The sequence below is a fragment of the Cryptotermes secundus genome, unplaced genomic scaffold (genome assembly GCF_002891405.2).
Source record: "Cryptotermes secundus unplaced genomic scaffold, Csec_1.0 scaffold451, whole genome shotgun sequence".
In the NCBI taxonomy this organism is placed as follows: domain Eukaryota; kingdom Metazoa; phylum Arthropoda; class Insecta; order Blattodea; family Kalotermitidae; genus Cryptotermes; species Cryptotermes secundus.
This window is the reverse complement of record NW_019731578.1, coordinates 231,418-303,506: the sequence shown is the minus strand read 5'-3', so window position 1 is coordinate 303,506 and position 72,089 is coordinate 231,418. Positions and strand designations below refer to the sequence as shown.

The window sequence follows — 72,089 nt, the reverse complement described above, 5'->3', positions numbered from 1 at the left end:
TAATGAAATGGAAAAAGAACAAAAATAATTTACAGTAAACAACTATTTAAACTCTTTGACCTTGAGCAAGATAAAATTAATGTTTCTCTGCCTTTAAGTGACATCTATAGGAGAAAATAGGATTTTGTATGCAGAGGCATGGGCACCACTCAGTGGTACTGCCACTGGGATGCACTAAATTTCAACCTGCAAGTGGCGATTATAATCTCCTGGGATGTGATGCCATGTAGTCTTGACAGACTTGCTCATATTTTGGAGGAACGTCATGCCAGACCACCCATAATAGTCTACCAGACTACATGGCCATCACAACCCAGATGATGATAGTAGTAGTATTTGTCATCAGTAAGGCTCGGATTTCTATGACCTAAAAACTTTTAAATATGCGTGCATTTATGCCCTAAAAATGGCAAAATATGACCTAAAATATGACAGAATGGCCCACAAAAAATAAGTAAATATTTAACAAAAATTCCTAAGAATGGCAATTTATTAAGAAGTTATACAGTTAATTTGTCCTGAATAAATATCTTTTAAGCTCTGAAGCATCGATCGCAGCACATTGCTGACCCCATAAAGAGAAAAGCTGAATGGCGTTTTATTGAAAAGTGTACAAAGTTATTTTTTTCTGAATAAATGTCTTTAAGCTCTGAAGCATCCCTCACAACAAAATGCTGACCCTGTAAAGAGAAAACATGAACAAAATTATTCTTTATTTTAGAGTGAAAAGTAAAGTAAAGTGTGCCAATAGTTGCAGGTAAACAATTTGTACGGTACCTTAATCTTCCTTTTCAGTAGAGTTGCCCTGAATGACAACATGCATTTTCAAATTCTCGAACTTGAAGAACCTCCGATTGTCACTAACAATGGCCTTGTATTTGGAGAAACTCTTTTCTACGTCGCAAGATGTCACAGGGGCATACTTAAAACAAGTCAAATCATTTGCGTCAAGTTCTAATTCACTGTTGTCAAATTCAACTTCTTTGCCACAAAGAATGTCAGAAATTGTACACAGTGTTGAATATCCAGGATTTCGTTGGAGCACTTTGTAATTTTGCACTAATTTTCACAGCAACTTCGCCCTGTGCTTGATGTAGTTCACTTTCAACTTTCTTAACAATTTGTAATGCATTGCACAGTTGCATGCCCACAGCTTCAAGTCTAATGATGGATCGATATCACACTGAAATTTGATTTCATGTACGCTAGATTTCTTGACGTGGTTGATGAAAACAAATTTTGTACAGTTCGAATTGAAGATGAATAATCTCTGTCAAACTTCATGAAGATATTTTCAATCACACTGTAGTGTGTGCAATAATAATCTGCAGCATCGAGCCAAGTCCCCCATCGTGTTAGAATAGGCTTAGGGGGAAGGGGTAGTGATGGAGCCTCTTCTTTAAACTTCTGCAATCGAAGTGGAGCCTTAACAAAAATTTTCTTCCCATTTGCTATTAATTTATCTACATCAAAGTAGCTCTCTCGCACCTCTTCTGCTACCCTATGCAGAGCATGTGCGAGACACGTTGCATGAATCATTTTGGGATACAGTACCTGAAGTCCCTTTGCTGCCTTTACCATATATGGAGCGGCATCCGTTAAGAAGAGGAGCACATTCTCTCGTTCTACCTTATTTGGCCACAGCAAATTCATCGCATTGTCGAAAACAACAGCAATGGAAGAATTATTCACTTTTTCCAACACCTCACATGCCAATAGGAATATATCTCGAGGCTGGTCATCTTTCAGTATACCAACAACAACATTCGCTACAAATCTACCACTTACGTCGGTAGTTTCGTCGATAGACACCCATATTTTATTATTTCCGACACAGTTTCTTATTTTATTGATGGTAACATCGTAGCAGGAAGTGAGATAGTTCTTTCTTAATGTGGATTCGGTCGGAATGGGATGAGTTGTATATTTTTCGAGGAAGTTTCGGAAACTAGGTGTATCTACTTTATGTAATGGAATATTTGATGAAACCATCACAGTACAAAGATCCTTTGAAAACTCGGAGGCATTTCCTGATTTCGGTGAACTGGAGGATGACTTTTCAAACAACAATCACTGTCTACTTTCCGTGGTAATTTCTCTGTTTACACAGCTTCTATGTTTAGCTGTATTGCAGTGTTGTTGCACCGTAAAACGTTTGTCTGCCGTAACTTTCACTTCACACATTTTGCAAAATAAAATTTCTCCGTCAGTACTAAAATATTTGTCACCAAACTCTTTAATAAAACCACGCAACCTCACGCTATTAGAGCACTTGACTTTAGGCATCTTGAAACTATACTGAACAACTGAAGTTATGAATACAGTACTGTATTGGACGGGTTTCGGGGAGAGGGTAGAAATTTACCGCTTTGTGGATGGAACAATTTTTCACCAATATACAAGAAACAAACTGGACTTCAGGTATCACTGCAGTGGAGGAGAAGAAGAGATATAGACAGACAGACAGAGGCAGAGGTGGCAATTTCTCTTTTCAAAGTGGTTGATTCTACGCCAGGTCAAGAACCGTTACCCTTCACACTGTACAGTATTCCTTCAAATCCCGTTATACAAGGCCAAATATTTCTAAGAAATGAAGTTCCAAATAACATCGTTGCCAATGCTTGCAAATATATTTCTGAGCAATAAGTGAAACTCGCCTAAAATATGACCAAAAATATAATTTTATATCACTTCGGGCCCAAATATGACCTGAAGCTAAAATATGGTTCAAATATGCATTTATATGACCAATAAAAACCGTACTTTCATGTTCACAAGAGTCAGAAATGCGTTTATATTTAATAATACATGTGAAAAGATGCCAGGATAAAAATATGACATGTCATAGAAATCCGAGCCCTAGTCATCAGTGTCAGAACCACATATTTTCAACCCGTTAGGTGACAAATACTGGCAGTAAAATGTGGTCAGATCACAATTTCTGTTTAGCACATTTTTCTAAGTACAGTGAAAGCTCACTAATATGGAATTTGTGATAATTAAGAGTTTTTTTTGGTGCTTGATTACATTGCCACAACCAGAAAGATGTACAAAAACAGTACAAAACAGTTTTACATTTTATGATAAATAAATTTATTTTATGATATGCAACCTTAGTTTAAGAGTAAAGTTGCATTGCCTAAAAAGACTTTGAGTTCATTTCATAACTTCTCTGAACATATATTCAATATCATTTCTGTAATTTTGATTTCACTAATTTGTACAAGTGTTTTCTTTCGGTTAGACTGAATTAGTGAGGTATTCTAATGAAATGCAAGAAAATAAAGACAGTGTTTTCATATAATGTGGTCTGCAACAATGGGTTTAAATCTTCCGTAAATTAATATTGCGATCAATGAGACACGTTTAGTTGGAAAAGATCACACGTGATTATGTGCATACCGTAAATTGCAGTACGTGTTTCCACACGCATTGTGATCCACTACTGGCTTCATTGTACCAAAGCATCCATTTCGCTATAGATAACTAGGAAAAGAAGCAGGCATGTACTCGCATATGTAATTTCATCATGGCGGCCGGTCGGATATATGAGATTAGCAGCTTTGCAATTTTGGCCGAGAATAGTAATGGATCAAGTGTAACATGTATCGGCTGTTCCGAACTTGAGTTAGAACTAGAAATGACTCAAATGGAATTAAAATGTGCAAAAAAAATGATGGAGTCACTTCACAAAGAGGTCAAACAAATGGAGGATATTGTTCTAGCGCGATGTTCTCAATGTTCTAAATGCGTTGATAGTGAAATGAATCATCAAGAAGCTCTTACAGAGATAAGATTGTTGCAATTAATAAACAAATTACTATATAACGAACTGGGAGCAGGTGACACAATATCTGAGGTTATGGTTGATGCAGAAAAATATGGCTGTGAAGGGGAACGAATATTTAAACAACGGGCAGCGTATGGAAGATATAAGAGAGTGTAACTTTGTAAATGAAGAGGCATTACGTGTGACGAAATATGTTAGATTAGAAAAAAAGGAGTTACTATGATGGAATGGCACAAAACAAACATATTATACATTATTGTGACCCCAGAATACATAGAAAAAGGAAAAGTCAGCAGATAAATGTTCTTATGCATACTCAAAATGAAAATATGGAACCTAAAAATAAAATTCCAGCTATAATTAATGGCTATGTTTCGGAAACTAGGGACTTTAATATTTCTTTCAAGAACAATGAAACATCTCTTACTCAAAGTGCTTTAAATGATTTGTATGCTAAATTATTAGATGATAGATCTAGTATTCCTAACTGCAAGAAACCAAAGTACTGCTTATAGGAGATAGTCATTTAAGCAGGGGCGGCCCCCGTATAGGCACTGTGGAACTGCAGCACCCACAATTTCCACTTGATATTATCGATAACATTTATATAATGAGTCCTTTTTTCTTTAATTCTTTCTTTATACTTGTACAATACAATATATTATCCTTCAGCTTAATGTCAGTAGCCAAATCTTTGTATGGAACTGTGCGCTTCACAGTTCCAGCGGCGAGGTGTTTGTTGACTGTTGTCGGTTGTGCGCATGCGCACATAGGAAGCTGCACGCGAGGCTGCAAGGGAGAGAGCACTGCCGTTCCCACAGTGCCGACTCTGGCGTGCTGGTGGAAGGTAGTTTTTTTTACTCCGCGTGTGTTGTGCTTAAAAATCGTGTACCATATTCTTAAATGTGAGTTAATTGTAGAATTAGATTATTATCCTGATTTCCCCTATTCTATTTGATTCATTTTTTTCGGTTCTTTTAACAGAAAACTTTAACCATGGCCTTGCATCCCCGAGAAATAAGTTCTGTGTCTGTATGTGAACTTCAACAGCATAAGTTTTCACAACTGTCTCTCCATGAGAAAGTTCCAGTTAAGAAAAGAAGTCGTTTAACACCTGATATTCTAATATCTCAGCCAGGCATAAGTAAGAACAAGAACTATATTCGTAGCTTTAATTCTGAATGGTACAAACGGAAAAGTTGGGTTTGCGGCTGTGAAGTAAAAAATGCACTGTTTTGCTTCCCGTGTTTGCTGTTTGGGGGTGATGTAACGTAGACAATGGATGATTTTAGAAATATAAACAAAATGAAAGAAAAAACTGAAAAGCATGAGAAGTCAAAGAAGCACGTTGATAATGTAGTTTCACTGTCACTTTTAGGAACCGTAAGCATTAGGGAGAAACTTAGTGAGGCATACAGACTTTCAATCAACGAGCATAATATAAAGGTTAAAAAGAACCGTGAAATTTTGTCCAAAATAATAGACTGCATTTTCTTTTGTGGAAACTTTGAAACTCCCTTACGTGGACATGATGAAAAAGACAATTCAATAAATCCAGGGGTATTTAGAGGATTAGTAAATTTTGCATCTAAATTAGATTCAGGTTTGAAGCATCACTTAGAAACCAGTGCAGTCTTCAAAGGTGTTTCTAAGACCATTCAGAATGAGATACTTGACTGCCTGCTACAAATATTCCATGAGGAGATAAGGACAGAAATTAGGAAGGCTTCCTTTGTAGCTGTCATGGCTGATGACACAACAGATGTTTTGGAACACACTCAAATGGTCCTTGTTCTACGGTATGTATTGAATGGAGAAATATTTGAGCGTTTTGGGGGATTTTTTATTCCAGAAAATCAAACTGCAGATGGCATATCAAAACATATTTTAGAACAATTGGACATAATCCTTCAAGAAAATGGACAAAAACTGATAGCTCAGACATTTGATGGTGCAAATGTCATGAAAGGCAAAAAAAGCAGGAGTTCAAGCAAAAATAAAAGCAATTTATGGTAATGCACATTTCATTCACTGTTATGCACATCAACTTAATTCAATAATGAGAAATGCAGCAAGTATTACACGAAACGCAAGAATATTTTTCTCTAACATTCTGGCTATTCCAACATTCTTCTCAAGATCACCACAACGTGTGTCCATTCTCAAGAATCATATGGAAGTCAGCATTCCACGTCCATCTTCTACAAGGTGGAACTTCAACATATGGACCATAAACAAAGCTCATGAAAATTTGCAACCTTTAATAAACCGCCTTACTGAAATTCAGTCAACATCAAATGCAGATCAAACCATTGCAGAAGGAACAGGAATTTTAAAATACCTAAATGATGATAATTTCAAGTTTTGGTTAGAGCTGTTTCATCAGATTATGCCTCATGTTGAAATAATTTACAACCAAATGCAATCTCGAGAAATTAGTGTGTTTAAAGTTAATGACTATGTAACAAATTTCAAAACTGCTATTTTAGAATTGAGAAACTCAAAGTACTGTGAGAATCCTTCAAAGACACTCATGGCAGAAGCTAAGGAAGTGTGTGACTCTATATGTGTTGATATAATGGACAGATATTCTTCCACTAAACACTTGGTCACTGCTAAATTGTTCAACAAGAAATGCTTCACTAGTTTTAAGAGTGAATATCCCACAGAAGAGATAGTACTGACCACTGAAGCATATCCCATGATTGACAAAGAAAAGCTTGAAACTGAACTAAAAGTGTTCTATTGTAGGTCTGATATTAATGAATATTGCACATTGATTGAGCTGCTGAAATTTATCTTGGAAAATAATCTAGATGATGTTTTTAGTGAAATTACGAAACCGATAAAAATCCTCTTGACAGTTCCCATGACTACATCAGAGGCAGAGCGCTGCTTTTCAACATTGAAAAGAATAAAAACTTTTCTAAGAAGCACTATGAATTTGGAAAGACTAAATGCGCTTGCAGTGCTTTCAATGGAGAAAAATTTCCTCAGTTGTCATCCAGAGATCAAGGAGAAAATTATTGATCTTTTTGCGCAAATTAAAACAAGAAGAATGGATTTCATTTTTAAATGAATAGATTAAGCTTGAACTGTAACAATTTAGGTTAAAGTAAGTAAAAAATGTTTGAGTTTGTTCTTTTAGGATTTTATCAAGCTTCTGAATAAATTTTCTTTTTATACATGTTTGTTTCCTTTTATACAATTTTAAAACAAAAGCTATAAATTTAGTGGAGCAGCACCCCCACTAACTCTAGTTACGAGCCGCCACTGCATTTAAGAGGATATTCTGCAAATATAAAAACTTATCTGAATGACCAGTTCCAAGTAAGTAGTTTTATCAAATCTGGAGTGGAAACAAAGAGTATATTAGAACAAATGACTAATGAGATTAATAAGTTTTTATCTAGTGATTTTATTATTCTTTCCTCTGGATCTAATGACATAGGCAGAGTTAAATTAAGTGAGGTTTTTAGCGATTTAATTGATTTTATCAAGAGAACTACTCACACAAAGATTGTTTTATTAACAATTCCTACTAGACATGACTTAGAAGGTGCTAACAGCAGTATTAATAATGAGATTACCAAATATAATAGAAGATTAATTAAATTGGGTAAACTGTTCTCTCATCTTAGTGTTCTTGAAATAGATGAAAATAGGCATTATTATGCTAAACATGGGCTTCACTTGAATGGCCGAGGAAAAAAGATGGTTTCTCTTAATCTGGCTATCTTATTTTTCCCTTATAAAAAAGACAAGTAATTGGAGCAGCAATATTATACCAGTTGGCTAGTATGAGCTTCAGGGACAGTTAATTAGTCATTCTTCTACTGCCAGTCATACTTTACCACAGAATACTGATGAAGGTAACAAGAGTAAAGGTATTAGGAAAAAGCCGGTAACAAAAACAGATAATTATTTATGGGAAAGTTAAACCCAACTAGTATTTTTAGTAACCAAGATTACTGTAATTTATCACACTTAAGTAGATTGAATAGCAAAAGTGGTAATTCATGTGTCTCAAAAATATTTTTAAATATCTACCATCAGAATATCTTGTTTGAAATCTAAAATTAATGAACTACTAAGTTTCTTATACCCTGAGCTACCACATATCATTTGTATCAGTGAGCACCATCTAAAATATTCCGAAATTTACAACACTTTAATGGAAAATTATGTGGTTGGGGCTAGTTTTTGTAGAAATAATGCTATGAAAGGTGGAACATGTATATTTGTTCTCGACTAGATAAAATTTGTTGCTGTAAATCTTGATAAATATTGTGTAGAATTTGATATAGAACTTTGTGCAGTAAAAATTCGGCATGAACCATTCTATGTTTATATTTTATCTGTGTACAGAGCCCCCTCCGGTAATTTTAGTAATTTTATACTCAAAATGGATGAGGTGCTCAAATCATTAGACACATCAAATACTGAATTCATTATATGTGGCGATTTCAATATTGATTACCTCACTGATAATCAATCGTAAAAAGAATCAACTCAATTCCTTATTAAACTCTTGCAATCTCTTTAGCACTGTTAACTTCCCTACTAGAATAACCAATACTTCTAAATCAACTATCAATAATATATTTATTGATTACTCCAGAATGGGAAGATTTAAATTATCACCTATGTATAATGGTATGTCTGATCATGATGCGCAATTAATATTGATCCATGATATTACTATGCCCCCTTATGTTAAGTGTTTATGAATGATAAGAAAAATTGACAAATATTCCTTGTTAAATTTTAATTATAATCTTAGTACTGAACTTTGGAATGAAGTATTTGATAATAATGAAGTGAACGCTGTTTTCAACGCGTTCTTAAACATTTTCTTAAGACACTTTTGTTATAGTTTTCCCAAATGTCTCACTAGACCCCATACTAATACTAAAGTACGGATATCATCTAGTATAAAAACTAAATGCAGCATAAAAAGACATTTGTATTTAAGCTGTAAGGAGAGTAATAACCCTAATATACAAAGGTACTATAAGCTATTCTGTAAAGATTTATTTAGAAATATTATGGAAGCCAAACGTTCATATTATGATAAACTAATTATAAACTCCAATAATAGAACTAAAACCACCTGGAATATTGTTAAATCATTGACCGGGAGGAAACCCTATCATGAAAGTATATCGAACTTGAGTGCTCCCGATAGATCATATATCAATACTAAAATGATTGCCGAATCCTTCAATAAATATTTTTTATCAATAGCAGAGACCATTACCAAAAGTACACTAAAAAATTGTGATATATTTGACATATGTAATAAGGCTAATGAATATTTAACTGATATATTTACAACCACTTTTCCTCTGATCAACTATAGTTATGTTACAACAAATGAAATTGAAAAAATTATAGACAAATTGAAAATGAACAATTCTACTGGGTATGATGAGATCCCTATCAAAGTATTAACAAGTTGTAAACACTTTATTACCTCATCCTTAACATACATAATAAATAGATCGTTAGCTACCGGTATGTTTCCTGATTTTCTCCGAGATAAAACCTATATATATAAATATGGTGATAAAAATCTTATAAGTAATTATAGGCCTATAACCTTATTGACTTCCTTTTCAAAGATATTTGAGAGAGTGGTGTTTGTAAGACTTTGTCATCATTTGACTATCAACAAGGTTTTAGCCAATGAACAGTTTGGATTTCGAATGAAATTTTCCACTGAAAAGGCCATTAATAAATTGCTTGACCTGACCTTAACTGCCCTAAATGCTGGCCATAATGTGGGTGGAATATTTTGTGATTTGAAAAAGGCCTTTGATTGTGTCTATCACAAGATTTTATTATCCAAGTTGGAATTCTATGGTATTACGGGTCTGATGCATAAATGGATAGCATCTTAACTTAAAGGAAGGTTTCAGAGAATTAAATTACAAGGTAATGATAGTAACCTAAATACCTATTCAAATTTGGGGCTTAATATTCCATGGTGTCCCGCAGGGATCCATTTTGGGTCCCATTATTCTTGATCTTTGATTTGCCTCTAGTATTAAATAGGATTTCCTATCCTATCCTCTTTGCTGATGATACTAGTGTGATTATATCCAATTTATTATGCCTATTACAAAGTGAATAAAGACTGAAGTGTTGTAAACTTGTATGTCACACTGGGCTGAAAATTATCCACTTTGTAATTAATAGTGTGACGGACCAGAATGAGACAAATCATTTGCCTGTTTTCACTTTAATATTCGATATGGCATTTTTTGGGGTAACTCTTCGTACGCCATCAATGTCTTTCGTATGTAAAAGAGGGTGGTGAGACTAATAACTGGTGCTGGTAATAGAAACTCATGTAAAACGATATTCACTACTCTAAAAATTCTTACTCTTTCATCTTTGTAAATTTATTCACTACTATCTTTTGTGGTCGATAGCATGGATCAATATTATTTTGTATCTGATATACATAATAGAGACACTAGACAGGTACTCACACATAAGGCTGACAACCTTGCCGCCATCTGTGAGCTGACTGTCTAGAGAAAATGTGGGGGTCATGACATCTCACAACCCTATGGGCCTTCACAGCCCATGACAGGGATAGTTTAACCTTNAGTTTAACCTTTTTTTTCTTAGCTTTAGGTTCTGAAGATACCAAGTATGCAACTAGAATGATGGTCTTATAAATCAATGAAATTTAATTAAAATATTAGCCATTCTTGAGAACTTTGATCCAATGTTTTTAAGGACCCATCTTGAAGTGCCCTATTTTTGGAACTGTAGTGTTCATATTCCTGGTCTAGAAAACAGAGATTAATGGCTGTGGGGAACTGTTGTGCTGACCACATGACACTCTTTATCCACAAAAGTTGGCACTAACTTTGCCAACAAGCAGTGGTTGCTCAGTTGGTATAGTTTGCTTATGGACTACTGGGCACAGAGTGTTCATATTCATTGGTCACCAACCTGTAATATATAAATATTTCAGTTGTGAATATCAATAAAATCCATCCAACTGTTCAGGCAGGCACCAGGTAGGGGCATGCCAAGACTCACTTCTTCATATTCAGGGTGCTGTAAATGTTGAGACTGATTTATTTCACTGTTAATGTATTTTTTCATACATTCTACAGATACAAGGAAGTGGAAAGAGGAGGAATTTATTGTGTTTCAGCAGCTTACTTTCATTGACTAAAATTCTGAATATTAAAAGAGAAGGAATTTAGGGTGTAGGGAAATATGTTGAACTTCAGGAGATATGTAGGTAGAAAAAAGTTTTCATCAACATGAGAATGATAGGCAAGTGTGGAGGGTAAAAAAGTTACTCTTTGATTATAACTGTGTGTGCAATACAAACATTCAAATGGATTGCCATTTGAATCTCCACAGGACAGAAGACCCTGAAGGTGTGAGGTAGCAAACTCCTCTGAAACGTTTTCAAAATTATATGGTGTCACTTCCCAGAAGGCAGTAATCTTAATAGTCACTGTTATAAGAATCTATAATCTCATACTCGAACCCATGCTGTCTGCTTTCTTAATGGCAGTGAATAGGTGTGTCTGGCCACTTTTATTTACCCATTGTTTTGAGAATGTCTCTGAAATATTCAATCTGACTTTATCGATGTATGAATTTTTGTACACTTCATTACGTATATTATTGTTTGTACATAATAGCACATGGGGGCATGTGATAGCGTAGTTGGCTGAGGCACTATGCTGCAAACTGGAAGGTCGTGGGTTCGAGTCCCAATGAGGTGGATATTCTTCGATCTAAACCTTCCAGCTGTACTATGGCCCTGGGGTCGACTCAGCCTCTAACAGAAGAATGGGTACCAGGAATTTTCCTGGGGGTAAAGGGTGGCCAGTGCATAAGGCTGAAAATCTTACTGCCATCCGTGAGCTGTCTAGATAATGTGGGACCCTCAATGTCTCACAAACCTATTGGCCTTCACGGCCTGGTACAGGGATAGGTTTACACAACAGCACTTCATTTACATTTGTTTTGCAGCATATAAAATCTTGGAATATTTTGTTTGTTTTAATTATTCAGCAGTCACTTGCTGTAACTTCGTTGTGGGACATTTTGTTGATATGCATAACATAACCAGAAACTGGTGTACACCCATAATGTTCATTGTGTATTCAGTTGAGTGTTGGCTTATCTGAGACTGTTCATTTCCCTTCTGAACCAATCTGCTTAATATATTCTGGCAGGTTAGGCCGCCTACTGTGATTTAAATCATCTTTCACTGTACACTTAATCATGCTCTACCAGCTGTAAAGGAGACGTGGCTTTTGGTTCTGCTCTCAAGTGTTACTTAACATTGCTGTATGTTCCTGTATCTTAATATCTATATTTTGTAAGTGTTTTGTACATGACTGTAATTGCACTACAACACTTTTCTCTGTAAATGCAGCTGGTAACTGACAACCTTCTTAAACAGGACAATTTTATGAAATTTCATACAGTAATATTGCACATTTTTAAATCTCCATCCTTGGCATCGTTGCTAACTTTTTCACAATCAGTACAAGATAAATTTTACATATTAAGAAAAACCGACACTGAAATAGTACTGTCTATTCAAGAATCAAAGTTACTAGCACTGTCACTAGCATTATTTGCAACACTGTTTGATGCCAAAAATCGATGTACACGTTCTTGATATTCCATCGTACTTTCCTCCATTGGCAAATAGGGTTCAGTATTTATTCTCTCAGACACTGTATTTATCATGTGTAACCTATTTATACCATTCTTGTTCTGTACTGAAGTCAAATGAAAACTGTTTTCAAGATGACAGTTTCGATGGTTGGAAATGATGTCAGGTTTACGAAAAATACCATCTACTTTATGAGTTCTTTTGTTGGAGATGCGTGTATCATTTGAAGATGGTGGTGGCGGGGGTGGCAATCTTTCCAACCCTTCTACAGTTCTCTCACAGTTATTAGAGCTGTTTTCGTGCGGATAACAGTTCCTCATCCCTTTCCAAGCTATGTTAGCAGACAGTAAGGACCATGCTAGCTCAAGAGCTGATGCTACTAGAATATTTATTGCCACAACAGTTCTCACTTCCCTGGTACTTCTTGGTAACTTATATTGTGGTTGTTCTTGTTTTGAACTTTGTTTTGATGATAGGAATTCTGAAAGTGTTTGGTTTGAATCATCAGAATTATGAATTATGTCTGTGACATTCTCTTCATCCCGTGTTTCATACTTTATAGAAGGTACTGTCATTATATCTTGTGTGTCATAATTACTGAAGATTTTTGGGGATATGTGCTCATCTTCAGTGAATACTCTTCTTTGATGTCCATCATTATTTTCTACTTGATCTTCTTTTTGATAATCATTTGCAGACTTCTTTGGTTGGTTAAATTGATCAGAGTTGGTGTTGGTGGGAGGGTCATGTTTGTTTAATGTTTTGTTCACTACATAATCTGTTTTGTTTGTTTTAATTTTAGAAATCCGCATAATATGTACTGACTCACCCCTTGTTTTGTTTCTGACATCTATGCTTTGTAAGCTTTCAGAGTCTGTCTTAGAGTGGTTTTGCTCTACTGTAGAATTAAGTCCATCTCCATTTCTTGCATATTCAGCATTTTTTATTCCAAGCATTGCCCCTTTCTGATTCCATACTTCGGAATCTTGGTCTGCTGAGGTGTCTGCACTAATGTTCATGGTATCATCCACTGAGAGATCTGGCTTCTGAATACTGTTTCCAGGTCCAGTTTCTGTTTGAATCTCATGGCCTCCTGACTCTTCATTCTCTGAATTGGAATGTTCTGAAGGCTTGCGATGGAATTCAGCTTGTGAGTAATCTAAAATTCTAGTGGTAGTAGTAGCTTGCTCTGGATTGTCCTTTAACTTTTGGCTAGGGTGTTGGTTGATTACAGCAAAATGATAGAAAGTATGTGGTAATTTTGAATTTTCTTCTGTATGTACACGAGTTTCTTGGAGATGGCTGTCATTCTGTTGAGACCCTTGAAGATTCAGAGAAGGTAATTCTTTTATGCTGTTGATTTCTACTGGTTGTTGCTGTTGGTGGATGAATCCTTGGTCATAGTAGATTGATCTGTAGAGTTCCTGGTTTGATCTCTGCTCCTGTATGGCTGCTAGGACAGCTGCAGTGATGACAAGGCAAAGGAGTGATGTTGTAGCAGCTACAGTGGAACAGATGAAGAACCAGCGAATGTTGTTATCCACGTACCACCTAGAAACAAATTTGATAATGTTTCACAGGAGATATGTGTAATTTTTATTGTCTGTTCCTAAAGCAAACACGAAAATATTTAAATAAAGCTATAGGCTATTTTCAGTATTTTGCATCATGATCAGGATCAGGATCATGTTCAGCAAAGAAAAATGTAACACTGAAAGCCAGAACAAAACCAGGCAAGCTTATATGGGACTAGCTTACATGAAATAAAAATACAAACTATAGTCAACCCTCATTAATCTGGATTGCAAAATGAAATGTTTACAGAGGGCCATCTGTCAGACATAACAGGTTTTTCAAACCTACATAATTATGTTCAAAAACAAATATAACTTCCAAGCCTTATATCGATGAATAAATGTATTGTCTTTTTACAGTTTTTAAATAGAAGCTCAGTAGTAATATTTTTTATTTATTTTCATAACTACTTATATCATTACATTTAATTTGTGTTCTAAGTTTTTATTTTGTCTTTTAGTGTTAGTTTTTGCTTCATTAATCTGGATTATCACTTAATTCAGACGAGCCCTACCTTTACTCTGAATTATGGAGTGTGTACTGTATTTTTGGATGCTGTAGCTGCTCTTTAGTGCTCCATGTGCTTATATTAGGTGATAGGAGTACCTGGCAAACAGCATACTACAGAATAACATATTCTATTAACTTAACACTTGGTGATGAGGCTGGCAGGCCATGTAAAACATATGGGAGAGTGATGATGTACCTGCAGAATTTTAGTTTGGAAAAACTGTTGGGAGGGGGCTTCTGTGGTGAACTTAGGCACATATTACAAGATGATGATAAGGTGGATGTTAATGAAGTGAAATATAATTGTGTAGTATGGATTCATTTGACTCAAGCTAGGGATGAGTGGCAGGCTTGACTGTCTGCATGACTATTAGCATACAGAACTCTAGTCAGGAAACTGGAATGGAAAAAAGATTGTTCAAGAGATCTACACGTGTCTCAGAGGATTAATATTAAAATTGACCTTACAGAAGAAAATTATGTGGAATGGATATGATAGGACCGTGTTTCGGGGTCATGAACACAATAGTGGACCTTTGGGTTCCATAGGAGGTCAATTTCTTGAACAACTGAGCGACTACTAGCTTCTCAAGAACAACTCTGTACCATGGAGTTCGTAATTTGCTTCAGTGTTATTGTGCTTCCGTTATGGGACAGAATATTCTTACTAAATTTCCAGAGTAATTTTTACGAGGAGAGATTGAACTGCTGTTATCTGTGTGCAGGATGGCCCCTTTATATGTGAGGGCATTTTGTTTTTACACGCAGTTATGAATTTCTGAGAATAGCAGACACTTAGGGTCCTTCACCAGGATTTCAAAAATCCTTCTGTACATTACTTGGTGCAGGTGTGTACGCACCGCCTCCAGGCCAGAATGCCAGCAGCTCCTGCTGCTGCAGCTGCCAGGCCGAGCCAGAGTCCGCCTCCGTAGCGTCCAGTCCAGCAGGAGTCTGACTGGAGTGCCAAGCCCAGGCCACCGAGCAGCAGAGAGGTGGCAGCCAGCAACAGATGAACAGCTCCAAGCCCTCCGACGGTGAGGGCCGAGTACCGCCGCTCCGATGGGTATAGACGCGCCGGGTCCGGCTCAGTCCGCACCTTCACCACGTAGATTTCCTCCATTTACTGGAACACAGGTTGCGGGTTCCACATCAAGAAGACGTGTTGTAACGTCGTGTATCTGGAGAAGTTCCAACATTTCTAAGGAACATACCACCTACATCCTAAGAGTAAATAATAATCCACGAACAAGCAGACGAGGCTGATTCTGCTGGTTTCTTGCCTGGTTTACTCTTTGATGCTGAAGATGAGGCAGTATGTCATGCTCTGAACAAGTGGCATTAGATTCCAGAAGACCTCTCTCTTTTTAGTCACCGCTGTGAGAGTCTCAGATGTAGGAAAAAATATTAATTTGAATGAAATATAATCCACAGGGTTTCATTTGTTTTGTTTCGGTGTATTTTTTTGTATCAGTGTTTACATTTCATTGCCTAATCTTGAAATTGTTTGCGACCAATATTTAAAAACAATAATTGGAAGATCATAGTAATATACAAATGATGCTCACCACTCCAACCTGCTTGACACTAGCATAAACTTAATTTGTTTTTATTGAACTTTATACTGAGAGCAAAAGTAGTAAGAAACACTGTTATATTAATCTTATGACCTACATATGACCTATACATATAATGGAGCCAGGCAAAGAAGTCTCACTGACTGTCCTCCATTCAGGCTAGATTACTGGTTCTTACGAGAAGACGTGTCCAATAGTGGGCAATTATGAACGGTTGCAACTGAAGGTAGATTTGTACAGCCTTATATAGAGCAGACATAGATGAACAAATGTGGGTGAATGATCAGCTGGGATTCCAGTCACGTTTGCAAGCTACATAACAGCGATTTGTGCTGAATTCTTGTTTTGAGAATATAAAATAATTCTATGTTGAAAATAGACCTAAGGGTCTATTACACTAATTGACAATGATGGACCCTTGTCCTCATGGCAGATGAAATATAATTGAATCTTGTCTAAATTAGTTGATCAGATTAAAATTGAATCACAGTTTATGGACTCAGATAACTTTGAATCCCTGCACTTAGGTATAATAAGACTGTATTATCTTAGATGTCTGGATATATATTTATATTTGTATTTGTGTTGGAACTAAGTATTTTATGACTCCCTCTGTGAACATGGCATAGGCATATGAAGTTTTGTATAGTATACAAAACAAATTCTTTTCTATTCTACCAAAACCAACATAATTTTCAATCCTGGTAATTTGATGTACCGTATTTACGCATGTATAGGCCGCACATTTTTTGCCAAAAATTCAAGAGGAAAACTGGGGTGCGGCTTATATTCGAAATATTCGAAATCACACTTCATTTAAAAAAAATTAAACGTTGCCAAATTTCGGAATAATTTCTACTCCTGAAATAATATTCCAAGAAAATTATTTTTTCTATAATTTCTGTCTGAAAATTGTGCTGCGGCCTATACACGCACACGGCCTATACATGCGTAAATACGGTATCTGTTATGGATACTGTGCTAGTATTACACAAATTAACTCAATGTACAAGCTATGTCATGTATAAAATTACAACATTGATAATAAAAAGTTTATGACATGTCAAATGAATGCTAATATTTTTCAATCCCTCTTGATGAATTTTATGACAGGACTGCAGGAAGAAAGGAAGAGGGCAAAGAGACATAGAATAATAGTTTTTCTTCAGTAAACATTTCCCAGGTATGAACAGCTAATGAAATCTACAAGGTTTCCTTGGAAAAAACAAACATGAAATGGTGTATTTCTGACCAAAAAGAACAGTAGTTGAGGGTTAACTGGAGGATTGAATTTGCTTTGATATGCTTTCAACTTACTGTAATGCAGTAGTTGTACCAACCAAAGCGAAAGCTCTCCTAGTGGTGGTGGTGGTGGTGGCGGTGGTAGTAATAGTAGTACATGCTGTAGTGAAATGAGAGTAGGAGCAGTAGGACTCTCAATTGTTAATTTAGTGCCATTTGAATCCTGTTTAAGGGTGATTTTCAATACTATCCTTTTTGTAGCGTCTCTATGTTCTATTCATATTTGTAAAGGCAGTCCTTCTCTCTCATGCACCACAAAGATAATTTTGACTGGGAGAAGAGCACTGTATTTTGTGGACACAGTCTTCATACTGGAGTAATGCTCCTATTGTAAATATAAATAACACATAGTTTGGTGTAATGAAAAGATTAGGGGGTGTGATAACCGATGTGACTGGTTGTTCTTATTATTGTTTTTGTTACACAGTAATGGCCAAGCAGAAGTAAAGATCTCTGTGTAACTCAGAGCAATTAGAAAGAGCTTTTGCAACTGGTGAATAAATGCTAGGAACAATGGCTTTCCTAGGAGGACATTAAGAAATCATGTGTCATATGGAGCAGTTGACGAAAATGAAGCATCTGTTGTATTGAAATTAGCAGGAAAGAGATTAATAGGCTTGCAGGATTTAGTGTACCTTTACAAAACAAAATTTTTAAAAGATGTCAGCATGGATCAGTCCTTCAAAATGGACTCACCTCCAACTAGTGCTGAGGTCAAGAAAATATGGGTCTATACATCCACTCCTCATAAGCCTTCATGCTGTAGTGCTTAATTAGTTAAGCACAGGGACAACTTTACCTTTACCTTACACATATTCACTGCCGTCTAGCGAGAAAAGTATTAAACAAGTATGTTTGAATTTCCTACAGGTGTACTGTTAGAAATAGAGTCTTGTTAATTTTGTAATGATCACATAATGGTTAGGACACATCACTAACTAGAGATTATGCACCCTAGTTCCTCCCCTGGGCAAACTCCACAGCGTTAGGCGAAGTACGCCAGCTGGCAGGCTAGGATGGTAAGAGGAGGAACATTTCCTTCTCTCTTAGCACATCATCTCCACCCCTCCCCCTAAAGTAAATGGAAAGCTATCCCTGTAACAGGTCCTGGAGGCCCATTGGCTTGTGAGATGTTGCACCAGGGTCCGCCTCAGGCTGTGGTCACATTAGAAGCGGAACGGAGCCCTGTCAACCGGTTCAGAAAAATTATTTTTATCAGTTTGACCACAACCTTCACACTCGCACAAGGAAACCGTAGCACACGCCATTAGTTCCTCGTTCTGGCCGACCGGTCCACTGAGAAGTAGATCCTCCCCCATTCTGGCCCCAGACCTGGTCAGCTTGGAGATCCTAGCCGATCCTAGCAGTGTGGTCACGATCCTTGGCAGACGAAATGTTAATTGCAACTGATCATCCGACACGACTGTGCCTGTTTCGCCTCGCTTCAGTCCGAGTGCTCATGTCCCCCAAAACATGTCGTTCTTTGCGCTGGTAATTGTGGGATGGGATGGAACTGATGAGACAGCAAATTGTACAGAATAGGATTCCCTTTTATTCATTTTTATCTTGAGTAATCAGCACATTTCTTTTTTGACTCATACAGTGGCTGAAATTCCACACACGGAGTGTACCATGTGCAACAAAATTCTGTTTAGAATACTCAGTGCGGCGAATGCTTAAAGGTTTCCTTCATTACTCGGTTCTGTCTAGCTGAGGGCTGGAGGTAAAAGGTAAAGGCAAAGTTGTCCCTGTGCTTAACTAATTAAGCACTACAGCATGAACACGTATGGGGGAGTGATGTATAGATCCACATTTTCTTGACCTCGGCACTAGCTGTAGGTGAATGGTCAGCTTCACGCCCCGGTCGCTTTACCCCCGATACCCATTGGATAGAAGGTTGGGTGGACTCCAGAGCCAGTCTGGACAACTTGGAGAAGAGAGGGCTGGAGGACCGAGTGTAATTTCCGACAGGAGCACATATTTGTCTTTTCTTCATCGTGTCCAGACCGACTGTGGGGGTGTCCCGTCACTTATCCAATTGTAACGGCTCATTAAGCCCATAATTGTTAGAAGCTATTGCATTTAAACTGCATGTTATAAGGTCTAGATAAGCAGAGATAGCGTATAGAACGTTACTGACGGCCATTATGGCTGTTGAACAGGATGCAGCCATCTGCGCGTTTCCTGGAAATTGAGTTAAGTTGGACACAGCGGCAGAGCTTTGGAAATATGATGTGACATCTCAGTTGAGCGATAAATTTTAGGGAGGAGGGCCAGCTGCAGACGCTAAGACCATTATAATTCAGCGATCTGTCCACAGGGCAGTTCGTGTCTTAAGAGTCAAAATCGTGTAGCAACTTTTATTAATTGGAAGACGCAAATTTTGGAAGCGCTAAGTTATAAACTAGACCAATAAGGTAGGTTTATGGGAGGTTCATTAGAGGGAAGCTGAGGGCTTTGAATAGCTGACTGCATGAGAGCAGGAACGTTCCCCAAGGAACTCCACCTCCGACTTCCAAAACATTGGGACCGAAAACCTGCGCGCTTCAGAAATTCTAAATTAAACTATTAGACGAGCGTTTATTCTAAATCATTACGAGATCGTGGTGTAAATTTCGACCACAAATTTAACTTAACTGCTGCGAATTGTTTAAAATTTTTAAAGTGGAACTGCAGTTGATGGCATATCAGTGTAATCCGCCGTCAGTGTTGTTTAATGCATCACAGTTCAGTGCCAATCGTTGTCAATATTGCGTGCAAGTTTGTGTATATGCTAAAAAGTTTCTTTTGCCCTTCTAAAGCAAGACCCAGGAACAGATCTCCTGTTCTTCCAGACCCAACCCCATCCCTACCGGAAGGATGGCATCGTACAGAGTTGTAGTCACCCCTCCTTGTGACTACTGGCATCCAAACAAGTCGTTCAGCCTTCCCTTACAATCAATTCAATATCTACAAAGGGGAAGGAGGCAAGGATAAAGCCAGCGTAGGTGAGTTCTACAAACACTGAAGTAGTGCGACACTGTGGCTGTAGCACAGAAGGGGCAACAGAACGCTTATAAGTGGCTTCCGACGCTGCGCCCTTCATTCGCCTTCAGAAGGCAAGGGGAAAAGAGGTGTTACACAATCAACACGAAGGACTTCCGCCAGGATCAAGCCCCTGGCGTATGAAGTCAACCTCTCCAACTAGTGCCGAAATTATGAACACACATTGTTGCATATGTGGGAGTGAGAGTACTTCTAAATTGTCTACTGGATTCCAGTTGCCAGAAGGGCTAGACGAGCAGGACTGCGGCCTCACCCCTTGTAGGGAATATTTAAAGTGCCCGCCTAATTCTATGTACTTCATCAAGTATCTCTTATTCTAATAACATCCAATTGCTTGTTGTTGTCTGTTCACTTAATCCCAACCCCGTACATCGAATCGCTCACCGCTCGGCGAATCTGAGTATCCCTGAAATACTGGGATACAACAATATTCCTAGACTCCCTCGTACATCTTCAAGGCACGGTAAAAAAAAGGTAAGCTATCCCTGTAACAGGCCGTGAAGGCCCATAAGGGCGTGAGACGTCGAGGTTCCCACATTATCTAGACAGTCGGCTCAAATATGGCGGTGAGGTTGTCAGCCTTACGCGCCGGCCGCCCTTTACCCCCAAGGAAAATTCCTGGTTAGAGGCTCAATCGACCCCAGGGTCGATTGCAGCTGGAAGGGTTAGGTCAATTGAAAAATGCAATACCTCATCGGGATTCGAACCCACTATCTCCCAGCTTGTAGTATAGTGCCTGAACCAACTTCGCTACTGCGTGCCTCCCATCTTCAAGGCATGAGGCTTAATTAATAGACTAATTAATTAAGAACGTTGTAGGCATCTTTCTCAGTTGTACAAGGTTATTCATAAGTGCGTGAAACATTTTGAAAATTTACAATAAATACACTACGCAACAGATACCAAATTTTGTTACACTGAAACACAGATAAACTCACCAAGTTTATTTTACATAATTCACAGATACTCAGTGTGTCCACCTTTGCTGATACGGCAACATCTATACGATAAGCCATTTCGTCCCACACCCGTGTCAGTATATCACGGTTGACCAGGGCCTATTCAGCGGTGATACGGTCACGAAGATCCCTGAGATTAGCAGGCAATGGAGGATTAAAAAAAAAAAGAATTTTGAGAGATTCATTTTCTATCAGTGTAAGAATTACCATGATCCACTGCATAGTTTATATATTGTGAATTTTTAAAATGTTTCACGGACTTATGAATAACCCTGTATTTATTACGCACAAATTTAAAATAATTTCAATGCCATGGTCAAACTGAAGTTTCGGCTTTTTCTAATTGCAGATATTTTACAAGACCCCATTCATGCGGCTGACAGAAGTCCTTAGCTGGGGATCATTCCGTTGGAAGGCAAAGTCTTCACAGGAGCAGGACAAGACAGAAAGCGAGCCAATCCAAGTATATAGGCACCTTTAGACGGTGGCTGCCTTGAATTGCACGGCAGTATGGATCGGTCAGTTATACTTTACATTAGCGCATTAGTTGCATATGTAATGCTTACAGTACAGCCGAAAGTTACACGCTACTGTTCTAAATGTTAACAGTCAAATATTGAAAATGGCATTTGAAATCAGATTCTGCGTGTGTTTACAAAATTCCCAATTAAAACACTTGTCATGCTGAGACCGGATCTAGTTCATGTTTGATTATTTAATGAAACTGTATCATTGATAATGACAAGTTCTCTGGAATGCGCTCGTTCTTATCTATCCCTTATATATGAGTACTGACCTATGCTGAGACAGTAGGGATTTCCATACCGTATATCCATGGCAATATGCAGTGAGTGACAGAAGGAAGTAATGTTCTGTGCCAGGGGTGGCTAAAGTACTGCTGTGGAACCGATATTCAGACCTTATAACATGATCGTACCGTAGTGACCCGATTATAGGGAGATCTCGATTATAAGGAGATCCGCATTTTTAGAAATCATAGAAAAAATAAAAGATGAACTTGTAAGATTTGAGGTTTTCACGGCGGTGACTATGAAGAAAGCAGCCTCTGGGATTTGGCACCGTGTATATGTGGTATTAACCGACGTTTCGGAGGAACCGGTACCGATTCTCACGGTCTCTTCGCTTGCGGATTTCTTATATTTTTCCTTCTACCCTGAAGATGGAGGCGATACGTTCCTCCGAAACGTCGGTTAAGACCACATATACACGGTGCCAAATCCCAGAAGGCTGCTTTCTTCAAAAGATGAGCTTGTCTATATGCTTAATTAATTAAACACCACGCCATGAAGACTTATGGGACAGTGGAGGTATAGCTCCATCATTCTTAACCTCGGCACTAGATGGATGTGAGTGGTCAGCTTCACGCCCCGGCCGCTTTACCTCCAGGAGAAACACCCACGGTACCAGTTGAGTAGGAGGCTCGGTGGACCCCAGAGACCGTGTGGAGGCTGTGAAGAAGAGAAACATCTTTTGCCCCTGACAGGAATCGAACCCCGGCCGTCCAGCCCGAAGCCCGCAAATAAAAAATTTCATAATATTCTAACTAAAAATATACACTCGATCCATTTCACGGCAAATTTAGAAAAATATTAATAATTTTATTTTTTGGTAGAAATTAAAGTAAATGGAATTTTATTAATCACTGAGAGTCAGTATTAGCACCGACTGCAGTTTAATCTTCACTTAGTTTCTTCCGGGGGCACCGGTGTAATTTCTTCTGGGTGGGGGGGGGCAGAAAACTCTCTTACCAACTCACGTTTAAACCGTTTAAGATTATTTTTAATGATCACCTTACAACAGTCAGGATATAATAATGTCTCTTCAAAAATAGTTTAATTTTTCTGTTGTTCTTTGGTATACTTCTTTCTTCTTCCCCCCCCCCCAACCCAGGGGGCTGAAGTTGCGTGACTTACTCCCCCTGCCGTAATGGCTACTTCCTGTGTTTTCATGAGGATCGGACTGCTATAAAACATTCTCGGAGTGGGGGCTCAGTTTTCAGTTTATGTTACAAGGAAACAATTAACACTTAAAGAGTGAAGTTCTTTTACACAATATATAAGAATTCGGTTCGTACTTCACAGGAAACATATTAGATCTCCGCTGCAAAGACCAGTCGGCTAATGCTGTCTAGGAAAATTTCCGTGTTTATTGTGAGAGCCATACGAAACACAAAAATACGCTTTGTGGTCAGAATTCAGAGTTTTATTATGCTAAAGCAGGTTGTACAAATAAGAACCACTAGGCTTTAAAGGGTTAACTATACAGCCTAGACATCATCTCATAATACAGTCAATATAGGAATACAGAAATAGCGTTATAAGCTGTTAGGCTATCGCAAAATTTAAAATATACAAATAGGGATTTCGTGTAACTTTCCCATGGAGGTTACATGCATCAGGTTGAGGTTTTCACGGTGGTGTCATAACCCCTGTGACTACACAATAGAAATCGAGGTGTTCGCGAAAATGTGAGAGTCGGTTTCCCTAGTACACGTATTTTCACTTATTGTGACTACAGCTGGACAAGAGAGAATCGAGCGGGTCGCATTTCACTTCTGTCATCACATCCTTAGGACATTAGTCACACTTCGGGATAATGTTTTGTTTATGTCTTCAGGTACACCACTCAATTACACACAAACCATGTGAATTAATTCCACTGGGTTGTGACGATTGTGTATAACACACGGGATTATTGCGTTTTGGACCTTGTCCATCGTCTGGTAATCTGAAAACCTCAATGTTTCGAAAGCTGGACAGAGGCCAGAAACGTTAACCCTAAACTAAGTGAATTATCATTTAATTTTTAAATAAAATATTTTCTCATTACACTCTCCGGCCCGCGGTTAATTCGAAATGGAGCCATCAACCTCCAAGTAAAAATAAATATACACCCCTGTTTTCTGTGACCTTTATTTTCAGATAACGTTCGCTAACCGCTGCCGGTATGATAAACCTTGGAATTAATTAGCCTTACAGTCGAAACATAAATATCAAGAGATTTTAGTAGATATTGGCAATTTTAACGCGTAATGACACCGCCTCATTTACAGTAAGACAGATCGGGTTTACATTCAGATCATGGCCTCACATGAACTGTATTTTCGTACAATGATCAGGCGTAAATTGAATGTTAAATTAAGGATAAAAATTGCAGCTACTAAGAATCTTTTTTTTTATTTATATTCATATCTTGTCCTTTGTGAATTGAACAACTATTTTTACAGCTTGAACGAAAGTAATGCCTGTAGTATACAAGGCTCAAGTTTGTTATACAGCAGGATGTCTCAACTACAAACTGTTACTTTCTTGTTGTCTTGTTAGTTACAGTATGTTCCATAACTATTGATTATAACATACGAATACCAAACAGTTACAACAACGCACCTACTGCTACATATGAAACACAAGGAATTCCTCGAAACTCTTTTGTACTGTGCTGATGAGAAAAAAACTCGTATCCGAATCCAAGAAGGATGAAGTGAGAGGAGGTTGGAGAAAACTGCGTAATGAGGAGCTTCGTAACTTGTACTCTTCTCCAAGTATAATTAGAATGATCAAGTCAGGGTGATGAGATGGGCAGAGCAAGTAGCACGAATAGGGAGAAGAGGAATGCATATAGGATTTTAGTGGGAAAGTCAACAGAAAAGAAACCACTAGGAAGACCTAGACGTAGGTTGAGAATATGATAAAAGGACCTTAAAGAAAAAGACTGGTGCGGTATGGCCTAGGTTCATCTGATTCAGCATTGGGACCGGAGGCGGACTCTTGTGAATACGGTTATGAACCTTCGGGTTCCATAAAGTATTTTTTTTTAAATTCGCTTAGTGGGGGGNTTTTTTTTGTGTGGCGTAGGGGGGGGGGGTGAGGCCAGCTGGGTCCACTCGGCATGGCGGCCACTGATTGGCCTATTGTACCTGCCCCGAGTGATTATGATGATGGAGAATTTGGTGGACTGAAGATTGGCAAGGGAAAACCGCCCCAGCGCCACTTTGTCCACCACAAATCCCACTTGACCAGACCCGGGATCGAACCCTGGTCGCTGTAGTGGGAAGCCAGCGACTAACCGCTTGAGCTATCGCGCGGCCTTTTCCATAAAGTAAGGTAAGCTAAATCTATCCCTGTAACAGGTCGTTGAGGCACATAGGGTTGTGAGACGTCGAGGCTCCTACATTTTCTCTAGAAAGTCGGCTCACAGATGGCGGTAGTGTTGTCAGCCTTACGCGCCGCCCGCCTTTCACTGTCAGGAAGATTTATAATACTCATTTCTGTTAAGAGGGTGAGTGGATCTCGGGGCCATAGTGCGACTGAAAGCATTAAGTCAATTGGAAAATCCAGTCATCTCATCGGGAATCGAAACCGCAGCCTTCCGGCTTGTAGCATAGTGCCTCAACCAAGTACGCTACCGCGTGTCGTGGATTCCACGAAGTACTAGGAAATTTTTGACTAGCTGAGCGACTGATGGCTTCTCAGGGAGGACTTGGCTTCACGGGGTTAGTTACTTAACACAGCCGATGGGCTGTTTTGGAATGGCTAAGATAACGGAACAATTTCTTAACTGTTATGACGACGGCGAATTTTCTTTCCGAAAGCTCGAGGCCTTAAATAAAGACCCAAGTCATGTTCCAGCAATGGTCAGGTGAAACAGTTGGCTGCTTACGAACTTCGAGCGAGAGAATAAGCAGTACGTCTGATGAATGAAGCAGTGTTTAGAAGCAAGGCCTTTACCTGGTAACCCCGATAACACCCAGAACGTAAAACCACGAAAGTTATGAAATGCTTGACTGTTTAATCCGATAAATTTTAACCAATTCTATCGATAAATCTGTGAAACCGACATGTTAAAAATCACTTAAATTTACACAAAAAATTCATAACTGAAACTGATACACTCTCTCCACACACGCCTCCTGCTTATGTTTCATGCTTAGTGACACTTCAGTTTCACTGGAAAAGTGACTCTTTTCTCCCTGCTCAGTCCACAAGGTCTTAGTCCCAAAGCTACAAAAATGTATGTTGGTTGGTTCCTGGGATACTGCAACTGAGCCCAGAAAGAAGACTGGCTTAGTTTTTGTTATGCGTCTTGTCGTGTAATGGATTATATGGCTTTAATACCGTCACACAACAAGCGTAGGTTTGGTTGGTGTACAATAAGCCATTGTACAAAATACAGTAATAAGTCAATAACTTTATTACAGCAAAGATACTACATGTTTCGGTCTGAACATAATCAGGTGTGTATAAATAAAAATAATATTATGTTACTGCTGAATAATATTATCAGAATGAGTCCATTTTTCCCTGTCTTTAAGATAAAGGTATTTCGCTTTGGGGGAGAATATATGAAGAATATATTGAAAAGGTATAACATTTCATAAGGTTCTAAAATGCATGCAGATAAAACGTAAATATAACAGATAGTATTTTTGTGGGAGGGGTGGTAGTGTGTTATGTTGTAACCTCTTTCTGCGAGAGAATTTGAGTGGCTGTGGATTTGGGTTTCGAAGAGATCTTCTAATCTCGCTGTACTAAACTATTTGTGTATTACATCCATACAATTTTTTTCCTTGGCACTACAGCCCCAGTGGGCCTAGGCCTACCTCCGTGAACTTCTCCGTTCACTTCGGTTTCTCTATATCTTACACATTCGTTAGGACTCCTTGGGCGGGTGATCAGCTCGTCGCAAGGCCTCTACCTGTACACAAACACAGAAACATGCACACACACAAACTGAACATCCATGCCCTGAGTGGGATCCCAAGCCACGATCCCGGCTTCCAAGCGAGCGAAGATAGTTCATGCTTTAGACCGCTCGGCTACCGTGACCGGCACATCCATACAATTATCCATTCCAAATGCTGCTCATATAAGTTTTGAGGCTTTTACGGCAGTGAATTGTGACTTCAGTCCTTAATGTTGAGGCAGCGTTTCCCCCCGAAACGTCGATATCTGCATATAAGACTACACGATTTCACGGACAAGACGACAGTAACAATAAACTGTTTGTTTTGATGAATTAGTGGAACTGCGGAATTCACACAAGGACGATGAAATCATCACCTTCAGGACGAAGATACGCCCAAGGACACGAACACCTCCTTTCACTTTGTTATACAACGTTTCCGAGTTTAGTAAGACTAACTTTTGATCAATTCCATGAAATATAATTTCTCGAGAAGCTTACAGTAGTGGTGGTCAAATGTTACGACTCATTACCATGTTAACAAGAATCTGCTACTGATTCCTCTCCTAAGCCAGACAAGCCAAATCCACGTTTCGCTTAGTGGGGGTGGAGTCCAACTGGCTCTACGCGGCACGGCGGCCACTGATTGGCCTATTGTACCCGCCCCGAGTGATTATGATGATGGAGAATTTGATGAAGATTGGCAGGGGAAACCGAAGTACTCGGAGAAAACGTGCCTCAGCCCCACTTTGTCCACCACAAATCCCACTTGACCACACCCGGGATCGAACCGAGGCCGCCACGGTGGGAAGCCAGCAACTAACCGCTTGAGTTATGGCGCGGCGTTCACACACTCCATTTCTTTAAGATACATTTTATACTTTCCTTATTTGGAAAAGGCAAAATTAGGCTTATGAAATTACCTTGCTGTCTGTACGTCTGTGTAACTACCTCAACTACTGAAAGCCCCTTATGGTTACTAGGCAACGGCTCGGTAAACACGTTCTCGCTGCAAGGAATACACAGGGTTGACGTATTGCTTTCTGTGTGGGCCGTGTCGTGTTCCCAGAACTTCTTGTTATTATCCTCCCATCTACACCCAGGTCTCGCAAATCTGTTTGATTTGCAGCAAAAGATCGGTCCAAGTCCGACCCCCTCTGCAGCATTTCGTGACTTGCTTGTTCTACACAGCGAGCGGTTTTATCCTCCAGACAAGCGGCCAAGAAGGCAGATCACGTTGTGTTTACTTTTGTGCGTACAACATCAGAAAGACAATAGTTTTACAGAAAGTAAAGCTAATTCCGGGATCATGCACAGGTTAGTAATCAGTCATCATGAAAACTGCACATGGATTCTGGCTGCGTTTGGCTGCGGCCAACTGCTACGTCAGTTCTCTGGAAGACTGAACCTAACGACAGGAATGTGAGGACCGCGTGATGGCGGACGGGAGAATAGTTTTGTGTGCATTGTAATGAACATTTTGGGACTTTAAGGCGCGGGAATTGCCTAATCACCCGAATGACTAAGTTAAGTCAGTTTTATATTTATACTAGACCAAGAACATGTAGCTTGATGTTTGAGAACGGGACGGGTTAACAAGCTCAAACCTTGCAGTCCATGATGGTGATAATGATGATAATAATGACGATATTGTGACATATTTGCTCAAAGCAAGAATTGTGAAGCCAGCAGAGACATCCGTTGCTAGAGAACGGCTCTGCAAACACGCCCGTTGCTAGGCGACAGTTTCGTAACACGCAACAGTGGAGTAACGGGGAAGCAGCGTTCTTTGCGCGGTCCTTGCGATAGCTGCATGATGCAATAGGAGAATTATTGGTAGATTTGTTTTCTATGCGGCCCGTGCCGAGGCTACAAAAGTAGTCGATTGTGCGTTGTTAATTCGATACCCGTGTGGAGGCAGGATCGAATACCTCCATCGTGACCCTGCGAGTAGTAAAAGGCGACGAAGAGGGAAGTCTCAAATCTGAGATATTAAAATATGGTCGTGAGTCTATAACCGCACACGGCCTGAACACTTCTTACAACCGCTGCTCACCACTTCTTTTGACCGTTGCCTATCTATCTTTATGTTTATTTATTTGTTTGCCCGCTTCGGTAGAACACTTTTGACTCTTCTCAGGGTTGTGCCACGGTAATAACTTGGGCAACGCGGAGACTGCACATTTAAAACTAGTCCACTGATACAAATAAATTCTCTATTTCTGCTTAATCACAATATTGTTTATTTCAAAGTCAAACTATAACTTTATCGGCAAGTGCGGAGTAATGTGCCAAAGATTAATCGAGCCAAACAAATACTGTTAAATTTAGATAAACTTGGAGAGAGCAGGTAAATGACGTCTGCCTCTGTTGAATTCTGAACACCAAGTCCGATACGTCTGTCTCTGATGAATTCTGCACGCCAAGTCGCTCTACGTCTGTCTCTGGTGAATTCTGAACGCCAAGTGCCTCTCCCACTCAATTCTGCGGGAGGGTCACTTCATCACCGTATAGGATTTGAACCGACGGCCTCTTTCCCAGACAAGAATAGTCTTCTAATGGCTGATTTTAACTGCCAAATCATGATACCATCAGTACAAGACAATCACATTACTAACTTTGAGAATGAAGAGATCCAGAGATTTTGAACCCGGGACCCTACATGTGAAAGCACTTATGTCTTAGTTTAGGGCAGACAACAAACATATCCTTTTCATAATTGCCTCGACCCTCTAACGGTCACCCAAGGTCCAGGTATCAAAATAAGTTGTTCCTGTCCAAATGCGAAATGCATGTCAACTTCTTAATGGATGGGTCACCCTTATAAATCAGTCACTCTATTGAAATGGCTGAAAAGGAACATGCGTCCATTAAAGAGTATTGAAAGGTTTGGACGGTTACAAGTCCCAAGGGACTCGTACCGCAGAAAGTGGCAAGTGTCAGCAGCATATACAAAAGGCAGACCCGTCCTCTCGTCCGAGAGGGCGCCCCACACAAACAAGACCGTAACTGTCAAACAGTTCACTCGCTAATACTTTGTTCACACAAGTTAGCTTGAACAATGAGAGAGCCCAGTGTGTACATGTTGACAGCAGGAAGGATGGTGTTATGTACACCGTCGTGAAGCAAGATTATGGTTCTCTGAAGATTTAAGTATGTCCGTGAGGCGACTTGTTGTGGACTGGAAGACGAAAGCCTCATCCCGATGTGTAGGTGTCTGACAATGGGTGTAAAGAAATTGCATGTACCTAAGAGGAAGCAAGTACCAGGAGACCAGAGAATAGTGCATAGCAAGGATCTTCCTAGGCCTCGCCATAGCTCAGGGGGTTAGTCTCTGGCTTTCAACCGCGGCGGCCCGGGTTCGAGCCGAAGTCATGTCATGTGGGATTTGTGTTGGACAAAGTTGCACTGGGGCGGGTTTTCTCCGAGTACTTCGGTTTCCTCTGTCAATTCTCATTCCTCCACCTGCTCCACATTCATCATCATCTATCATCCGGGGCTGGTACAATAGGCCAATTAGTGGCCGACGTACAAAGTGGACTCAGTCTCGCCCCACCCAAAGAAAAAAAAAATAAAGGAAGAGGGCCTTCCCAATGTGTGCGTCTCACCATAAAGTGTTAGGGTGATAAAAGGAAGGAGGCTCGGCGGAGAGTGACAGGAATTCCATACAGAATTTTGTGCAGACAACCGGAAGAGATCACTAGAGTCACGTTGGCGTGGATGGGAGGATATAGTTAAAACAGATTTTAAGAAAATGGAATTACTGGGTTTTTTGGTCTTTGTCAATCGTCCGGTATTCCAGAAACTAGAAAACACAACTTTTCGGAAAGTGGGCCTGTTTCCGTCCTCATGAGGGATGGGAGACACCTACTCTGTTGGGTTCCTTCAGCTATTTGACAACCCCTGTCAGATTCACTACAGATATTTAATTTCCTGAGGGCAGGCTAATTCGGAGGGAGATAACAAGAAAATATGCAATCAAAATAGTAATAAATTAAGCATATGCGTGGAAATGGGATGGAAAGAGAAGCATAAATTTATGCTACAAATCTATCCAGAAAATCAAGTGCATGAGCACCAGTGCATAAGCAAATTGTAAGAAATTTGTGAATACATGTAGTGTCTACCGCTAACGTCATCTCTGGAGTAAAAACCGAACACTCGAGACAAAACCTTACGGAAACACATGAAGAATCTGTCACGTCATACACATCTTCTCTGTGAGTTGGGAACCTCGAATTGGTTAAGCATGCCATATGGGCCGATTCCTTGTATTTTCTATGAGAGGTGTGAACTGATTCATCTGACTGTGGCGGGCTCTTGTTAACGTGGCCATAAAGGCAAGGTATTCCTTGATCAGCTGGGCAATTCTCAACGTCTCAACAGGGATTAAAAGTGAATTTGGCAGATCCCAGTAATGTTTCTTTATCGGCGGTCATGAACTTCGAGTTCTAAAACCTTAGGAAGCAAGTAAATGTGTATACCAGACGAAGAGGAAGTGGCACCAATAGAACGTACAATTACCTTTCGTTTGTTGTTGTACTTCTTTTTCCACTGTCGTGTGCTTCGCGGATTCTAATGTGGCTTTTCATATTAATTTGTTACGTCGCTCTCACCAGAGACACTCTTCCGGTTATGTCAAAAGGAAGTGGAAAGTCTCTACTTCCTATTTACGGTCATACTCAGACATCTCCTAAGAAACGCCACGTTCAGTGAATGGACTGGTACCATTGCGTACAAAACATAATTGTCCTCTTGCTAATCTTTTTTACCGTTTCGAAATCTAAAGCGATGCGGAAAAGATCTGTGTTAACACAGCGAAACAAACGAAGTAACAATGCGAGAAAAAATGTAATTCTAGAAAGGTGCTTGCATTAAGCGATTCATGTCCTGGAACACCTTTTGTTAAACGAACTCTTCCCAAGCCTGTTGTGTTGGCGACATTGCACTGCTAACGCAGAGCCCTAACTAAACACATGTTTACATTTCTTTGTTCGGTGACAAATAGTTATACGTCTCAGTGGATAATACACGTGTATCTCTTAACATTTAATCTCAAGCTTAAAGTCAACTAATTAAGCACTACGCCATGAAGGCGTATGGGGGAGTGGATGCATAGATGCACATTTTCTTGACCCCGGCACTAGCTGGAGGTGAGTGGTTAGCTTCACGCCACTGCCACTTTATCCCCTGGGAAAGAGCCCCCGTACCCATTAGAAAAGAGGATGGGTGGACCTCAGAGCCGGTCTGGATGACTTCTTTAACGTCGACCCATCGGTCGTCCAGCCAGTAGCCAGTCGCTATACCGACTGAGCTATCTCGGCTCCTACACTGAATTTGTAGACAGATTTTATAGCATCATATACTCGAAACCCCCTCGTTGGTGTCTCCACCTTATCGTGGTGAGGGGGTTTGAGGATGCCAAGGGCCCTGAGAGCTATACCAGCGGTAGGGTAGCTACTGGCAGGGTCTCCCTTGCTGGACAGGTCAAAGGGTAGGCATCAGACGAAGAGAGACACCAAAAACCAAAAACTGATGCCAGAAGCAGCGTCATCAGCAGCGACTTGAAGCACAGAGCAAATGCTGCTCGAGATGGTTCAAGTTCGTACAGCAACAGGCGTGACCAGAGTGGTTTGAACGGCTGCTGTACTGCGATGTGGAAAGAAAATGGAAAAACTACCACATTATCACTTTTCCTGGATAGTCTCTTACAAAAAACAGAAGATCGCATTAAGTGGAGGAACTGTTTTGGAAGAGACTGTGGACCTGTCGTCTGACAGTTTACTGATGAATGAATGAATACTCGAAACGGATGCTGTTTTCTGTATATGTACGTCACAACTTCATGCATCGGAAGACAATAAATACTTGTTGTATTATGTGTGATGTCATTAAAATAATGAAATATAACACTTTATAAAATAATTTAAAATTACTTAAACTAATTAAATGAACTTCGGCTTTTGTCTGAAAGGGATAGTACACGTATTATCTGCGATGTAACTGCTGATTATATTATAAAATTTACTTTTGTGGGGACACACTGAATATCATATTACAGCAATCGACCCGCTGAATGTTTCGCCAGTAAGCTGAATATCAGCCTACATTCACTTAGAGGTAAAAAGTACAGTCTATTGTGTTGTGGTTCGTTGCAATACACAAATCCCTTTGTGGTCCACAGATTCGTAACAAGAAAATTTGGATCTATACATCCACTCCACAATACTCCATGGCGTAAGGTAAGTTGTCCCTGTGTTTCACTAACTAAGCACTACGCCATGAAAGCGTATGGGGGAGTGGATGTATAGATCCACATTTCCTTGACCCCGGCACTAGTTGGAGGTGAGTGGCCAGCTTCACGCCCCGGCCTCTTTATATCTGGGAAAAGCGCCTCGGTAGCTATCGGACACGAGACTATGTGGGCCCCAGATCCTGTCTGGACGCTGTGGAGAAGAGAAAATTCTTGACCCTACCGGGACTCGAACTCCAATCCCTCAGTGGTCCGGCCAGCAGCCCGTCGCTGTAACGACTGAGCTATCCTGGTTTCAATTTATAATATTTTCGACTTACTTAGCGACGCGTACAACCGCTCTGATTAGTACTCGTATATACGCTCCAGTGATAGGATGACTAGTGAATGGTGAATATCAAAGAAAGGAAGCGGTCGTGATATAATTTGAGGCGCTGTCTCTAAGAAAGCAACAAAGACGTCACTCAGGGCAGCATGTCTCGGGGCCACAAAACAGGAATGCCAACAATTCAGCCGCATCATTCGGTTTCTGTTTATTATCCCCATTCCAATTTATAGGACGCTGTATCAACTGTAGACAGTAGTAGTGTCGACACAAGAGAGCACTTATATCCCGTGAAATGTAATATGTGACGGGAAAGAGGCTGTGGCATATTTTTAGGTGGGGTGAGACTGAGTCCACTTGGCACGTCGGCCCTGTTTGGCCTACTGTACCAGCCCCGGACGGTAGGTGATGAATTTGAAGCAGTCGGTGGATGGGCACGCGGTAGCGTAGTTGGTTGAGGCACTGTGCTACAAGCCGGAAGGTCGCGGGATCGAATCACGATGGGGTGGATTTTTTCAATTGACCTAATCCTTCCAGCCACACTACGGCCCTGGGGTCGACTCAGCCTCTAACAGAAATGAGTACCAGGAATTTTCTTAGAATATTCTTGGAGGTAAAGGGCGGCCGGCGCGTAGGGCTGACAATCTTGCCGCCAAGTGTGAGCCGATTGTCTAGAAAATGCGGGAGCCTCGACGTCTCACAACCCTATGGGCCTCCACGGCCTGTTACAGGAATAGCTTCACCTTCACCTTCACCTTCACCTTTACGCTGGAATGACAACTGGCACTGAAGTGCTCGGAGGAAACCTGCCCAATCGCCACTTCGTCTACCAGAAATTCCACATGATTTGACCTGGGATCGAACCTGGGCTGCCGCTGTGGGAAGACAGCGACTAACCGCCTGAGCTATGGTACGGCCATTTTAAAGGGGTAAGTATATGTATATGTTAACGCTCGGTCTAGGGCATGAATTATCTTCGCTAGCTCGAACACTGGGACCGTGGGCTCGAATCCCACTCAAGGTATGGATATCTGTGTGCATTCATTCTGGGTGTACGTAGTGGCCTTATGAATGGCTGTACCCCGTCCAAAGAGTCCTATCGACTGTGTGTAGGATTAAGAAACTGAAAAAGCGGCCAAGGTAAAAAAGGGGCTATAGATAGATAGATAGATAGATAGATAGATAGACAGACAGGCAGATAGATAGATAGATAGAGAGAGAGAGAGAGATAGATATATGTAAATGTGTTAACTTTATCTCTGAAGTACTGAGAAAAACTGTGAAATATCTCAGTAGGATCGCCGAGGTCACAGCTGAGATTCAAACTTGGAGATCTCATCACTGTATATCTCTTATACTCATACTTATATTGCTTAGTGTGCAGTTAGCATGGCAAGGAGTTGTGAGTTGCTTCGAAATCCTGCCACACATTAAGATACGGCGACCCTATACTACATCAGGAGATATACGTAAAAGAACATAAAAACTTCGTCAATGTTAGAAACAGAGATGAAACCCTAAAAGAACTAGTGCGTGGTAGGTGTTCTTTTGCTTCCCTGAACATCAAACACATCCGCTGGCGTCTCTTGCGTCTTGCAGCCTCTTTCGGAGCGTTCACCATATATGGAACAATAAGAGGGATTGACGTAAGTACAATAACGTGCCGTGGGCTGGGGCTCTTGAATATTCATGACGAAATAATTTATTACGTCGGTTTCAAAAGTTTCCGTAGGAAACCGTATTATTCTTGGGACTAGAGCCAGATTTCCCACAAGTGAATTCAAAATGCAGATAGTCAATGTGGGGAGTTCTGGTTCACTTTTGAACTTTTACCGCAAACTTCTCTTCCTATATTTTGTTATTGACTTTGACAATTTTCTCGGGCGATTTGACGTGTTCATGTTGAGATGAAAGGAAACTTTCTGAAGGCCTGATAATGAAGCCACAGAAGAGTCCCAAAACGTCTTTTTCTAGCCCAGGCTGATCGCCTGTGTCACTTGCCTTGATTCAAGTCTTACGTTCTATATCATTAAACGATGTACAAATCAAACAGCTTATGCGTTAATAATTGATATTCTTAGTTGGTTGAGGCACTCTGCTTCAAACCGGAAGGTCACGGGTTCGATTCCAGACGAGATCATTGGATTTTTCAATTGACCTAATCTTTCCAGCCGCACTTTGGATCTAGGGTCGACTTACTACCAGTAATCTTCCTGGCGGTAAAGGGGGGCCGGCGCGTGAGGCTGACAACCTTACTGCCATCTATGAGCCGATTGTCTAGAAAATGTGGGAGCCTCGACGTCTCACAGCCCTATGGGCCTCCTCGACTTGTTACAGGGATAGCTTTACCTTTTTTTTTACATTTTCATGCTTTCAACACTAATTTATGAAGGGAGAATGTCTGAATAAAACAATCCTGTGTTTCAAAGCGGCGAACCTACACTCGTGAAATAAAACTCGGAGGTGCTGCCACCAACTGAACCTCTAATCCCTGGTTCAGGAATGCTGATTATGCTGCCGCTGTCATGAACTATTTACGGACGAGATGGAAAGTAACTTCAATTATAAAACAATGTGTGTGTGCAGTGTTGTAGAGTTGCAGTCCTTCAAAGTGGCAGAGGTAAATGTTTTTTGTCATGAGACGGAATGACAATATGTCGCAGTGGCGCTAGTGTGCCAATGCCGTGTTCAGTTTGGGGAGGCAAACTCCGCGTCCATTACGTCTAGACACATGAATACGTCAATGACGACAGATTAAAATATTATCTCCAAATTTCCGTGACAGCTCCTAGCCCACATTAGTTGTCTTCAAGGAAAACATTGGGTTTATTTAAGTAACACCTCCGCCCAAGTGTGAACAAGTTGTTGGATATATGATCTAAAAGTTTGTGACGACGGTACTAGAGCCAGATAGAGCTAGCCCCTATCTTCTGGTCCGGAGATGAGATGTATTGGACCCAACTGATTAGGTTTTACCTGAGGACGGGGACAAAATCCAGTCTCCGAAACGTTGTGTTTTGAAAAAGAAACAGGACGTTTAGAGAAATAGGCAAGACGATGGATAACGTCCAAAATCAATACCTGAAGTTGATGGAACGTGGCAAAATTGATTTGACCAATATTCAGGAAGACAGGCTAATGGAGCGCAGCAACAAAGATTTCAGACTTGTACAGAGGCATAAACTAATTTAAGAAGGGTTGAAAATCTGTAATATTTTTTCCTTGGCACTACAGCCCCAGTGAGCCTAGGCCTACCTCCGTGAACTTCTCAGTTCACGAAAATCTGTAATTAAGTTCCTGAAATATGCCAATGATAATCTACTTGCGCCGGTCACGGTAGCCGCGCCGTCTAAGACATGTACTGTCTTCGCTCGTTCGGAAGCCGGGATCGTTGGTTCGAATACTACACAAGGCATGGATATTTTGTATGTATATGTGTTTATTCTGTGTTCGTGTTGCCCTGCGTTTAGGTAGAGGCCTTGCGAGGAGCCGATCACTCGCCCAAAGAGTCCTACCGTCTGTAAAATTATCATGAAACTAAAAAACCAGAGGCCAGGGCCCAAGGGAGCTGTAGAGCCAGTGAAAAGAATGAAGATTGAAATTAAATTAATTACCCCTATACAGGCCGTGGAGGCTCGTAAGGTTGTGAGACGTCGAGACTCCCACATTTTCTAGACAATCGGCCCACAGATTTCGATGAGGTCGTAAGCCTTGCGCGCCAGCCGCCCATTACCCCCAGGAAGATTCCTGGTACTCATTTCTGTAAGAGGCTGAGTCTACCCCAGGACCATAATGCTGCTGAAAGGATTAGGGAAATTGGGGAAATCCACCTCATCTGGACTCGAACCCGCGACTTTCAAGCTTGTAGCATACTGCCTCAAACAGCTACGATACCAAGACATGGAATATATAGATTGTCCAGGAAATAACAGTAAACAGGTTTGTGTGTCACACACCCTGTCCCTAACGAAACAAATATATCCTCTTTCCTTCAGTTATAAGCCTAAGCCAGTCATGTAAACACCGTGTGATTTCCGCAGCTTGAAGTAACTATTCGTCCTTAACCTATAGAGCCGGGTCACATACGACAAATACCATAGATTTTTTTTTAAAACCTTGGAGCATAACCGCAGCTCGAAGCAGTCGAAGTACATCCCACTTAGAAAGTACGTGATGTTTGCTTTGTTAATTAAGATAAATATGTTCAATTTGACTATGATTTCTAAGTTCCTGAAATCAATCAGGCCTGACGACACAGGCCGCTATCTGATTTGGTAAACTGCAGCTGGTCCTCGTCAGCACAGTGATTCTTTGTTTCCAGTCCCACGGGACTCGTGACCATATTTGACTGTCTGATGGCTGACTGGCCAAGCCGCCATCATGGGTTTATTTACCTATATATAGCTTACTTTACGGCCTGTCCAGTTGCCCACATTACATAGCTTCGGTTGATGTGACGTAGTGAATAATGAATTGGAGAACTGTTAAGCGAAGCGGCCGTAGCCCAACTTGCCCTACTATCTCGACATTTGCCTGGAGGGACTGAGGAAATCTGCGAAAATCTTAAGTCGAAATAGCTAGCGTCTGTGCCGGAATTTGAACCAAGGACCTCCAGAATAAGAAGCATGAATATTACCGACTCGACCGTGACTTCTTGTGTTACGGTGAAGGTTGCAGGCAATGTTGCAATGGATGTGCGGTCGAATGGGAGTTCAGCCAGCAGTCCGGTGCATGCTGTTCCTGACTCGTTCACATTGGAGCTGTTACCTGACAGCGCGTTCGGTTATAACACATGGGAGAGCTCAGTTGGTATAGCGACGGGTTACGGGCTGGACGGCCGGAATTCGATTCCCTGCAGAGGCAAAATATTTCCCTTTTCCACAGCGTCCAAACCGGCTCTGGGGACCACTCAGCCTCATATCCAGTGGGTACCATGGGGTCTTTCCGCGGAGTAAAGCTGCCGGGGCGTGAAGCTGACCACTCACCTCCATCTAGTGACGAGGTTAAGAATGGCGGAGCAACACCTCCACTAACCTCACACGTCTTCATTGGCACAGTGTTTAATTAATTAAGCACAGGCACAAGTTTACCTTTTTGCTTTACTTTTCACTACGTAGGACTTCAGGTTCTCACAGCGGTGGCTATGAAAAGTTCTATCTTCTGGGACATAATGCCATGTAGTCCGTTGAAAGTCAACGGACGTTTTTTGAGGAATATGTCGTCTACATCTTCAGGGTCGAAGAATAAGCCAAGCAAGAAACCGACATGAAGCAGCTGATCCTCTGAAAAGTCGGTCGACTTTCAATGGGTTACACAGTGCCATACCCCAGCAAATAGAACTCTCCCAATAGTTGACGTTTGTCTCTTGTATTTATTGTTTATTTTCACGTCACCTCCAAAGCATTTCATAAGCCTGACATGATATTATAAAAGCCGGTTCATTGTTGTGTTCATAAAAATCGCCACTGCTCTCTTTCATGATCCTGATGCAGTCCACACCCAATTTCATATCTAATTTAACATTATCAACCCCTCTTCCTACATCTTCGAAGTGTTTCATCCCCTCAGGTTTTCAATCTAAGTTTTTAGGCATTTCTCGTATCTACCAAATATCTCAACTTCTTTGAGCTGATCACCTCGATAAAATTTGATGAGTATAAATTGTGCAGTTTCTAAATATACTCTTGGTTGAAGCACTATGCTACAAGCCGGAAGATCGCGGGATCAAATCCCGATTAGGTGGATTTTTTCAATTGACCTAATAATTCCGCCGCGCTATGGCCTTGGGGTCGACTCAGTCTCTAACAGAAATGAGTACCAGGAATATTCCTGGGGGTAAAGGGCGGCCGGCGCGTAAGGCTGACAGCCTCACTCCCATCTGTAAGCCGACTGTCTAGAAAATGTGGGAGCCTAACATCTCACGACCTTGTGGGTCTGTACAGCCTGTTACAGGGGTAGTTTTACTTTTACTCTTACATACAACCTATTTTACTCACTTTCCCTTACACGGTAAAGGTAAGGCAAATTTGACCCTTGTGCTTAACTAATTAAGCACCACGCTACGAAGGTGTAAGGAGGAGTGGATGTATAGATCCACATTTTTTTCCTCGGCACTACTTGGAGGTGACTGGTCAACTTAACCGCTTTGCCCCCGGAGAAAGAGACACCGGTACCCATTGGACAGTCGGTCTGGACGACGTGGAGAAGAGAAAATTCTTGACCCTACCGGGACTCGAACTCTGTCCCCTCGGTCGTCCAGCCCGTAGCCAGTTGCTATACCGACTGCGCTATCCTATATCAGCTCCCTACGTCTACACAGTGAACTTCATAATGTAGTTTCCTTTCAAAGACCTGTAAGCGTACAACAAACCTGTCAGCACCAACAGGTACCGTACTCGTTGCATGGAGTGTCCTGGAGCTTAGACGCAATGAATCCCGCCTCGCTCTTACTATATGGCACCCAGTATAGTTCTTCAGTGACTGGGGTGCTGAGGTCTTAGGGCGAGGGCACACCAAAGAAACTGGGCAACAGCAACGCAACCGCAACTTCCAAGAAACGACACCGATTTCAACGAGGCAACTGGTTTCCAGATTAGCAGGCGCACTCTGAGGAAACTTATGTGTGATGAAAGCAGGGAGCATACGCCGCGACCAAAGTGCAGCTCATAGCTGGGATTTCACTGCAGCAGGTGTGGTGCAGGTATGAAATTTCACTCCGCAGTGTACACCAAGGCGCCAGTCGGGGGAGTGGGGGGGGTGCCCTCTTAACTCAGTGTTTCCGCTTCACAGAAGCAGAGGATTGAAACGTTTTGCTACATCAACATTTTAAACATCGATCGACCTAACTGGCGGGTAACGTCATCCAACTGGAAATGTGTGAAGGCCAGAGAAACGCGTCAACAGTGTTTGGTCTGGTTTCATTTTCCAGAATTCTCTGCGTAAATATATCGCTCTGTCTGGCCACCACTCTCTACATATACATGTTGTTCGTGTGCTTAACTACTAATTAAGCACTATTTTTTTCTTTGGCGCTACAGCCCTCATAATTAAGCACTATACCATGAAGAATTACGGGGAAAGGAATGTATAGATCCATTTATTTTTGACCTCAGCACCAGTTGGAGGTGAGTGGTCAGCTTCATGCCCCGGCCGCTTTACCCCCGGGGAACAGCCTCCGATACCCATTGGATGGGAGGCTGGGTGAGCCCCAGAACCGGTCTGGATAAAATAGGGTGGAGAGAAACCTTCCCAATACTGGGACTCGAACTCTGATTCCTCGACCTTCCAGTCCTGTTGCCAGTCGTTATACTGACTGCGCTGTCCCACACTGCAGAGTGACAGTTTGTGTAGAGGCATTGAAGACATTCTTTGGTTTGAGACAGACAGGGGGGCAGGAAGTAACGTGGAAACGCATAAAGTTTCGTAATTTGTACTCTTTTCAAAGTGCTATTTGTGCAATGAAACGTGGGCAGGTGACATGGGCAGGGCATGTAGGACGATAGGAGGAACGAGAAACACATACAACATTTTAGCCTGAAAACGAGAACAAGAGAGATCACTGTGCATACCGTGGGGTAAATTGGAGTGCAGTGAAAAATCTGTTTTCTTTTTGGTCAATGGCTCTTCCCGCCAATTCAGGGCCCTGGCCGCTTCTTCATTCCGTAATAATTTTTCACATACGGTAGGACGCCTTGGACGAGTGATCAACCCATCGAAAGGTCTCTACTTGAACACAGGACAACACAAACACAGAATAAACACAGACATCCATGTCTTGAGTGGGATTCGAACCCACGATCCCAGTGTCCGAGCGAGCGAAGACAGTTCATGCCTTAGGCCGCGCGGCTACCGTGACCGGTTGTGTGACATCTATAATCTTAATTAATAAAACGAATAGTTCGATCACTGGAGTTAAAAGGAATTCGATTTTTTAAAATATTTATTCAGAACATTTTATATATAAACCAAACATTTTAAAAATAATGTATTTTCTAATGTAGTCGACGTTCGGCTACATGCCGGCCTCAGGACAAGCGGTAATCGGGTTACACCTCCCACTTCCCACAGAGACAGGTCCATTACACGTGATATCATAATTCACAAAAATTCATTTTCGCTGCAAGAAAGTAAAATACTTCAATCAAATTTCTAAATTTTGGAGGTGACAATTTTTCTTGTGGTACTGTAACACATTTCGGATTAACGTGGGTTCGGATTACCGAGGCTCCATTGTATAGAACTGTGATAGGTCTGCTGAAAGCCGGGTTAGTGGAACCAGATAAGACGTCCGTTGCTAGGCAATGGCTCTGTAAACACGTTTCCAACGGCAACAGAGGTTGACGCAACCGTGGAGGAATCGGAGAAGAAACACGCAACAATAGAAGAACTGTCAGAAGCGGTGTTTTCTACGTGTTCCGCCCCGAGGCTATATACTGGGCACCAAAACGGATCTGTATCCAGTGGTTAGCAGTCGAGGTTGTGAGGAATTCTGCAGGTAGATAGGTAGTAGCCAATGGTGGCCAGATGGAGTTAGGAGTTAATGGCCAGGAGTTGGGACCATGTGGAGCTGTGAGACAGTAAGGGCCTGAACACAGGGAGTTGAAGAATATGCACCGTTGGAGCCATTACCAAGAAACGACTGGCGAAGACACAGCAGACTGAGAAGAAAGAGTGCGCACCGAAGCGAATTACTGAGAGTGTGAATTAACAGAGTTGTAATTAATTGTATTTACGAGTTTCAAGAGTCCAGTACGTCTAATTACCAATCAAAACCCCCTGTATAGTCACTAAATACTCGTATGCGACAATATTAAACCTTTTAATTAATCTTATATGAATGAGTAAGGATCTGTTGGATTTATCTAGCTCACCATGAGGATAAATTGTGCATTCTTATGAACACAGTAATAAATAGACTTGAAAGGAATCTGACGATGGTGTATGCTGTACAGAACTATAAGGTTTATTTTGTACTGTATATACCAGACGATGAATAGAGCCTTATAGTTCTGTACGGTAATAAATCTTTGGGTTCCATGAGAGGTGGGATTTTTTTTTAACTACCCGAGTGAATATTAGTTTCTCGCGGACTGTGCTGCAAAGAGCCGGTGGTCCGAGTTATGTTGTTGACAGGCATTGCAGATGGTCTCTCTCGCGTAACACCCGGACCATGCTGGATGTGAGTTTAGAAATAATGTACACAGTCGCACTCTGGGCTATCTCGCCACCTGCACACGCTGGTTCCTCGCTCGCGGATTTTTCTACTCTGAAGATGGAGGCGATATGTTCCTCCGAAACATCAGTTCACACAAGATCTACACGGCGCCGCATCTCATAAGACAACGTTCTTCATAGTCACCGCTGTGAAAACCTCAGATCTTACAATAGCTGCTCTAGTTTGTTACTTACGTACGCGCTCTCTGCCCTCTCTGAAGCACTTACACCACTCAAACACACGGGTCCATGAGAGACACTCTTCCCCATACTGTTGTTGGAGCCTGTGGTGAATTTCAGCAGACGGGACGTTTTCTCCAACAAGGAATTTGATCACAATGTGTTGTTCCATGCTCCGCGGTACCTTCTGTTCGCTCATTATTCTAGCAACTCCCAGACAGGACTGAACAGGTTCTAACCCGAACAGGAGGGAGGGTGGAGGTTGTGGCTTCACTCTCTCAAGGTCGCACAGCTGCTGCGCATTGCGGCTTGTTTACACACAAATCAGTCCCGGTCATATTTGAACCACCTTGTATATATAGTAATTATGCATTTTAAACTGGATTTGTTATGAGTCGAACAAGAGAATAATTAAGAAACGAGAACTGGAAATGACGTCGAAAGAAGTGACCGTGCTCTATTTTAAGGCACTGTGCCGTATTTGCTTGGAGAGACAGAATTGATTTTCTTCAGTCCGGACTCCTAGAAGAACTCTAAAGTTAAACATCAACATGAGCTGAGTTAATCATTATGTTTATTTCATCGTTTGTATCATAATAGCATCTGTTACTCGGCGCTAATTAACCTCTTTGATTAATAGAGCGTCGTAAAATAACGCACTAAAAACAGGTGGTCAGTAAACTCGTGACTGTCTACTGATTATACGTCATTCCTTTTTCTGGCTTGAACCCCATAGAATCTTAAAGCGCTACATGTCGAGATCTGTTCGGGAAGTACTTCAATACGCTACTGAAGGAAGTCATAATAACTTTGGCTTTGTGAACATTTTCGTAACAAGTTGATTTTTTTTACGGTTAGGAGTTGTTAGCTCGACGCCCAACCCCCAAGCTGGAGGATAACCCCATTTCGGCTGTCCGCGACTGCATAATGAGGAGATTCATAACTTGTACGCTTCTCCAAGTGTAATTAGAATGATCAAGTCAAGGAGGATGAGGTGGGCAGGGTATGTAGCACAAATTGGGAGAGGAGAAATGCATATAGGATATTGATGGATAGCCGGAAGGAAGGAGACCACTGGGGAGACCAAGGTGTAGGTGGGCCCACAATATTAAAATCGAACTCAGAGAGATAGGATGAGATGTTATGGATTGGATTGACCTGGCTCAGGATAGGGACTGATGGAGGCCTCTTGTGAACACAGTAATGAATCTTCGGGTTCCATAAAATATTGGGAAGTTCTTGAGTGGCTGCACAATTGGCAGTTTCTCAAGAAGGGCTCAGCTCCGTGAGTGAGTCATTTTTAACTTAGAAAAAAAGGCATGTTTTATTTTAACAGACTTATATTGATAATTCACAGGTTTTCGTGGATTTCATCCTCACAATCTGCCACAAGAGAAATATTGTAGTGTTAAATTGTACAAAAAGAAGCAGGTTAGAAAGTCTGGAATACTTGTTCACCGTTGCAGGGGCATGACCTAACGCTGCATGTAATAATCAAACCTGAATTGCGTCATTATTTTTAAGAACTGGTTTTTAAAAGTCACACACAACCTTTAACAGAAGTATAAAACAATATACTCATAAAACGCATTTTTGTGTAACACTGATTGTTCACAGTTATTTGCTCCTAATACGTAATTCAAAAACGGTAGACGAAGGAGTCAGCAAAGTTCAGCTCATCTCGTGTTGAAACTTTATGCATTCAGACAATATATATATATATATATAATTACACATGCCCTGTTTTAACACGCACCGGTGATCCAAACGATGAACAAAGAGCGCGGACATCTGCTCGCTTCAGTAAGCCATTTCCGCCGGAAGTTGTCACTACATAAACTTTTGAACGTTTTAGAAAAGTGATCTGAATTGCACAGGGCTATGAAAGAACAGTTATAGTGTTAACTGTTTACGATTATATGCAGAACCAGATAAAAGTTATATAAAGCACGTCGGTTGTGGGTACGTAAACAAGTAATTGAAACGATATAACCTTCCTCCCTCACCAAAAGATTTAGCATCTAGAGAACACGAAAGGCAGAAGCTTCCACTCCACAAAGACCTCCTGCAGCGAGCGATGAACGAGTTCTGAAGACGGCCGCACAGTCGCTGACTTTCGACTCTCAAGGATCACACCTCACACTCTTGAAGACCAGCAGCTACCTACACACAGTTATGGCAATTCTGCGTTTTGAGTGCCGCTGAAGTTACTAATCTGCTTTTGTTTTACAACAAATGAACAACTGACTGACCGCAGGTTTTAAAACGATTTTTGAACTATTAAAATATCTCCAGTAATTTTATAATCTCGGAGGAATTCTGATAAAGAGATTGATTTAATTTACGATGAAAATAACTTACTCTTTTGCTTGATAGATGGACAGCTTTAAGACTTAATTTTAAAGTGGTATTATATACGTCTGTAAATTAGTTTCGCAATTTCGATAATTCATTTAATTAAATCTTCGAATAGGTCCAATCAGTAAATGCAAGTGTGGACATTTAAATTCCGAAGTGGCATATTCAGAGAGTACGTGGACAAATTAAAATGGTTTACGCTTCATACTTAAACCTCCTATGCCGGAATTTATAAGGAAATTACTCGTATTAGTGAATCGAAGCATTCAGATGCGTTTTCCTCGCAGTCTGCCAATCAAAAATTCTTTGTACACCGTGCAATTGTCTGCTTCTATTCAGAGAGCGGGTTCCTTAACTTCGCGTGTTACAGTCAGCCGCTCTAAACTTTCTTCCGTTTAAGATGGTCGTTACTGAAGTAATAATTACGAGGTGTCTCAGGCAGATTTCGGGAAATCGGCTTGCTTGTTGCACGGGCTTTTTTAGGCTTACAAATTTCATGATGTTAATGTCATATTTAGATAACCGTACCAATCATAAATTTATAATCCGTAGATTAAATTCGTGGGTTAGAGTGCTATACTCGTTTGTAGAAAGCCGTGTGATCGAACCTGAGTCGAGTCAGAAAATTTGTATTGTTAGAAATCCTAAATACGTCACCAATTCTTCTTCTTTTTATTATTATTATTATTATTATTATTATTATTATTATTATTATTATTATTTGGGTTGATGGTGATGGTGGTAGCAGTAGTGGTATTGGCAGTAGTAGCAGTAGCAATATCAGTAACTTTTTTTTAGGGAAGAAATGTATTACTTAATTGCATTGTTTTTGACGAATGTAACCTTAGATCTATTTGATTCAGGGGGAATAAAGACGAGGCTGAACTCGGGTAATGCTTGCTACCGTTCGGTCCAACACATTTTGTGTTCTTGCCTGCTGTCTAATGACATACAAATTAGAATATACAAAATTATAATTTTGCCTGTGGTTCTGTATGGGTGTGAAACTTGGCCTCTGACATTAACAGAGAAACACAGACTGAGTGTGTCTGAGAACAGGGCGTTGGGGAGAATATTTGGAGAGACATGAATTGACAGGAGGTTGTAGAAAACTGCATAATGAGGAGCTTCATAACTTGCACTCTTCTCCAAGTATAATTAGAATGGTCAAGTCAAGAAGGATAAGATGGGCAGGGCATGTAGTATGAATGGGGAGGAGTGCATTTAGGAATTTTGTAGAAAAGCTAGAAGGAAAGAGACCACTAGGAAGACCGAACGTAGGTGGATGAATACTATTAAAATGGATCTTAAAGAGATAGAATGGGGTGGTATGGACGGAATTAATCTGGCTCAGGATAGAGGACCAGTGGAAGGCTTTTTTGAATACGATAATGAACCTTCAGGTTCCATAAAATTTTAAAAAAATTCTTGAGTACATGCACAACTGGCTGTTTCGCAAGACAAGGTCAGCTCTGTGGAGTCTTTCAGACAGGTGTAGGTAAGTTACATGAAAGGAGTACTAGTGGAAGTGGCCTGTTATAGGGCACCTCAACGTAATTAATTTTGTATATATGAGGAATCGAACTTGGTACATATTGAACGCAGATCCGACGCCTGATCATGTTCAGCCACATAGGCGTACTGCCCTGAACACTATAAGGTACAACTTTCGAAAACACTGACAGATGTGAAATACATATTTCGAAATAGATTGTACTTGGCTGTTCTGTAAGTTCATGTGTTCACTCGCCGGAGATGGTCTCATATTGTCGTGGAGTAACTGTACTATTAAGGAAACTCACTTTCATGCCGTTAGAGGAACTGCAGTACTGATCTTGTCTTGCAGTTAACGGACGAATATTTCATATGGACTGCAGTTTCCTCCATGCAGAAACGCCATTATGCCACCAACCTAGCCTTGTCATAGAATTCGTTCGCTGCTTCTGCTCTTCCAGTTCCACCTCCACTGGCATCAAAACAAACAAAAGCAAACTCCGTGGTTTTAGTCCTCAAGCGAACTATTCCGACCGAGCGACCGCCGCTTGTCGGCGGTTTTTTTATTGCTAGTGGGTTGGGACTAAGTCCCTTGTACTGCGGCTACTTCTGGCCTATTGTACCAGCCCCAGATGATAGGTGAGGGTGATTGTGGAGCAATTGGTGGAATGAAGATTGGCAGGGGAAACCGAAGTACTCGGAGAAAACCTGCCCCAGCGCCACTTTGTCCACCACAAATCCTACTTGACCAGACCCGGGATCGAACCCGGGCCGCCGCAATGGGAAGCCAGCGACTAATCGCTTGAGCTATGGCGAAGTTAGTGACATCATACATTTTGTTTCCTACAGATTAGGCTACCAGCACAAACTTTACGGAGGTAAACCGACTACATTTCTCTGAAAAGGGAACATATCAGCCTTTCTGGAATTGGACATGTTTGTTTGTTTTTTTAGTTGACTAATTTAGTTACAAAGCCTGTCACAGTAACCGCGCGGTCTAAGGCATGGATTGTCCTCTCTCGCTCGGACGCTGGGATCGTGGGTTCGAATCCCAATCAAGACACGGATGTTTGGTGTGTGTATGCGTTTATTCTGCGTTTGTGTGTAGGTAGAGACATTGCGACCGGCTAATCCCCTGTCGAAGGAGTCATACCGTCTGTGAAAAATGATTACGGAACTGAATAAGAGGCCTGGACCCTGAATTGGCTGGAAGAGCCACTGAAAAGAAATAGTTACTAATTATAAATATGAACTGAAGGCATGAGTGAACACTCCACTCGTGCAATTTAAAAAGTTGTCCCTGTGCGAAACCAATTAAGCACTAAGCCATGAAGGCGTATGGAGGAGTGGATGTATAGGTTTAATTGTCATTTATAATTGTATTCGGAAAGTATACTTTTCGAGTTCTTGCTGCTTTACGGGCTCTCTTGACTGAACGTTGTCGTGAAATTCCTACATTCTCTGCAAATGAGTGCATGATAGCACGTGCCGTCCGCATGGCCTTCTTTCCCCATAACCTTATCTGTGGCCCTTGTGGCCCTTGGACAATTATTCAGTCGGTAAGACTTCTTGGACGGGGAATCAGCCAGTCTCTAGGCCGCTGCCTGCACACAGAAGAACACAAACACAGAATGCCTGCACACAGAAGAACACAAACACAGAATGCCTGCACACAGAAGAACACAAACACAGAATAGACCCAGACAGACCCATGATCTCAGCGTCCGAGTGAGCGAAAACAGTTCATGCCTTAGACTGCGTGGCCACTGTGATCGACCATAATCTTATGTACATACCACTGTCGCTCATATTCCCATTTCATTCGATGCTGCATTGCTTTTGAAGCTGAAACGGTGATGTTAAATAACCATAAGATTCTGCCAGTTTACTGGTGTTTATCGTTCTGACTTACCGGTACTGGAGAATAAGAGGTGCTGGAGTGGAGATAGAACTGCGCGCAGTTAACTTCGTGAAGTTGTTGTCAGTGTGAAATCATGTCTCAAAACCCCTCTGCGATGTCTTCGAGAAATGTTGAGAATTCCACCACCAGAATTCTTTGAACTGTTTTTTGCTATTCAGAATGATTATGGCGACCATAACCTGTAATTTTATTATAAAATAATCCTAATAGGACAACAATACACATGTGACTACGTTTTAGTCACTTTCATTCTCGTTACAAAAGAGCACAGAACAATATGAAACACGGAATAACAATTAAACTCATCGGACACACATTGTACAACAATGATGCTCATTCACCAATACACTGTGGTGAAGAGAGATGGTTTCTTATTCTCACTGCAGTCCGTAGTCTGATATCTGTGTTTGTGATCTTACGAAAGCGAGCACAGGGTTGTGAACGTTGTGAATGCACTAAGGAAATAGGGCGGAGAGACAGGCGCGCCAACTGGACTCGTCACAACGCAAGAGTGCCACAGCGTCTGCTTGCTTGCTGGCTCGCTAGGTTACTGTTACGAGCATAGATCCACACATAGTTACGGGCATCGTGCTGACTGGCGCTTGCGATGGAGTTTTCTGAAGCGGAACGTGACAGTAGTGGGAGTAGGGGGGGCGAAGAAGAGAAATTGAAGGAAATACAAGGAAAAAGTCATGCCGAGAAGAACAAGCAGATAAAACGAAAACACGAATTGTCATGATTAAATTGAACTGGGTGGTCGTTCTGTCTGCAGCTTTTAAAAGAATTTGAAAGGTCTTGAATTGTTTAAGGATTCATCAGAGAAAATTTGATGGCATGCTCTGGCGAGCCTCGGAATGCAAAAAGGTACTAGTATGCACGTGCCTTATGTTGTATGGATCGTAGACCATACACACATCGGCCACACAGACTGATGTATTATGTGATAAAGTTGGAGATTTTGTGTCACCAGAATTTATTGAATTGGGGAGGGATCCAGTTTTGCGGGTAAGAGCAGTCAGGTTTCTAAGTGAGGCAGAAACGTTTCTTACAAAAGTGCATTTCAGTTGTTCAAGACTGTTTTCAGCAACTGTCTAGAGTATTCAGGACAGGAGACTACATTATTAAAAATATTTCTGATTTGTATTGCTAATGTTTTGCATGAAATGTTCCTTAATTATCGATTTATTTCCAAAAATCCAAGAGGAAACCATAGTCATGCATGTATTTTTCCACGATGGGTCATTTTTAAAATCGATATTGCGAGGTGCCATATTCAATTCACTGCAAGATGGCAGCATACTCGACTCCATCAGAAATGTTTTTTTTTATTATTCTTACGTTTGAAGAACCGTCTAGGAAGTAATAATTTTGAACGTTGTTGTAAGTTGCTGCAATTGAGAAAATAACTTTTAATTATTGTTTAAATCGCCAAGACGGGCCTACAAGTGAACCTTATTTTATGAATTTAAATGAAGTGGCAATCGAATCACCAGTCTCCCCAAGCGGTGAACCTCAATCCTTTGCGTCTCGCGTCTCACCGTCATTTAGTAAAAAATCAGAGTCCCACCATACTAAAACCAAATTTGTTCTCTTTCAAAGAAGTGTACTTTCACAATTATGTTTTCTTCAGTATTACATTAATCAGTGATTGAAATTCTTATTTTTGAGACCTCGCGTACCTCTGACAGAAAACATTGCTTTACAAGTTCAGATTTTGAAATAAAAGACTTACTCATACAACATGTTCAAAAGGACTTTAATATATCGCCAGAAACATAAAAGATGTTACATAACAATTCCAAGGCGGGAACTTTCTTGAACGTAGCACTTTAACCTGATTGCACAGGTTACAAATCTCATTAGATGTTCTTCACACGCCCATAATATTAATATTGCCTTGTAGGAATAACTTTATCAACTTGGATGCGCTTGATTTGCGGATCCTAAAAGAATATGGATTTGAATATCCTGTCGGTCTGGAAAGTCATTTTTACAGAGACAAATATAAAATACGTTATATTAGGTAGGCCAATATGTGTTTAGCCTACAGCAACTAAAAACTGCTGCCTGAAGCCTTTGTTACTGTTATACATTTAAACGTATCTCTAGAATTTTCATCTTTAGGACTGAAACAAAAGAAATCTCAATCAGTTTTACATGAAGAATTATTTTGAAGAAAATTTCGTCAACGAAAAGAAGTTATGAAAGTTCGCTTATAAATAAATATTAAATGAAACTTCATGTCTCTAATTTTGTATACTAATACGTCATACAAATCTTTTATTAATTTTATTCTTTTGAATATCTGAGTCTCTAACAAATAGAGGTGGGGAGTTAGCTGGAATGATTTATGTTCACAGTTGATTCGAAGAGACTTGACACATCCAGCACAAGAAAGAAGGCAGTGACTGTAAAATAATAAAAAGTGATAGAGGTTCAAGCCGAAGACAGGGATTTTAAATAATGGAAATCTAGTTTTATTTTGTAAAAACCTTTTCAACGTACCTACCACAAAAATAGATAGCAATCCTTCACGCTTCTGCCATTGAGGCTTTCAAACAATGAACGGTGTCAGATCTTCTTGTGCAGTTCTCTCCGGATCCGCGTACGAGAGCTAAGAAAAAAGCGAAAGGCCAATTGAGATCAGCGATGCAGTTCTGGAGACGCGGCGCCCTGCCTTACACATGCCACGAGCTAGGCAAATGGCCTCGCGTTTCTCTTGCACTAATTCCATCTTGTGCCATTGGTTGCTGCAGTTTGGAATATTGTTGCTGTAGTAATGTGGCTCTATAACTCCACTCCGCCATATGCATTCTTAACCTCGCCACTAGGTGCAGATGAGTAGTCAGCTTCAAGCCCCGGCCGCTTTACTCCAGAGGAAAGAGCTTCCGGTAGCCATTGGTTAGGAGGCAGGGTGGGTCCCAATGGCGGTCTCGACACTGTGGAGAAGACAAGAATATTTGTCCCTGCCCCAAGTTGAACACCAAGCCCCCGGTCGTCCAGCCTGTAACCAATCGCTACATCTGCTGAGCTATCCCGGTTCTTGAAGGTGGAGAAGGGAGATTTTCATGTACAGTAACCGTGAATCCGGGTGTTAGAGGATGTTTGGTGTGAAGGTACTCCCAAGATGCGTTACCGTGTCATCTGCTTCTCTTTCGAGTCAAGAATCAAAGTTACTTTACGACTGGAGGTATACTGCCAATCAGTTCGTCTTGACGCCAAGCCCCTTGAGGCCCGCGACCAATTTTCTTTTTGACAACTGAATCATTGCAGTCGTAGACCTTGTGTAACATCCTCTCTAACGAGAGGATTGGTTTGTTTCTTATGAATATTCTTGGCCTTTTGTCAAATATGCTCGTACATTTCGCACATATACCATTTTATTAAGAATTCTTCCTTGTGCACTATATACAAATCCTCTTTCAGTCCAGGGTTTGCAAAGCAGATCATGCCTATCTTACTTACCTCATGCTACAACGCCAGCTTACTCACTTGAACGATCATAAACTTGACCGTCGCCAAGTTTAAGCCATTATATATTCTATGTCTGGCTTCGGTGTGTCCTATGCTGCGAACATGTTCATTCTCATGAATTTGTATGCTTATAGTATTCATTTCTTACCTCGTAGAAAACACTCTGCGTCGCCATTATAAAGATTTACTGTTTACCGTAGTTTATGGGAGCGCTGGATATTTAGTCTGAGAATGCATATGGGATGTGTGAGCAAACACGCAGAGTCTGCTGGTGTTAGAGCAGGTGTTACGTGTGGTACTGACTTTGCTACAAATGTTTAAATTCTGTTTAAAAATCAATTATATATATATATGTGTTTAGCCTACTTTCTTTATTTTGAAAAATGGAAGGAGGCTTATGGGATGACCTTGCTGTCTGTTTGTATCTGTACCCGTCTGCATATATTAATCTATCTCCCCTAATTTTTTATTCATATGAGATCATGTTGCCACCTGTCCGCGTGTTTCTCCCTCGATTTGTTTTAATTAGGAGGATAATGAATTCACCTTACTATCTGTGCTTCTTTGTCCAGCCTGATTTTTTCGTTCCTGTTCTCTTCGCGTCGCATCAAAGGCAAGTAGGTTATTACTTCTACCCAGAACTTCTTGTCAAGGTTCGGCCACACAGAGCGCTACGCTATGTTCGCTACGTACGCTACGTACTCTGTGTACACTCTGCGACGCAGCTAACATGGGGAACATAGCGTACGTAGCGCACGGAAGTCTGTGTGGCCAGTCACATTGGCAATAAAGGGATATATTTTTCTGTTAGTGTAGCGAACATAGCGTACGTAGCGCTCTGTGTGCCCGAACCTTCATGCTTGTAAAATGAAGGACTGACACCAGATTGATTTATTCATGTTTGCGTTTGTTACTTAATATGCTACAATATTTAGGCTATCTATCTCGGTATGTTCGAAATTAGCTTTCATACGGTTGCCTGGGCTTCGATTTAGACCAGTGATCATCAGCTTGGGGTGGCCTTTGTCTGCGTCATGCAGAATTCTTCTGTCGTTTTAACCAGTGCAGCTAATGGTGTTTAACACGCCATTGTGTTCTGAGATTTGAGGATCTCATGGTATTCACGGCAGGTTACAGGGATTGCTTTACTTTTAGTTAACTAACCAAGAGGTTGGCCGATCACAGTGGCCGCGCGGCCTAAGGCATGAACAGTCTTCGTTCGCTCGAAATCTGGGATCATGGGTTCGAATCCAACTCAAGGCAAGGATGTTTGTCTGCGTTTATTCTGTGTTTGTGTTGTCCTGTGCAGGTAACGACCTGACGACAGACTGATCCCCTGTCCAAGGGTCCTACCGGCTGTCCTAAGATTAAGAACCTGAACTGAAACGAGCGTTTCACGGATCTATGCTCCAAAGTGAGGAGCAACAGGAAAGAGAGAGAGAGAGAGAGAAAAAAAGAGAAAGATGAAGTGTGAAACCTAAAGCTTCAACCTTTCTAATATAAAAACTTGGTTAGGATATGATCCATTTTTCTCTGAACCCCCCCCCCCACTGGAATGGGCAAAACCAGATACAAACAGAAATGAGGCGACAGAACGCACTCGAAATCCGCGGTTGATGGGAGATTTGTGTAATATCTCTTCAGAACAGACCCAACACGTGTGTTATTTCCTTTGCTGTAGTCTGTATTGCGCCATGCGTGGGACACACGGACACTGGTAATGTGGGCCAGTACAGATCCATTTATGCAAATGTTCTCCCTCTCCCGTGCGCACTCTAGTGGTGTGAATATCTTTAGTCTTTTGTTTCCCGAAGTGAAAAGAGCCGACCGGTACCGCTGTCTGAGGTACATTGTTCTTTCTGTCGAGGACTATGACGACTGTGGGCTGCTTTCGAAGGCCGACCTGATTGTTATTATGGGTGTATGAAACACTGTACTCTGTCTCCTGCTTGAATGCATAATTACGCGACCACTACTGCATTCCAATGGGTGCGGTACGGGTTATGTTAGATTCAATTAATATTTTTATATGTTACGTCGATGTGTGCAGCACTATTGACGGTATGCAAGGCTTCCTGAGTTATTGTTTCGGCAGCCATGTTGTGCACGTGGCGTAACTGCAGCTGTAGCAAAATAGTAGAAGCTTCCTTCGTAATTAACGTTGAGGTACAGCGATAATGCGTAAGGCCGTTGTGACGTAACAGGCACTTGGTATCGCAGTAATTGCGCTGTTCTCGAAATACTGTTATGGCAATCAAATTAAGGATGATGAGATTAAGTGGCATGCGGAAGTTTTCTTTTCTTGGCACTGCAGCCCCAGTGGGCCTAGGCCTACCTCCATGAACTTCTCCGTTCACTTAGGTTTTTCTAGATCTTACACATTCGGTAGGACTCCTTGGGCGGGTGATCAGCTCGTCGCAAGGCCTCTGCCTGTATACAAACACAGAAAAACGCGCACACACAAACTAAACATCCATGCCCTGAGTGGGATTCGAACCCACGATCCCGGTTTCCAAGCGATCGAAGGCAGTACATGCCATGCGAAAGGTTACTTTACAAATCTTTAGACAGAAAACTTGATGGGAACACAGCAATTGGAGACATATAGTCCGGCAGATATGTAGTGGCCGATTGCAGTGGCCACGCCGTCTAAAGCATGAACCGTCTTCGCCAGTTCGAACACTGGGATCGTTGGTTTTAGAATTCCACTCGAGGCATGGATATGTGTGTGAATTTATTCTCTGTTTGTGGTGTTCTGTGTGCAGGCAGCGGCCTTGAGATGGGCTGATCCCCCGTCGAAGGAATCCTATCGACTGAGTGAAAGATGAAGAAACTGTAAAGCGGCCAATGTCCAATAAAGGCCTGCAGAGCCATAGAGAGATAGAGAGACAGAGAATGATCCCTGACCCCGCCTGCGAGTGACCAAACCCCACTTCTGGCGGAAACAGGTAGAGCTGTTTCCGAATCTTCGTTTCACCTTTAAACATGGAAGCGTTGTAATGCAGCCAGGAACACTGTTGCGGTGAAAAAATGCTCTCAAATAAAACACACTCCAAGATATAACATACACCTTGTAAAGAGACTGACCAACACGTGAATGTTGGCCAGTGCTGTTTCGAGGCGGATATGACTGAGTGCCGGTACGGCGGACAGTGACATTGCGGTCTGACTATAGACGCAGATAAGGCATAGTACCGAAATGTATCTTAAAGAAATAGGATATGAGAGGGTGAACTGAAGACGATTGGCTCACGAATGAATCCAAGAAGGGAAGCGACCACTTCGGAGACCCGGCAGAGGCGCGAGGGTAATATTAAAATGGATCATTAAGTGGTGGTATACTGGATTATTCTGGCTTAGTATGTGAACTGCTGGTGGGATATTTTGAACACAGCAGTGCATGTTAGATTTTATAAAAGGCAGGAAGTTCTTGAGAAGCTGAGAGACTATCAGCTTCTCAAGAAGAACTGCTAACCGGAGTCAGTATATGCACGAAGACTCATTTGGGAATGATGAGAAATATAATACTTTAATCAGAAAATCTGAGAGGAGTAGATCACATGAAAGACTTACTCTGAAGATGCGAGGATAATATTAAAAGGGATCCTAATGAAGTAGAGTGTGAAGATGTTGGTTGGGTGAAAGCGGCTCAGGCAGTTGCGACTCTTGTTAACACTAATGAACCTATAGTAAAGTAGAAGGCGAGGAATTTTTTGACTAGCTGAGAGATGAATACATTCTAAATAATGACATCTCCTTGGAGGTAGGCAGTTATACCCGACATGCCGCCTGGTACCTTATGATAAACGATGCAGTTTAGAGGCAGACTCCTTCATTTTGCGTGTTGTGCCCCGTGTAACATTGCCTCTGTGCTAGAGAGAGAGGCAGAGTGCCTGAGACGGCTGTCTTCCCTCATCTCCTGCAGCCCAGGCAACCCGCCCATTATTGCGTAGTCCAGCACAGGTATTTTCTCTGGCGTAGTTACGACATGGATGACTTTTACTTTTTCTTCCTCGACTGCATTGTCAATGTGACACGTTCTCCAAACGTGACGGAACTCTGTCCCCAAATTCTACAGCACTGCACAGTGCTTGGGCTGCGCGCAGTTCCTAATATTACAGTAATTTTATTCTCACGAGGATAGTTCGTACTCACTCTGTTTATTACATATGAATGTCTTTGTCTTGTATTATGCAACAAAAATAACAGTAATTATTCTACACTTTTAGCCTACTCTCCTTATTTATAAGGATTTACAGTTACTGCTACTTTTTGCGTCACTTTACGATGCCGTCAGTATCTCGCACTATTTAACCTCAAGCAGTGGAGTAATTCATGACTAATGGATTAGAAATACGAGATTAAGAGCCTTAGTCAGTGGTTTTTCATTACAGAGGCTCTGGTTCAGTTCCCGATAACTTCGTGTAAGTTACGTGGTGGATGAAATGGCACTGAAGCAGGATTTTCTCCGTGTTTATTGCGTTTTGAAGGTCGTCTTTTCGATTTCTGACGAGGCCATTGAATTATTCAATTGACCTAATCATTCCAGCCGCGCTATGGCCCTGGGGACGACTCAGTCTCTATCAGAAATGAGTACCAGGAATCTTATTGGGGGTAGAGGGTGGCTGGCGCGTAAGGCTGACAACCTCACCCTCATCTGTGAGCCGACTCTCTAGAAAATATGTGAGCCTCGACGTCTCACAAACTTATGGGCCTCCATGGCCCGTTTCAGAGAGAGTTTTACCTTTTCACCCAGCTAATCACCATTCCACCATTGTTACTTCCACAGCTGTGTTCACCCCCTGAATTGTGCAATAGCTCTGAGCAGGCAGCAGACTTCAGTTTTGGGGCTTGATCCCTGACCTGGAGTAAGGAAGTGTCAGTACGCAGTTGCCTGTCTGAAGTTATGGCGTTGATACGTATATTTCGTCCGTCTGTTATTCTCCTCCCTATGTAGATATGGACTCAAAAATGTTTTAAAATTATCCGACGCCCAATTTTCTTTTCTCCACGCCGTCCAGGCTCGCTCTAGGGCCCACCCACTCTCCTCTTCAATGGGTACCGGGGACTCTTTCCACGCTGGTAAAGCGGCCGGGCCGTGAAGCTGACCAATCACCTCCAGCTAAAGTCGAGGTCATGAAAACGTGGATCTATACATACAGTCCCCCATACGTCTTCATGGAGTAGTTCTTAATTAGTTAAGTACAGGGACAAATTTACCTTTTTCTAGTTCGACGTCGAAAGCAACTGGAGAAGGTTCACTTAGCATGGAGTTTAATCTCCAAAATTATCTTAAACATCTAACAGAGTGAATTTATTAGTACGTTAAGATCTGTACCTCACTAAGCGGTTTAGTTCCTACAATCGGATTATCCGGCATCATGGTGCTGTACTAAAAATTGTGGAATAAAACGCCGGTTGCCAGTGCAAGTTTCCAGCATCTAAACATGGTGACTGTGAACCGAAACTCTTTTGCTGGCATGCAGTCCTCATGTCCTGTGTACACAGAAGGATGAATACATTCCGACAGAACTATGCATTCTCAGAAGATGGCCGTGCGCCTCCTGTAGTGATGAGATGCATCCCGTAGTGACACCCACAACGTTGTTGCTTCCTGGCTTTGAGGTTTCACTTTTCAGCACACGGCGTTGCTTTGTCCTCCTGACGTCAGCTCCCACAGGCATTATTATGAATATTACACTGTATATAATTTAGGAATCTTGTCACCATTCATCATAACTCTTTTCTTCCTGCTGGTTGTTTGCTCGGCTTACTCTTCGACCCCGAAGATATGGGAAATATCTCCCCGAAACGTCTGTTGTCTTTCACCGGACAACACGGTGTTATATTACAGAAGATAGAACGCATTACGGTATGTTTAAACGACACAGAAATTGTAGGTAAAGTGTATTATTTCAAGCAGGTCCTAAAGGATTCTGACAATGGTATATAACACTCAGAAATAGTTTGATTTGTTTCATTCTGGTCCGTCACACTAACAATGTGAAAACAGCACAGCAGCCACGAGCAAAGCCTGGACGATATAAAGAACCTCCACATCAAGATAGCCAGGTGGCACAATATCTGCCCCCTATAAGAGGGAAGATGGGAGGACGAACACGAGCCTGCATGGTTTACGAATTTTAATTATTGACAATCCAAAAAAATTTTTAATTAGCATCAAGAAATTTTATACAATTTTATAAAAAACTTTACATTCCCAGGAAACTGCTGTGTTTGTGAAATGTTCTATTTTGTGTACTATGCATTGTAGCATATAAGTGTACGTACTTTACGTCTAAACAACTTATGTGATGGTGGTTTCCTATTTGTAGTGATGTTTGCCCTCTGAAGATGGTCCACAGAGACCGAAACATGTAAGGGTGTTAAGTTTTCACGTAGTAAAAAACTTACAGGTCGCATTGGACGGAGTGATTTATATTTGTACTCAGAAATACTTGGTTTTGGGCTTTGTCCATCGTCCGGTATTCTACAAACTAGAAAACACAACATTTCGGAAATTGGATGTGTTTCCATCCTTAGGTTTTTGTGGGGGGGGGGAAGACACCTGCTCCATTGGGTCCCTTAAAATAGAGCTAACCTCTATCACTGAGACTAGGCACTAATGTCTTCACACATTTTCCTTTTTTTTTTTGAATTGGTGCTCATGTACGTGGTTTTGTTGGCTAGGTGTGTAGCATACATTTCTACCCTATTTTCTATGCTGGTTCCCAAACATGTGCGTGCCTTATCACAATTTTTATTGCATATTTTCTTGTTATCTCCCCCGAATTGGCCTGCTCTCAGGTAATTAAATAGGTACAATGAACCTGATAGGGGTAGTCCAGCGATTGAGGTTAGCTATTTCTAAGGGACCCAACAGAGTAGGTTTCTTCCCCCTCCCCTGAGGACGGAAACACATCCAGTTTCCGTAACGCTGTATTTTATAGTTTCTAGAATACCGGACGATGGACGAAGTTCAAAAACCCAAAACTCTGTGTGTAATTGCAGTCTCCGCACTAGCATTCCTTTGTGCTGGAATTGTAATAATAACATCTCCCACCTATTTGCTGGTTGTTTCAGTATCGAGGCTCTACAGCGTCGGATGGATGGGTGACTGCTGAATTAGGAAGGATTTAGTAGGAAACGGTTTTGGCTTCATCAAGGCATTTCCGTGGCATATGCCTAGAAGGCCTGATTACAAAAATAGCCACGAGAAACCGCGGGCAGAGTAACCAACGACCCGGCCCAGATTCTAAGTACGAGTAATACCTACCGCGCCCTACTCGAGAAGCCGCCAGTCGCTCAGCTTCTCAGGAATTTCCCAACATTTTGGGTTACCCATAGTTTCATTACCGTGTTCAAAAGAGCTATCCACTGATCCCTTTCCTGAGCCAGATGAAATCAGTCCATGTCATCTCATCTTATTTCTGTAACGTGTTTGGAGTAGGCACTTCCATGGTAGCGCAATAACAGCGAGCCGTTACGTAGACAACGCCGAAACGACGAACGAGTCTCCCTGGAGATGAACAACCGAAGACGCGTTGCGTAACAGCGGACTGCTGAAACAGTAGTAAGGGAACCGCGAGGAATGGTGTCCTGTATCCGGTCCTCATAACGCCTATGTAAGCAGAGGAGAAGACAGTCTTGGGATAACCGCCGCAAGAGAGAGTTCAAGTGTCGCATTGGAGTACTGGGTCAGAAGCCAAGTGACACTGCAAGTGGTGATAATTGTAAGGTGTGTAAGTGTGAGTGTCCAATAAGGATTCGCTAAATCCGAGACCCACGTGAAGTTATTTGTCGCGTGACATACACAACACGTGACAATATTATCCTCCCAGCTACGTCTAGGCCTTCCACGTGGTCTCTGTTCTTCTGACTTCCAAACCGAAATCCTATATGCATCCATCTTTTCCGCACATGCTTGCTAAATGCATTTCCATCCACCTTTACCTGATAATTTTACGTGTAATTATAGTTGGCAAGGGGTACAAATTATGAAGTTCTTCATTATACAGTTTTCTCAAACTTCCTATCATTTCATTCCTTTCTGGTCCAAAGATTCTCTTCAGCAACGTAGTCTCAAATTCATTGAATCTATGTTCTTCCCTTAATGTCACAGACGAAATTTCTTACCCATGCAAAAATACAGGAAAAATTATAAATTTTACATTTTAATAATTAAATTTTTTAGTCATCGGGCGAGAAGCCAGTATACGTACAGCTCAAAATACGAATATTCGTATTGTCGGCAGTCGGCAGCTTGCAGCTTGCACATATAGAGGAGATAAAAGAGGACAGCCTTGAAACAAGAACAAGCCTGATACAATCCGCGGCTATAAAATTTATGTGCCTCAGACAGGTTAAAAGTCGTGAAGCAGCAATAACACTAAGCAGTTAGAAAGGGAAAGAAAGCAGCAGCATTTACTTTGCTTGGCTCAGCTGCTGGTCTCTTACAGCGCCAGGACCAGTTTCTAACAAATGCTATGCTATTTCACTATTAGCTGGCTGCAACTGTCTGACAGTAGTAAAAATCTTGTCGTAAGCCTCAGATGGGTGCCTTATCCAAGACAGACTGGTCGACTGACCGTCGGTCGTGATATAACACTCAGACTCGGACTCAGACTGAGACTCAGCCTCAGCCTCAGACTGAGACTGAGACTCACGAAGAAGCTATCTTCATCAACCAGCCACCGGCAACTTGCAACCTGCGACCTGCGACCTGCAGCCTTCAAATCTTCAAGCTGAAGTTCATCCGTATGTTCTGTATTACAACAATAAATATTTGTATAGAAGTTTAATAAGTGGTTGTCTCTTCAAGCATCGACAATCCCACAGCTCCGTAATAATAATAATAATAATAATAATAATAATAATCTATCATCGGGGACTAATACAATAGCCTAAACAGTGGCAGCAGTACCAAGTGCAAAATAAATAAATAGAAAACATATAGGTCTATACTGTTTACTGCTGAGGCATTTCAAGGTGATTGTTTCAAGCATTACGCGGTTGTCATGCAATGGACCGGCTGTGTGTAGAAGTCACATTTGCACCTACACCAGAGGACAGAGACTAGCGGAAAGTGGTCTTAAGGGTTTTCCGTTCAGAAAAGAAATCAGGCTGTTAGAGACACAAATTTTTCTTCGCTTTCCATTTTATGTTAGTTACTTCAATGTCATGACATTGCTTATTAGACAAATGTTATATAATTAAGGCCTTCTATGAATTGTACGATGAGGAGCCGGGATAGCTCAGTCGGTATAGCGACTAGCTATGGGTTGAACGACCGAAGTGTCGGTGTTCAAGTCCCGGTAATATCAAGAATTTTCTCTTCTCCACGTCGTTCAGACCGCCTCTGGGGTCCACCCAACGTTCTATCCAATGGGTACGGGGGGCTATTTCCCTAGGGGTAAAGTGTCAGGGGCGTGAAGCTGACCGCTCTCCTCCAACGAGTGCCGAGGTCAAAAAATGTGGATCTATACACCCACTGTCCCATGTGTGTTCATGGCGTAGGCTTTAATTAGTTAAGAACAGGGACAACTTTACCTTTTTTACCTTTATGAATTTTACAATAAAATTAGAAAACAGCTTTATTGACAATCTTAAGATTAAATATCTCTATATAAGCATGTGTGTACGAAACGTCTTCCGGTTTTTAAATGAACTGGCGATTCTGATATTACATATTTTGCGAATCTATCCAAGCCCTTTGTTGTGCTATTTCAGTGGTACTGCAATGAGGAAGTGTTCATTTCTACACGCGGAGAAAGCAAATTGATGGGAATTTGTTTTACTCAATCAGTTCAGAAATCCATTGATTCAATTTCGGAAAAACCATCTACTCTGTCTTCATATTTGTTATTTTTTAAAGATAAATGCTTACAATACAATAATGAGAAGAACAATGATTTCGTAAATGTCATCATCCAAGTCACGCCTCTCTTAGCACGAAACTGCATTTAAGTGTCGAAACTTATTTATGTTTCAAGAATATATTCTCTGACTACATTACAACATTTTAACGACTTTCTTCGTGTTCTGAGGTACTCCTGAATCTGTAACTTTCCCCAGGAAACATTATTTCAACCGTAAGAAATTATTTGAACAAAAAAAAAAGAAGAAGAAGAAGAGGAAATAAAGGCAGGCTGGAGGAAACGCGTGACGATGGGCATAACAAATTGTTTGCTCATCAACAAATGCCATTGAAATGATCAAGTCAAGGACGATACCAGTGCATGCATTTAATAGGGGCGATGAGAAATGTGTACAACATTTAGTCAGAAAATCTGGAGGGAACAGCCCATCTGGGTGGCCTAGATTTAGATGGGAGGATAACATTGGGAGACTTTGCCTAGCAACGTTAGGGGAGGGGACATAGATGTACAGACAACAAGGTGATCAAGTAAGCCTCCTTTTATTTTGTCAGAATAAGGAGAATAGACTTAAAACGAACTTAACCTTTTAGGGTATGACGATATGACCTGTATTAATCTGCTTTAGGACATTGACCAATGACGGCCTCTTGTGAACGCGGTAATCACTATTCGGCTTCCATGGATGACCATTAATTTCGCGACTATCTGAGCGACTGTTAACTTCTCACCATGGAGTTATTTATTGTTGTTCACGGTTAAGACGAGTTCGTTACACTCGATGCTACCAGACAACAAACACACACACACACGGCATTGAAACCATCGGATGGACATGAGCTCAGTGGTGGTTACTTCTAGATTTCTCTACCGATCCAGTTGGCTCTCCATTCTTGTACTGAGAAGATCACCCGTTTCATTCTCTGCAGTGACACCGACTCTCCTAACTGACGTTTTAGTGTTCTCGCCTAGTCTCTCCTGGCAGATGTCTGAATGGATAGACCGTCGCTTCCTTCCCAAATCCTACCCAATCAGGATTTACTGATCTCGGGGCCGCATTGTTCGAGCTACGAACATTGCATTGTTCGTTATATAAACCATAAAAAATATGTGTATCTATTCATGTCGGCGAAACTCTGAACTAACTACATCGAAGAGCATGAACGACAATTGGCGGTTACTAGAATAAGGAACTATATTTTTGAGCGAGTGCACCCAGTTCTATGCGATTAAGAACAGAGAACCGGAAGCCTATTATCTCTTGATTTGTATAGATCAAGTCTCTTTGATTTACAAATCTCAGGGCAGCATTGCGCCGTGTTATTTTATTCCTCTAGTTGGCTACAACTTCGCCACTGACACGACACGGCCTGGTCAGACAGGGTGCATTCGTAATGAGAGAGGAACAGACCGGCTGAGCCGTAATACATTCTCATTATAAGAGATTGAATGGCGATTGTTTGGTGAGCCATAAATTGCCTCTTCTTCTTATGCTATGGACCACTCGACAACGCGATGGCTCATGCCCGCAAATGGAAGAGATTCGAGGTGTAGTTGGGAAGATAATATTGCAGTTGACTGGCTGATATTTAATTTTTATATTAAAGAAAACCATATTTGTTTGTATATTAATAGTAGTATAAATGGAGCCGATCACAGTGGCCGCGCGGTCTAAAGCTTCCGTCTTCGCTCTCTCGAATGCCTGGATCGTGGGTTCGAATTCCACTCAAGGCATGGATGTTTATGTGGGTTTATTATGTGTATTTGTTGTTCTGTGTGTAGGTAGCGACCTTGTGATGGACTGATCCTCCGTCCAAGGAGTCCTGCCGGCTGTGTATAGGATTAAGAAACTAAGCGGCCGAGGTCCAACAAAGGGCTGTAGAGCCATAGATAGACAGATAGATAGATAGATAGATAGAGAGAGAGAGAGAACTTATAAATACGTGTATAATCGCTAAGCATGACTGTTTATAAAGAGAAATACTTCAGCAGGTCTCAGTTACTAAATTAAAATTTATGCAGCTTCCAAATAGAAAAAAATATTAAAAATGAAGAATTATGGATCCTGTTAATTTACATTATTTTTGTATCTTGTCTTCATGTAATGTTTGTGCTTAATGTGATTACCAGTATCTACGCAGTTCTGTGCCTGTAATTGGCCTTGTGGCTGTTGACTCGGCACATAAATAACAAAGAACTGAACTGAATTGAATATACCTGCCGATGCTACGGGCTATGGGCTGGAAGGCCGGCGATCATTTCCGGTAGGGGTAATATTTTCTCTTCTACGTAGTTTCCAGATCGACCCTGGGGCCCACAACCTCTTATCAAATGGTACCGGGAGCGATTTCCGTGAGGAAAAGCCGCCGAGGCGTAAAGCCGACCACTCACCTCAATCTAGTGCCGAGGTCAAGAATTGTGGAGTATACCTCCACCCCATACGTCTTTATGTTATCGTGCTCAATTAATTAATCAGAGGGACAGCTCTGTTATACTTTACGAAGTTGTGACATCACATGGCAGGACGATTCACGAATAATGACCTGGAACGTGAGTGAAAGATATCGATTGTTCCCCTATCGAGCCACTGGCCGGCATTTGCCTGGAGGGGTTGAGACAGACTGCCGAAGAACCTCGGTGTCCCAGCCAAGATAAGTTCCAATAGCTCTACCGCCGCGCCAGACCGCTCGGTTTCATAATATTCATTTGTTGAACTAATTTAGTATAAGTGATGTTCTCTTATGAGCCTCAACACTAACACAATTATGTACGTAACAAAAATACCTAGAACACATTTCGAACTATTGTATTTGACTGGAGTGAGTTTGTTAAGGCTAGTTTCCGGTAGCTGGATTTTGTGAGCACGATTATGAAATTTCTGTTCTGCAAAAGTTCGGGAATGTCTTTTTCCGTCTGAACTTCTAACGAAAGCAACCGCTCATTGGAGTTAGCTCAGTTGTTAAGGGCCCATTGGATGTGAATTTGTATTCCTTTTTCATTTCATGTGGCATGCTTCCTAAAGTTAAGTTGAAATCACAGTGGTACACTTTAAACTTTCTAATAAAATTGCAGGTATATGCCTAGTAATTTTCCCTTTTATGAAGAGATTTTATTTGCGTGATCGCGTGTTATAGCAATTTATGGAATACTTGATCAATCCGCCATTATGAAGCAGGCGCTACCACATTGCGCGGTCCTGCTTAGTAACTGCCCCACAGTGGACTGGAGATGCGGTATTACTGCGCCAGGAAAAGTAGTTACAGAGGAACTTCACATATGTATATCAGAACTTCACTCGTATGGAGATACGTTTACTGATTTTATTGCCTGAATTTTCTCAAGTTATTTGAAAATGAAGTCAGCATTTTGGAATAATTTTAAAATCTGGAATTAGTAAGTGTCTGGACACTAAAGATAAGGACAACGAAGAAACAAACTAAGCTACGATTTTCTTGAAATATTCTCAGTTAAATGGATAAAGAAGCATTATCTCAGGTAAATTACTGTCTATATATATATATGAATTGCTGTTTGAAGTGCAGGAATAGTAGAATAAATAAACATGAATAGCATCTGAAAGGAAACTGAATTCATACTAATGAAAAGGTGAGAAAATTAGTAAAGAATTACAAATTGCGTATGCTGTATGCTCGAGTAACAAATATTGTGTTCTATATAAATATTTCTCTTCACTGAAACTTGTTATGTGTGGAGATTATGCTCAATGGGATATGCATAATGACTAAGTTCAGGGCTGAAAGATCACAAATTTGGGGTTCAATTTCTAGAAGGGACGAGAGATTTATTTACTTCTCATTAGGGTCTATACCGGCTCTGGGGCCTACCCAGAATCCTATGCGAAGAGTATCAGGGCTCTCCCCTGGACTATGCGACCAGGACTAAGGCTGACCTCTGACTAAATCTCACCATCGCATCAAAAATGGGAGACCTCCCGGTGCCGGGGTACCAAATATTTCGGACGAATAAACGTTCTACGCCGAAACCAGAACACCAGGCATTGTTGCAGCAATATCCCGAAGCGGTCGCACAGCTAAAACCGCTCCTTAAATTGCTGGGCGACGCAGAGGACGTGACAAGACACATCTTAGACTCGGTAGGGGAAGGTACTGAATGGGCTGCCATTGTAAATCCTGCGGAAGAACATGGAGCGAGCTACTGCAAAGGTCTATATGGAAAGTCACTTTTTAGTGCCCTATACGATAATTAAACAGTAACGTTACACGAGTTAAAGCCGTGTTCAAGGGGAGCACACTAGCAGGCCACACTAACTCACCAAAACCCACAGCGCAACAAACAATGCAAGAAGGGAGTTTCCAAGAAGTACCGAGGTGGAAGCGGCCAACCACCGTCAAAAAGTGGCAGTCCAGACCGAAACGGCGCCCGCCTTAAACATTCCCTCAAGGAAGTTGTCATCCGAAATTTAGTCATCCTCCTCAGAGCAGCGGACATGGACACCGACACCACTTCAAATGGCAAACAGATAGGCCGCCTCCAATAATCCTAACGTCTACCGCTAAACTGATTCAGTTGCAAAAACAACTGAAAATTGTGGTCAAAGAAAACTTTGAATTCCGTAGCACTAGAAACGAAACCAGAGTCATCACGAGAAGCATGGAGGATTTACAGTGCGTGAAACTGATTCAGTTGCAAAAACAACTGAAAATTGTGGTCAAAGAAAACTTTGAATTCCGTAGCACTAGAAACGAAACCAGAGTCATCACGAGAAGCATGGAGGATTTACAGTGCGTGAAATCCCACTTCGAAGTGGGATTTCAGAAGCCAAGAAAGAACAGTAGAAGACAGAAGCCAAGAGAGAACAGCAGAAGACAGAAGCCAAGAAAGAACAGCAGAAGACAGAAGCCAAGAGAGAACAGCAGAAGCCAGTAGACAAGAGAGAACAGTAGAAGACAGAAGCCAAGAGAGAACAGCAGAAGACAGAAGCCAAGAGTGAAGAGCAGAAGACAGAAGTAAAGAAAGAACAGCAGAAGACAGAAGCCAAGAGAGAACATAAGAAGACAGTAGCCAAGGGAGAACAGCAGAAGACAGAAGCCAAGAGAGAACATCGGAAGACAGACTACGAGGGAAGACAGTCGTAGTCCAGTCAGAGTCTTAGGCAGTCATTGCTTGTGTGCTGTTGTAATTGGGATTAAGAGAGATTGTAAAGGGGGTGTTAATAAATCCAATCAGCCAATCCAAAATCCCGTCATTGTTAGTCACGGAACCACAAACATGTGAGAGAATTTAAGAGATGAGCATAGAAACTTGCGTTCTCATATGAAAGGGAAACTGTAACTACGTACATATCGCTCAGTGTGTAACCGACATCGCATTGAGGCTCTCACAGCTGTGGTTACGAAGAGTTATATCTTCTGGGGTACTGCTCTGTGCAGTCGGTTGAAAATCAACTGACGTTTCGGAGGAATATGTTGTTTCCGTCTTCACTGTCAATGAATAAACCAAGCAAAAAAAGAGCGTGAAAGCACCCACTTGCTTCCTGAGTTTACCCGGATTGCTTGCCTGCCTTCTTCTTCGGCCCTAAATATGGGTGGCATGTTTCTCCGAAACATCGGCTGACTTTCAGCGGACTACACCGCGTTATATCCCAGAATATAGAATTTTTCATCACTATACAGTTCAAAATGTACCCTTATCTGTTTACCTTTTGAGGTTAAATAGATTTCACTGTAAAAAAAGGTAAAGTTATCCCTCTAACAGGCCGTGGAGGCCCACAGAGTTTTGAGATGTCGAGGCTCCCACATTTTCCAGACAATCGGCTCACATATGACGCCTACCACCCTTTAGCCCCAGGAAGATTCCTGGTGCTCATTTCTGGTAGAGACTGAGTCGAACCCAGGGACATAGTGCGGATAGAAGGATTAGATAAACTGAAAAAAAAAATCCAATGATCTCTTCGGGAATCAAACCCGCAATCTTCCGGCTTCTAGCATAGTGCCTCAACGAACTACGCTACCGCGTGCTCCCGTACAAATTTTAACGTATTTTTGTAAAAGCATAAGGCATAGATTTAGTGTTGTGTAATTTTCTTATTCATCAGTTCGTCTGTCTCAAGTGCAGATATTTCCTCTTCCTCTGAACAATAATTTCAGGTCACGGCTGGTGAACGGACTTCCCGACCGACGTACAAACCGGAGAACCACGACTTCATGGCGATCAATGTGAAGGTGATGCATCTAGTAGGGCTCTGGAATCATCACTGGCAGAACAAACGCAGTTGGCGTTACTTCGCGTACTTTGGTTACGCTCTCTTCATGGTCTTCATCTTGACAGTTCATTCAGTCAGTGTGGTGCTGGAGCTCTGTTTCAGCTGGGGAGACTTCACAAGCTTCGCTAACACCGCTTGGTACGCCAGCAACTTCGGCGCTTCTGTCATCAAACAGCTCTTCATCCTGACCCAGACGGAGCGGGTGCGTTGGTGAAAATATTCCCCTCCCCTTATGGAACCTGAAGGCTCGTTACCGAGTTGACAAGAGGCAATCTCTGGCTCATATCGTGAGTCAGTTTAAACCAATCTAATCCCGCACATCCTGTGTATTTAAGATGAATGTTAATATTATATTTCTATCTTTGCCGTCTGTCCTCAAACGAATAGAAAGCGAGGCAAGTGGTGGGTAGACTGGTTGACCTTGACCATTCCCTTGTTTGTTCAGACACATTTTGCTTCAATGTACCAAGACCAATATTATAATTTACCGAAAATCATGTCTGGAACTTCACCGTGCGTGGTACACAAGAGGAGCAGGGATAGCTCAGTCGGTATAGCGACTGGCTATGGGCTGCACCACCAAGGGGTCGGGGTTCGAGTCCCTGTAAGGTCAAGAATTTTCTCTTTTTCACGTAATCCAGACCGGCTCTGAGACCCACCCAGCCTCCTATGGGTCATTCCATGTGAAATCATCCAGAGAGGTCGGTCACCATTAAAAAAAAAAAAAAATGTACACCTATTTCTACATATTTTCACACCTTAAAAAATGTTTAAAAAAAAGTGTGATCCGCTCGGTTCTCCCGGTACAGCCGTTTTTATAATGCAAAAAAAAAAACGCGTTTTCGGCTCAAATGGAGGTTTGCGTTATCTTCTGTATCTCGATAACTATTAAAGCTAGAGACTCCAGTGAAAAGCCAATTTGTTCCTCATGATATGGACAATAAATCATTTTATTGCAAGATTTTACTCAACTCATTTTCTTTAGGTATAATTAAGCTCGAAACTTACCTATCGATTTTGGGAAAGACGCTATTTTTGACCTTCAGAAACAAATGGGAGGGCGAAAGTATCACACCTGTGGTTTCTACCCTTTGTTTTCCCCTAAATGAAGAATATAATCACATAGTTTTGAACAGAATACTTATTTTCTAAAAATTTTCAGGAGCTTCCAAACTTTGCTCTGGGCCCAAAAATCGGCCATTTTTAACATCTCATATCTCCGGTGGAGAAGCTCCGAAACTTTTGAAATTCATAGCAGATAGTGCACTATTCTAGAGTAACTTGAAGTTAAAATTACAACTTTTATATTCAACTACTAGCGAACTTGTGGGCACTTTGAATTTTACCAAAAAGAAACCAATACCTCAACAATTGGCTTACCTGCATCCAATGGTATTAGTTCTTTGTGTACTCCGATGAATATTTTCCAGTTTGTTTGAAAGTACACGTAGTTCAGTAAGTGTCCACTATCACGATGTCTTCGAAATCATCGGACTTGGATGTTTTATAACACCTGACCGTGTTTTCCTCCAGACGGACGACCCGGTGTTTTTCTCTTGTGTGGAGCACAGTTTTGCACTTTTGGAACATGCTTTTTAGAATGATTTCATTTCTTGCAACTCCCTCTTTTGGCACAAAAAAGTAAACTATCCCTGGGATATTTTCTGTGCAGAATATTTACAGTTCTAGAGGGCACATGATTTGATTAAAATGAGTTCTCTGAAGACTGGCNCCTTGGGCATTTTCTTATAGTGTCCGCCTTGTAGTAATACAGAAAAGGGTGAAGTGTAGCCTGTTGATTTACCCAATGGAAACTTTGAATCTCCTCTTGAACGAGAAACGAACAATTTTATGGAAAATCTGTAAAATTTAAAGTGCCTACAACTTCGCTATTACTTGAATATCAAAGTTGTACTTTTAACTCCAAGTTACTCTAGAATAGAGCATTATTTTCTATGAGTTTAGAAATTTTTCGGAGCTTCCCCACCGGAGATATGAGACGTTAAAACGGCCGATTTGGGACCCAGAGCAAAGTTAGAAGCTCCTGGAAAATTTTTGGAAAATAGGTACGGTGTTCAAAACTATGTGATTATATTGTTCATGTAGGAGAAAACAAAGGATAGAAACCACAGGTGTGATACTTTCGCCCTTCCATTTGTTTCTGAAGGTCAAAAATAGCGTCTTTCCCAAAATCGATAGGTAAGTTTCGAGCTTAATTATACCTAAAGAAAATGAGTTGAGTAAAATCTTATAATAATATGATTTATTGTCCATATCATGAGGAACAAATTGGCTTTTCATTGGAGTCTCTAGCTTCAATAGTTATCGAGATACAGAAGATAACGCAAACCTCCATTTGAGCCGAAAACGCGTTTTTTTTTGCATTATAAAAACGGCTGTACCGGGAGAACCGAGCGGATCACAATTTTTTAAACATTTTTTGAGGTGTGAAAATATGTAGAAATAAGTGTACAAATTTTGATTTTTTTTAAAAAATGGTGAGCGACCTCTCTGGAAGATTTCACGTGGAATGACCGGGAGCTGTTTCCCCGGGACTAAAGCGGCACAGGCGTCAAACTGATCACTCATTTCCAACCAGTGCCGAGGTCAAGAATGATGAATCAATACAACCTCTCTCCTATACGCCTCCATAAGGACAACCTTACCTTACAGAACACGAGGTCTGGTTTTGGTAGCTTCATTACCTCGGCTTCTTTCCGTTGGAGCACAATGAGAACCCCGTGCAGAATTTGTCCTTTAGCTTCTTCTTGACGACAATTTTGTAAGCACTTACAGTCTTCCTGGCGACCTGACTGTTTCATGTTCCTGAATTGGATCAACATAATGATGTCTGACGAAAGGCATACACCATGCTGCAGTGAGACAATTATCAGCCTTGTGCGGCCGTTTGTCATTACAACCGTGCAGTCTTATTTGTCTTCCATTGGTTGGGGTGAGACTGAGTCCGCTTGGTACGTCGGCCACTAATTGTATGAATGAATAAATCGGCCCGCTGTAACAGTCGATGGCCACATAACCAAACATTCAGCATTCATGAGCACTTGATTTCAGGTTCAGAGCGTGACTATGAAACTGAGAGGAGGCATCCTGTCGAGCGGGTTGAGGTGGTCCACGGAGCAGGAGGAAATCTCCCGAAATACCAATCGGCAAGCGAGGCGCCTGTCCATAATGTACTACACGGTTGCAGTTACCTCCGTCTTGTGTGTCATTCTTCTCGGTCTGCGCACCAGCTACCGCCAGTTGTCTGGAGCCGTGAACAGCGCCAACGCCGACGCCGACGCCAACAAAACTATGGTAAATGTCAATTCCTAGGCGTACGTATGTTTTGCAGTAAAGCAAGGGAATCTGGTATCTGAGATTCCCACATGAGAACTGTCTTCTGGGATGTGACGTCATGTTTCTGGTAGATGTTTCTTGGAGGATGGAGACATGGCTTTCCTCCGAACTTCGGTCAATATTATAAAATGTAGACCCATTGCTAGGGAACGGGTCGGCAAACACGTTTCAGTGGAGATGGATTCTTGGAAACCAGCCCTTTGCTGTGTGATGAACAGATGTTTGTTCGGATACGGAAATGAAAAGTGTTTTCTGTCGGTCCGACCCGA

General features: G+C 41.4%; 2 protein-coding genes across 4 annotated transcripts in view; one reads left to right on the top strand and one right to left on the bottom strand.

Moving 5' to 3' along the window:
• Positions 1-11,701: 11,701 nt before the first annotated feature.
• Positions 11,702-49,417, bottom strand: LOC111867168. Of its 3 annotated transcripts, XM_033752577.1 has the most exons (4): positions 48,862-49,417; positions 47,258-47,421; positions 15,404-15,666; positions 11,702-14,009 (listed from the first exon to the last, which is right to left on the bottom strand). In XM_033752577.1, the coding sequence occupies exons 3-4, from the start codon at positions 15,661-15,663 to the stop codon at positions 12,380-12,382; spliced, it is 1,890 nt and encodes a 629-aa protein (XP_033608468.1). In that variant the 5' UTR covers positions 15,664-15,666; positions 47,258-47,421; positions 48,862-49,417; the 3' UTR covers positions 11,702-12,379. The 3 variants fall into 3 exon arrangements, with proteins under 3 accessions (XP_033608468.1, XP_023712532.1, XP_023712531.1); XM_023856764.2 differs by lacking the exon at positions 47,258-47,421 and having other exon boundaries at positions 15,404-15,721; XM_023856763.2 differs by lacking the exon at positions 47,258-47,421.
• Positions 49,418-68,404: 18,987 nt separating this feature from the next.
• LOC111867166 (odorant receptor Or2) overlaps positions 68,405-72,089 on the top strand; it is a 13,513-nt gene continuing 9,828 nt past the window's right edge. The window contains exons 1-2 of the mRNA XM_023856761.1: positions 68,405-68,665; positions 71,536-71,778. Of these exons, the coding sequence (XP_023712529.1) occupies positions 68,405-68,665; positions 71,536-71,778 (504 nt within the window). The remainder of the gene's footprint in view (positions 68,666-71,535; positions 71,779-72,089) is intronic.

Excerpts from the sequence above, each read along its gene's own strand:
- LOC111867168 (XM_033752577.1), bottom strand. The coding sequence starts at position 15,663 with ATGGAGGAAATCTACGTGGTGAAGGTGCGGACTGAGCCGGACCCGGCG. Across the intron at positions 14,010-15,403 it reads GGCATTCTGGCCTGGAGGCG|GTGGTACGTGGATAACAACA; the intron begins GTGCGTACACAC and ends ATTTGTTTCTAG.